At 32.5% G+C, this 72,089-nt stretch overlaps 5 protein-coding genes and 1 long non-coding RNA gene across 8 annotated transcripts; 2 read left to right on the top strand and 4 right to left on the bottom strand.

Annotated features, from left to right (window-relative positions):
- Nucleotides 1–10,500: 10,500 nt before the first annotated feature.
- LOC127904130 (uncharacterized) lies at nucleotides 10,501–11,096 on the top strand. Its single transcript, XR_008057018.1, has 2 exons — nucleotides 10,501–10,662; nucleotides 10,742–11,096. It is a non-coding gene; the product is annotated as an uncharacterized LOC127904130 (long non-coding RNA).
- Nucleotides 11,097–18,408: 7,312 nt separating this feature from the next.
- On the bottom strand, nucleotides 18,409–20,357 carry LOC7483498 (transcription factor WER). The gene is made up of 3 exons (XM_002318009.4): nucleotides 20,062–20,357; nucleotides 19,805–19,934; nucleotides 18,409–18,873 (listed from the first exon to the last, which is right to left on the bottom strand). The coding sequence occupies exons 1-3, from the start codon at nucleotides 20,183–20,185 to the stop codon at nucleotides 18,477–18,479; spliced, it is 651 nt and encodes a 216-aa protein (XP_002318045.1). The 5' UTR covers nucleotides 20,186–20,357; the 3' UTR covers nucleotides 18,409–18,476.
- A 10,793-nt stretch (nucleotides 20,358–31,150) lies between these two features.
- On the bottom strand, nucleotides 31,151–36,222 carry LOC7458031 (uncharacterized). Its single transcript, XM_002318008.3, has 10 exons — nucleotides 36,068–36,222; nucleotides 35,887–35,961; nucleotides 35,685–35,771; nucleotides 34,921–34,977; nucleotides 33,168–33,260; nucleotides 32,591–32,663; nucleotides 32,405–32,480; nucleotides 32,185–32,275; nucleotides 31,862–31,978; nucleotides 31,151–31,560 (listed from the first exon to the last, which is right to left on the bottom strand). Exons 1-10 carry the CDS (start codon nucleotides 36,116–36,118, stop codon nucleotides 31,552–31,554), a joined length of 729 nt encoding a protein of 242 aa, XP_002318044.1. The 5' UTR covers nucleotides 36,119–36,222; the 3' UTR covers nucleotides 31,151–31,551.
- A 41-nt stretch (nucleotides 36,223–36,263) lies between these two features.
- Nucleotides 36,264–39,960, top strand: LOC7483497 (pentatricopeptide repeat-containing protein At1g11290, chloroplastic). The gene is made up of 2 exons (XM_002318611.4): nucleotides 36,264–39,090; nucleotides 39,207–39,960. Exon 1 carries the CDS (start codon nucleotides 36,398–36,400, stop codon nucleotides 38,843–38,845), a length of 2,448 nt encoding a protein of 815 aa, XP_002318647.3. The 5' UTR covers nucleotides 36,264–36,397; the 3' UTR covers nucleotides 38,846–39,090; nucleotides 39,207–39,960.
- A 1,001-nt stretch (nucleotides 39,961–40,961) lies between these two features.
- Nucleotides 40,962–44,624, bottom strand: LOC7483496 (protein KINESIN LIGHT CHAIN-RELATED 3). Of its 2 annotated transcripts, XM_024582470.2 has the most exons (3): nucleotides 44,280–44,624; nucleotides 41,688–43,778; nucleotides 40,962–41,425 (listed from the first exon to the last, which is right to left on the bottom strand). In XM_024582470.2, the coding sequence occupies exons 2-3, from the start codon at nucleotides 43,730–43,732 to the stop codon at nucleotides 41,221–41,223; spliced, it is 2,250 nt and encodes a 749-aa protein (XP_024438238.2). In that variant the 5' UTR covers nucleotides 43,733–43,778; nucleotides 44,280–44,624; the 3' UTR covers nucleotides 40,962–41,220. The 2 variants fall into 2 exon arrangements, with proteins under 2 accessions (XP_024438238.2, XP_052301944.1); XM_052445984.1 differs by lacking the exon at nucleotides 44,280–44,624 and having other exon boundaries at nucleotides 41,688–43,799.
- Nucleotides 44,625–56,154: 11,530 nt separating this feature from the next.
- Nucleotides 56,155–61,957, bottom strand: LOC7483495 (serine/threonine/tyrosine-protein kinase HT1). Of its 2 annotated transcripts, XM_024582515.2 has the most exons (4): nucleotides 60,699–61,957; nucleotides 60,412–60,471; nucleotides 59,077–59,532; nucleotides 56,155–56,637 (listed from the first exon to the last, which is right to left on the bottom strand). In XM_024582515.2, the coding sequence occupies exons 1-4, from the start codon at nucleotides 61,056–61,058 to the stop codon at nucleotides 56,389–56,391; spliced, it is 1,125 nt and encodes a 374-aa protein (XP_024438283.2). In that variant the 5' UTR covers nucleotides 61,059–61,957; the 3' UTR covers nucleotides 56,155–56,388. The 2 variants fall into 2 exon arrangements, with proteins under 2 accessions (XP_024438283.2, XP_002318042.3); XM_002318006.4 differs by lacking the exon at nucleotides 60,412–60,471 and having other exon boundaries at nucleotides 60,699–61,941.
- Nucleotides 61,958–72,089: the final 10,132 nt, after the last annotated feature.

Below are 72,089 nucleotides of genomic sequence, written 5' to 3'. Positions count from 1 at the left end.
ATTTACGGCCAGGTTATTATCAGTCTCGAAACTCTTAATTTGTGCTGAGTTTAGTCCCACCGCCCCTCCCTCTTTCCTTGTGCAGTTCTATCTTTTCAACTTGCAGGGCTTTCAATTCTGTCTCAGAACTTGCAAATTCATTATATATATATATATATGTGTGTGTGTGTGTGTGTGTAAATGACTTACCGATTACATCAATTAAAATGGAAATGCATGATTAAAGAATGCAATCGCTTCAGTTATCAGTTACTCAATTCAAGTTTGTTTATATATATATAAATACCATCACTTGATCTGTGCACGCTCACAAATTAGAGATAACTAAACAATTATCCAAGGAAGGGAGGGAACCCTACAGAATGCTGGATTTTCCTAGCTAAGTAATTAATATATTTAGTACAAGTATGAAATGAACACATCTTATTTTCATGGAAGTAAAATTGCAGAAGCACGCAAGAAGGAAAACTCAAATGAAAAGAGGACCTGCTTCTACTCTAGCGTGTCTATGAATGGCCAAGAAGCACAACGTCAGTGACATGGTCATGCACGTGACAGCAGAGGTTACAGCCTCGAAGACGGCCAAGAACCGCTGCTCCCGGAGGCCCCAGAGTGTGCTAACAAACAAACCCAAGCCATTTACAACCGTAGCCAGCGCCGTTGCCATCTTTTCCTTAGCAACAAAGCATAAAGAGGCCACCACTCCAAGAAAGAGTTTCAAACCAACCCTTTAACAAATAAGACGGTCTTTACTTTCATTTAAAGTTTGGCAAATGGCTACGAATCTACATTTGTGTGCCGTGCTACATGATGTCATGGTGACGCAAGTGTACATTAAAAAAAAGGGTAAAAAAAGAGGTCATAGACTACACTCATAAAAAAAAAAAAAAAGCTGGTATAATTTAATTAGATAATAATAAAAAACAAATAACGGTAGTAAATGGATCTATTTAAACAAAAAAGAATCATGGGAACCTGTAAGAAAAAACAATGGTTACTGAAACAAAAAAAAGTGATGAAGGTAAGATTCCAGCTAATTAAATAGAAAAGAAAAAGAAAAAATAAAGGAAAAATGATCTGAGTCATTTTAAGTGTGAGTATGTCAAATATATAGGAATGTCATGAGACCATGGTAAACCAACATGAACAAAAAATATTTATCAAAGTAAATACAACAAAAAACAACAATAAAAAAACCCCTGAGATAACTAGGGTTATTTTTCAGATTAGTGAAAAAAATCTATAAAAATATTAATAAAAATAATAGAGCCCAATCTCCAATTGAATAAATATCGAAGGATAAAATTAAAAAAAATCTTAAAAAAAAGAAAAAATAAAAAGAAAATCCAAACAAAACTCATAAACTTAGGTTAATCTTTAAAACTCGTAACCCATGAAATCTTAGTCCCAAACTCAATCAAGAAGCTCAATTCTCAACCAATTTAATATTGAATGTTGAAATTAGAAAAAAAATCAATTTAAAAAATTTCAAATTAAAAAAAATACCAATAAAAAGAATGAAGATTAAATTTGATAAGTAAAAAAACAAAATTAAGGAGAATGGATTTTTTTTTTAAAAAATCAATTTTAAAAATTACATCAAATAAAACAAGTAGCAATCAAAAGAATGAGGACTAAATTTGAATGATGAAACAAATTAAAGGGGGTAAAATTTAAAAGGAATTCCAAATTTAGAAATTATTCCAAATAAAACAAATAATAAAAAAACAAGGGTCAAATCTAAAAGAATAACAAGTTGAAGGGCTGATTTTAAATTTAAAAGAGATAGATGTTAAAATTAATGAGAAGAGAGAAAATAAAAAAAAAAGAAAAAAAAAAGGTTGTTAGTGCTAAATTAGAGGTGTAAACCTTGGCGTAGACATCAAACCGAAGGTAGTAAGACTCTGTTCAGTAATAGAACCCCGAGATAAAGAAAAAGGCATATATGATACAAAAATTAGTAATTTTGGTGGCTCTGTTAAAAACAAAACATAAAAAAAATCCAATTATAATCAAGACAAACCAATAAAATATTTTTAATTAATTAGAAAAAAAATCACTATAACAAGAATTCAAAAACAAATTTGGTAAAACTAACAGATGCTAGCAAAAAAACAAAAAGAAGTAAAAATAATAAAATTATAAAAAACTTCATTAAATTTTTAACAAACATCCCAAAACAAGATAAAAATAAATTTTAAGTTTGGGGTTATCGATACTCAATTCCCTTTATTATGTTTCTGTTTGCAATTTATATTCTTATTTCTGTATTTTATCTTTTATATTAAGGCTGTAGTAAGTGAAAACGGCAAAATCCTTCAAGTTATATTTACTATTAGAAGAGCCTACCTATTTGGCCCCTGCTTCCAGTCATTTCACACTTCATACATGCGCAAAAAAAAAAAAAAGAAGACTTTTCATCTCCCCTCTTCCAAAACTGATGGCCACATCTCTCAGCCCGCTGACACAGCCAGCATAACCGCTGGACCTTCCGCCTTCTAGCCACTGTACTAGCTAACCACACACACAACGCCTAAAAGGTTGATTTTTACTCTCCCTCTAACAGGCCAACTATTGGCCTTCCTTTCTCACAAACCATATCCTTCACCTTTCAAAAACCTTTTATCTTTCTTCACCACTGACAACCATATCCATAGGCCATACCTACCACCATCAGCGGAGTTGTGTCCATCAATAACCGCCAGCACCCGCAACGGCTGAAGCAATAATAGTCAAGCATCACAATAGCAATAACCCCGTCAGCAGTAACAAAAATGAAGGCCACCCATCATTGTCAAAACCCAGCAACAGCCACCTCAGTGGCATTCCCTCTCACCAGCTCCCTCCATCAAGAAAGATGACCAAATCCAGCCAGCATTTCCTACCAGCAGCGCCTCAAGTGTTGGTCAGTGACCACCATCAATGACATCAGTTGTCTCCACCATCCACAACAGCTTCTCCATTTCTCTTAGCCCAGCTCTTCCATCTCCACCAAAACCAGAAATTACCAGCATCAAAACCTTTTTTTCCTGTTGTTTTGTCCAAGCAAACCAAACCAGCCTCTCCTCTATCTCTCCCTCTTGGTCTCCCTCATTGTTACAAAACGTGACAAACACACTCACAGCCAAACCAACACTAGAAGGCCAGTCGTGGGGGGTGGAAGGAAGAAACAAACCTGTTGAGAAAAAATGAGATTCTGTTTATGCTGATTTTCTTTGTAGGTAACTTTGAGATTCACCATCGGCACGGGAAGAAAGAGGAAGAGACACCACCATTGCTCCAAGGTCTTCTAGCACTGTTTCAGGGTCTTCCAGCATTGTTCCCGAGTTTCCTCCAATCTATTCCCAACCTTCAGAAGGTTTATTTTGATATTTTGAAATATGGATGATGTTTAGTGTTTTTTTTCTTTTTAATTATTGTTGAATTTTAATGATTTGTAAGGTGTGTGAGAAAGATCAGTGGAAAAGGGAAGGGTGCGTGTTGCTTTTTTTTTTTTAGCATACGTTAAATAAATAATGAAAAGGGTAAAAAAATAATTAACAAAAGGTTTTAATTGTATATGGTAAAGTTTTTTTTTAAAAATCATATTTTATTTTAATAAAAAGATATAAAAACAATATTGCATGATTTAGCATAAAAAAATAATTTTTATATTTTACATGATCATAATTTTAATAAAATTAAAGCAACGAGGACTTTATCTAAATTTTAAAAACATAAATAACCAATTTGTTTATTCTGAATTATGAATTTATTAACAAAAATAATTTTTTTAAAATAAAAAAAAATATAATTTTAATAAATTTTCAAACAAAAAACATATTAAATCATAATCGTTGTTATATTTTCAAATACTAAACTACACTACTAAACTCTGGATTTGAACTCATCTTAAGGTCCAAGCTGGCCTGGAGAGGCTGTTTGGAAATGCGAGTCAACCCGTGTTTCTAAAAAATTCAAAAAATATTTTTTGCTAAATTGTTTTTGTATATTTTGGATTGTTCTGATGCACTGATTTTAAAAATAGTTTTTTTTAAAAAATATCATTTTGATACAATTAAACACGAAATACGTTTAAAAAACAATCGCAACCACACTTCCAAACAGGTTTTAACTTAATAACAACCCTTCAATAATTAGGAAGAGGTGGTGACCCGTATAACCGACTTCTCATTTACCTGATCTTGCATCAGATTCTCATTCCATCAAGCTAACCAAACTTAATAGCTATAAGAGATCTTCATTCACATTCCATGAGCATTTCCAATACCTAAAGTGAAGAGATTCAATGGACCACACAACGATGTCAATGGGTTTGACCATGGCTCAATGCTTTGGGCAAGACCCATGGCTCGATTAGATTGTACAAATGTTCTAGTCACCATGTCGCAATGCTACACTCAGCTAGCTAATGTTGTTGGCTCATCACCCCAGTGCTTGTGCCAGGTTCTTAATGACAGTGGCTCATCACTAAGGATCAATGTCAAATAAAGAAATCATCTTCAAAGATACCAAGCTTTTGACAGAGACAAAACACAAGGAAGAGTAGGAAAATCATAAACCAAAACAATGCATAAGGATGGATACATATCTCATCTCAAATAAGATATATAAAATCACTTCTCAAATAAAACCTCAAAAATAATTAAACAGTTATATAAAATCCAACAACGTACAAATCTAAAATTGCTTATAGTAATTGGAGATCCAGTGTGTTAAGCATAGGCTTGCCTCTGACCAAATTAACCTTGAGCACCATCATAGCAATAGTCCTAGCAACATTCTCTCCCAAATGCTAGGCCACTTCAAGAACCAACCGAATCGAATGACCCTAAACCTCCAAAGTGGACAAAATCGGAGGCAATCCCTCATCCGATAAACTCATTGATGATCTCCCCCTTTCCATCTGATTTGGTAGGAGGCGGTTGTGATGGAGGTGATGTGAAGGTGGTAAAGGTTGTGTACTCAGCCACGCGGTTAAGACGGTGACCATAAGCAGACGCGCACCTGTAGAGAATGTGGAGACCTTAAGGTTAGGACTTGTAATATTTCGATAAACAAGTATAATTTCGACCAAGTTATAGGATGTTGAAATTGTTTTATTATATAAAACAGGTAGGGAAATTATCTACATATCTGAAAGGGAAAGAACTAATCAAGAAATTCTAATACATTAGAGAGCTAATGGATGAAAAAAGTTTTTAAAGAGCTTGTAGAGATTGGTGTTTAGGATTGGAGATTAATATGAGGTCACCCCTATAATTCTAGGGCTCAAAATTGATGACCATAGGCTGTTAAAATATTCACTCAATTATCGACGAAAACATGAAGGAAAAACACGCTAACCTCTCAATTTTGTTGATGCCCTCCAAAGAATCCAATTCATATTTTTACTTCTATTTTATCTCAAGAGTGACGGGTTCAGTTAGCTCATTTTCAAAATATTGAGTGAATGAAAGAAGAAAATGAATTGATGTCAATATCAATGTGTGTTAAATGTTTGTGAATATTTCTGCACAAATATTTCAATATTGGTCAAGACACTTTGACTTGTATGAGGAAACATGCTACAAGAATGCTTATAAAAAGGAACTCCATGAGGAACTTAAATCTTGCTATTGTCTAGTGGATTAGAATCAACTAAGTAGCAATTCAATCTATCTTAGCTCGAAAAGGTCTTTCCCCCTCTTTCATTTGGTTGAGAAACTCTTATTTTTCTTACTGCTTAGCAATAAATCGTGTACAGTATTTCGTTAAAGTATGCATCTACTTAGCTGAGTATTTTTTTTATTTTTAATTTTGGTGTAGGTCTACAAATATGGCTAAACCATTATTAGAGGTGGCTATTGAAGGATTAAAGAAGCTTTTAATTGACAAGTAATGTTCTTTTCTAATCATTTTATGTAAATGCACTAATTACAGTTTGATCAATCATTGAGGGGAGGTACTGCTGACAGTTCTGAGCACCATTAACTATTGAAATAATGAAAGTTTTAAGTTATGGATACTGCACATCATCCACTAATCTTTGAATGACAAGCCTAGTTATGCATCTAGCTAACTAGTATTGTAATATGGCATGCACGCAGTTGAGGTAAATTTACAAACCTTTTTCTTGAACACTTCTTCTATTAAACACTTCCCATTTTTTCCCTACAATAAAGTTTCACAGGTAAAGAATATCGTGGTCATTGGACATAGTCTTTGTGGTGGGATAAAGAGGCTGATGTCTCTTGATGAGTATGATGTCATGACTTGCACGATATTGAATAACGGATTTGCCTCATGAAATGTTAAAGGGAGTTTTGGATTTAATCATAAATTTATAATTATAAAATTCAGGAGTCGCTACCTAGTATTATGGTTACTATAAAATCTAATGGTCTGTGAGAGTCTGAGTAAGGAGATTAATTGTGCAAGGGGAAAATGTATCACCCTTAGTGCACCCTACCTAAAATGGGCTCCATTGTTGTTTAATTATTATTCTAAGTTGTGTTTCTATTCATCGGTCTCATTTGAAGTTCAAGGCAAATCTCACTTCATAAGAAAATCTCTACCTTATAGGATTAAATCCTAACCGTTCTAAGTCCCAGATTTATTATTGCATTTATTTTCTATTACTAATGTTCCGGGTGACAAACTAGTTATTATGAGATTTTTGGTATTGTGACCGAACCTTAAAGGATAATCATAATCCGATTATGATATCTAGTTTTTGTATTTTTTTAAAAAAACATGATAGAAATGTGATTCTTTCAGAAAATATTTGTGAAAAACCTTGAGGATTTGATCGTATGTGCGAAAACAAAACATTTTTTTAAAAATAAAGTTCATTGTTGAAATTTTGAATTTTTCATGGGGGGAAATAAGATGTTTTAACACCGGGTCTGTATTTTACAGTGTAAGTTTACGGACCAATATTAGACAAAATTCTCAGAAAAACCTGTGATGGACCTATAAATAATTTCAAAATGGTCTTCTGAAAAAATTTATTTATTTATTTATTTATTTATTATTATTATATATTTTTTAAATAAATGGGCTTGACTTGGCTCAGTCAGATTGGGTTGGGTCGACTGACGACCCAACAATCTTTTTTCTTTTTTTAATATTGGACTGGACCTAGCCCAACCATCTAGGCTAGGCTGAAACAGGTCCAACCTAGCTTATAACTGTTGGCGAAAGCCAACAGGATGTGAATTAATTAACGTCCTACATTCAAAAAAAAAAAAAAGGGAGGTTGCAGGGAATTACCTGGTGTGGGGGTGGACGATTGGTGGTCATGCTCGCGGCTCACGGTGGAGCTGTTGGTGAAGAAGTTGGCGGCGAGGTCATCGGGGCTGAGGTCACGATGGAGGAAGAGAAGGATAGGGATGGCAGATGAAGAAAAAGACTAAGATATGCTGGTTTTTTTGCCTACTATGCACTTAGATTTCTTGTATCTCAATGATCGAAATCCACTCTTATTTATACGGGGTGGAAGAAGGACATTTTGTCTTTACTGGGGACCAGTCTTGGCCTTTGATTCAAGCGAGAAGAATCTCAATCGTTGGCTCATGATCTGCAAAAATTAAACAACTATAGGCTAGTCGGGTTGACCTTTTTGGGGTGGCACTACGGTGGTTATAAGGGCAATCAACCGACAAGAATTACACTGTGGTGTAGTACAATGTTAGGATATCATAATAGTGTATGGTTTGTCCAGTTTGGTTGAGAGATGAAGCATTAAATGCTCTGAAAAAGTAGTCACCCGAGTAACCTTTTCGGGTAAACGGTAGGGGATGATGAATAGTAACCACAAGACAAGTCATCTAGTTTTTTTTTTTTTTTATGGTCAAAACATGAAACGATGTCGTTTTGACTTTTTAGGTTTTTAATTAGAGATTTAACTAAAGTTGAATTTAGTCCTTCGGCTTTTGATTTCTTTTAATTACATTTCTAATTGATTTCGAACTTTTAATTTTATGTGATTTTTTCCTTATTGGACTTCAATATTAGCCCTGAATTTCAAAAAAAATTTCATTATGGTCCTTGGTTTTTGGATTTACACAAATTAACTATTAAACTTTCAATTTTCTTCAATTTCACCCTTGTCTTCAACCAAATTAACCCCAAACTTTAGTGTCATTTTCAAAAAGATTCTTGACTGTGAATTTCTTCAATTTAACCCTTAATTGACCATCAACTTTGATTTTCTTATAATTTTACTCCTGGTTTCAATTAATTGACTTTGTAAAAATAAAGTTTGATCATCTAGAATTTTAATATTCTCAATTAAGCCCAAATTGAGCTCCCAAACTTTTTATTTTCACCAAATAAATCCCTAATAAAATTAATATTACCCATTAAAAGTATAATTAAATCATTGCATCTAATTAAATCTTTTAATTTGATCCAAATTAATCTTTACATATAATTAAACTTTTAATTTGATCCATGATTAAATTAAATTAACCTATTAAAAATCTAATGATATTCCTGGACTTAATTTTTATGTAGATTCATCTAATAATTAATTAATTTAACCTTGAATCTGTATTGTATATTCAGTCTTGGGTACAATGGGATATGATTAAACTCCTAATTTCGTCCAAAACTCTAACTTAATTCTTTTCTATATATATGTGAAACCTTTTTCAGCTAACTTTTATCAAATTATCAGTTTTCTTGTTATTACATTTGTCATAACCTAATTTTTTACTCTTTTATTTTAATTATTATTATTATTATTTTATTTACCGAAAAATGATATTAAAAAATAAAAAAATGATGACGAAAAAACAAATAAAAAATGAAATAAATAAAGAATGAATTAAAATTTGGGTTAAGGGCAACATGTTTAGAAGTTTAGAGATTAATTAAACTCTTGACTAGTTTAATTAATCAAATCAAGGGTTTAATTGGAGAATTGACAACTTTTTAGACTTAATTGAACTTGAAATTAATTTAATTAATGGAATCAAGGACTTAATTGAAGAAATATCAAAGTTTGGGGTTTAATTGGGGTCCAAATTGAAAAAATTAAAATCCAAGGACTAGCTTGAAAATGGCGCGGAAATGCAAGGATCCAATTACATTTTAACCAGGGGCTTGATTGCAAAATTACAAGAATTCCGAGGACCAAATTGAAAGCAGCCTTTGGAATTGGAAAACGGAGTCGTTTTGGGAGGCGACTGTTCGCTCGTCTTCTTCCTCTGCAACGGCTCCGCCATTAAAGGCAGAGACGTTTCGCCATTGAATGGAGCGCCCCACGCCATTACTGCCAGCCGTTACAGCGCTGATCGACCTCCAGCCCTATAAAGATCCTGGTAAAGGCAACCTGGCGGAGGATTAAAAAAAAAAGGAGAGAGAGGAACGAAACAGAGAGCACGAACCAAACAGAAAAAAAACACAGAAGAGAGAAGGAAAAGTAAAGGGGCAACACAGAGAGGAGTATTGGCTTTGCCATTGCTTTCGTCCCTGCAGACAGAGAAAGACCCAGAATCAAAACAAATTCACAGCAGGCCGGCCTCTTCATCATCTTCTCGGCTTCAAAAGCTGCTGAGAAAACAAAAGGAAAACGGAGACAAGTGAGCACAGAAGGAAGATAAAGGGAAGCAGTAGGCGAGAATCCATCAGCGCTACAAGCATCTTCAGTCTCCAGAAGCAGGTACGCCCGTTTCTTCATTTTGCATTCTTTAAATTTGCAAGAGCACTGGGCGAAGGTAATTAAGGTAATTTAATTACCTTCGCCCAGTGCCATGCACACGTGAACAAGTTCACGCGTGCTTTGCCCAGCCCGGGCCACTGGCTTGGGCCAGCGGCCGGGCTGGCTGGGTCATCCAGCCCACATGGGCTGAGCTGCACCCAGCCTCAAAAAAATACAAAAATAAAAAACAATAAAAAAATAAAAATAGAAATTGTGCATGTCTTAGAAAACAAAAAAAAAAAAATGTATTTTACCAATTTATTTACTGATGTCAGAATCAGGAATAAAAACATATATATTGATTTTTTTTTAGCTATGAATTTTTACTAATGCCAGAATTGAAATTATTCGTAGTTGAGTAATTACCAACGCCAGAATTGAAAGTATTTGTAATTAAATATTCACAGACGCCAGAGTCAGGAATATTATCAGTGAATTGTCATAACACAAATAAACAAAAAATTTAGCAATTTAAGACAAGATTAACAATGCAGCTTACCTTAAGTAAGGTGCGTTAGGGGTGTTAATACCTTCCCTAGCCACAACCAGTGTCATATCATAGAATCTCTGTTGATCAGTCAGGGTTCTTAGTGACCATAATACTAGGTGACGACTCTTTAAACAAGACCTTTTTCCTAAAAAAATAAGATGCCAGATATCTGTTTTTTTTTCATAATCAAGATTATTTTTAAGACCGTCGCGATATCGAATATGATAACTTTTAATTTTTTACTTTTACGAGTAAAAAAAAATAATAGATTTGGAGGAACAACCCAAAATGGGTTATGACATATAGTTCCAATGAAAAGTAAGGTTTTTGGTTTGTTTTCTAATTGTCTTTACGTGGAGAAATATGAATGATGGAAATGAATGTACGTGCAGTGACTTTATAGATGAATGGGTCAAAATTGGCTAAGGTCACAGCTGAGTTTGTGCATCTGTCACCTGAAAAGCAGAACCAGATTTGTGAAAAGGTTATTACTTTTTATTTTATAATGGATAGCTGAAATGAAGATGGTGATGTTAATTTGTTTAGGCAAAATTGTCATGCAGGAGGCTGTGAATTTGTCACTGATAAACATACAGACATACCCATATGTTCAAGAAAGGTTATATAGCAATGAAAACTCCAGCTCTGAGGGGTAGTTATTATGATTTTGTCGACGGCTGTTTCAAGCTCCGGGAGGTCAAGCCTCATATAGCATCACCTATCATACTGTGAACCGAGATTCAAGATCCTCGCTCAACCACATGAAATCACAATGTATGCTGTTTCCATGTCTCTTTAATTTTCTCTTAGCATGTGATGCTGGTTAACGTGTATTCAATAATGAGAGTTTGTGCTGTGCATGTGTCATTATGAACAATGATTATAGAGTGAAAAAAGTAGGGGAGCTCCTTGCCTGAATGGTTTGTTTTATCTGTTCATTTTCGTTATAGTCAAATCAGTTCTTGATCTTGTTATCAGGGAATAAAAGGACTTCAAGTGACCCCCCCCCCATTGGCGGAAGGCCCTCTCTATATAGTGCATTCAAGTTGGATGGCCTAAACATGAAAACAACATGATGAATGGCAGATACAGTGGAGCTGGCAAGCATGAAAATAGATAGATGATTGAAAATGATCTGCCAATTCTATCGAACAGATTGTTCTTTATCTGCATGCAGGTTGTTTTGTCTGAAAGATGAAAGCAGTGAGGAGATAAATAGGAAAAACAAGAATTTTAAACTTACTGGAGCACTTCCAGCCTACCTAGCTAATTGCTAGATAACCAAGCGCGAGCCCTTAACAGTATTTGCTTCAATTTGTACATAAACTATAGATGATGATGCTCTATGCTAACATGATTATTAGCAGAGAATGGCATGTTTCCTACCATTTCCAGCATTGTCAAGAGTTCACACCCTCTTGAATTATGCTATCTCTTTGTTTAATTTGCTAGCGGTGCTGATATAAGCATTCAAAAAAAAGGGAATTAACGTCATTGGAGGGTCATCATGGCACTAAAATTGCAAGATTAAGTAAGGAAACAATATAAATTAAGTACTCTTTTACTGGATGGTGTGTACAAGACTCGAAAGGATGGAGAGAATCTTGGCAGGAAAGAAGCCAGAGCCAGCTGAGATCATTTCAACTTTAGAAACCTAACCCCCCCGCACGCATCTTTTTCTCTTCTTGCATGACTAATTTCTATGTCACAACGAGCGTGTTGTTGAAAGTAGAAGAAAAATACAAGAGGATAGATAGATGCGAAAAGAGAGGGAAATCATTCCCTTTACGGATGGAAGTAGGACAAAATGTCCTCAGAATTATCTAGTCTGTCTGAGAATATAAATTTGAATTCCAGAGAGGAAATCAATAAATGTGATTTTCACATTCAATGTTGTCGGAAAAATAATTTAGGTCTTAGAAAAAACTTTCAAAATTTGATTTGATTTTAAGTTTTAACAGCGATTAAAATATGTTTTTATTTGAGAAAAAAAAAATCAATTAAAAAAAAAATTAATCAATCGAGTTCACCTGTTAAATCCGCGATCTAAGTTACAAAACTAGGTTAATCTTATAAAAAATAAATTAAAATAAATATAAAATTTAATATCTAATAAATCTATTGTTGGAAGGATGAAATTCAAATTGATAACAAAAGAAAAAGAAAAAAAGAAAAAAAGTAATAGTATATTGTTTTTATTTGAAATATCATAAATTAAATTTTAACTATTTTTTTTTGAACTATAATTTTAACTAAATGGTTGGAATTCTTAAAAATATTTATTTTTATTATTATATAATTAAATAAAAATAGATTTATGGTATTACACTCCACTGTATGTATTTTATGCAGCCCTTTTAGGTGGCTCCTTGGGATTTTTCATTTTCTTGCTGCAATCTGATCAAAGAATAACAGCAGAGACCTATCATATTGCCCCCCACTAACTTTGCCCTTTCTCAACGCAAGTGATTTATATGTCCTGCACAGAGTAGAGAATGGTACGAGCAGCATAGCCATGGAAAATTCAACAGCTCAGTGATTACATAGAAACACCAACAGATGGTTAAAGGGAAAAGGGAATGAAAATGTGCTGCAGAAACAGTGACAGTGCTCTCTTCAAATGATGCTCATGATCTCGTCTGCTACTCGATACTGCACTTGACTGTCGTTGGTATATGGCTCTAATAATCTGCCAAGAAATTCCCAGTCCTTTTAATTGTTGAAGCATTTTCAGGAATCTGCCAGCTGCTTTCTGTCCAAATCTACAGAACCTCCATTTTAGGCAATTGAATCCTGTAGTAGAATCGGCTAAATTAGCGACCCAGAAATTTGATCTAAACGCTGTGATTTAATACCAAACATGAAATCATTGATCCAATATTTCAACGAGTTAAAAGTCTAGTTACGAGACCACCTGCCTTCCCTTTCTTGCATAGCTGAGGAACCAATTAAATTGCTAATTAACACGATTTAAGGAAATTATGGATGTCTATGAAATTAATTTTTAACTAATATCTAGTTATGATAAACTAACCATTTTTACGCAATAGTCTAATATACTTAGAAACATTGGTTTGCATTAAGTTGACCAAACTTGACAAAATATGGGACAATCCTTTTGTATGACATCTTTATAATATTTTGTTTTAGGTTCCCATTTTACAAACATCTCCTCATAATTTTTTTTTTCATATAGTTAAAAAAATATTTTGAAAAAAAACATGTTATTAAATTTTAGAAAATCAATATGGATCTGTTGACGGGTATGGCGAGTTTACCTTTTTTTTTATAAATTTATTTTTTATTTCATCTTCTGGTATTGGACTGATTGAGAATCAAGTTTTATAATTTGTTTCGTTTTGTTTTTTATGATGTTATTATAGTCTTAAAAAAAATCTTAGTATTGGTTTGACGCTCGATTTTACGATCGTTTATTTTTGTTATCATATAATTAAATAAACAATAGTTTAGAAAAAAAGAAGTTATTAATCCATATAAAGTTCATTATCCGGTTTACGAATTTGACGTGTTGACCTGGGTTATCACTTTGCAAACATGCTTATCACTTTTTATAAATAAAAAAAAAACATGTTTTAAAATTATTTTATTTTTAAATTTTGATTGGGGAAAAAATATTAGGCAATTGATCATACATAGTGCGCTTGATTCGTACTAAATTTTAAATGACTACAAAACAATTGAATCCTAAATTAAACTTTTTTCTTGGTATGTCGTGCTGTTCAAAATACCTGCACATTTTTACTCCTTTTCCTCTTTAAGGCCAAGCACAGTACTTCTCATGCTCTTCTATGCACAGATTACTTATTAATTGTTCATGTATAGTACCCAAGAGGTCCTGGCGGAGCGGTAGGCATGCTCTCGTCGCTTATGAGGTTGGGGTTCGACCCTCTTCTTCGTCTGCAGAAGGATGCTTGGGGAGGCCTTGCCACCCGGGCCGAGGGATTAGTCTGGGCCAGTACCTGGAATACCCTAATTTGACCAAAAAAAAATAAAATTGTGCATGTATAGTAATAGCAGGATCTGCAGAGGCTTACAAGAATGGTAGAAATTAAATTACAATGAAAGAAATTACACTTGCTTCCAGTTTCTGTCATTTACAATAGTAATAGCAGGATCACTTGCATTTGTTGCAGGTTCTTTGAGACGGTTTATTTTTGCGTTTTAAAAGTGTTTTTGAAAAAAATTATTTTTTATTTTATTTTTTTCTTTGCTTCAAATTTATATTTTTTTAGTGTTTTTAGATCATTTTGATATGTTGATATCAAAAATAATTTTTAAAAAATAAAAAATATATATTATTTTGATATATTTATGAGTGAAAATACCTTGAAAAACAACTACAACCACACTTTTAAACCGGCCCAGATGTACTTGAGCACTGCTGGACTTTTTTGAGCTGCTAGAAAAAAATCTTTTGCCATACATTTTGTTTCCTGAGCAATCTATTTATGGTGTTCTTCTCTGCAAGCTTCGGCTGCCTTCTCTCCTTTTTTTTTTTTTTTTTCTTTGGAAGCATTTTGTTTCTTCATTAATTTGGGCATGTTTGCGACGTTATTTTAGGTGTTATATTATTTTCTTATATGACCTTTTGAATATAAATTGCAATCATGTTATTTGTCTATAATTCAACTCTTTAATTTCTCATCAGGAATTTCGGTTCATATTATGGCTTATAAATTATTGTTCTTGGTTGGTTCCCTACCTTAGTTTATTTGATTTTCTTGCTTTAACACTATTTTGTTGGTTCATTAAGTAGTATTTTAAAACACGACGCCGACTATTTGAAAGTGTGGTTATAATTACTTTTTAAAATATTTTTTATTTGAAAATATATTAAAATAATTTTTTTATTTTTAAAAAATTATTTTTGACATCATCACAGCACAGTAAAATTATTTTAAAATATTAAAAAAATATTAATTTAAAATAAAAAATAAAAAAAATTATTTCTTCAAAAACCCTTTTAAAACATAAAAATAACTTGAGTGTCTGCAAACACACTTTATATAATTAATGTGTCACTAATCTCTTGTCATAGCACGGTACCTGTCTAGTCATATTATATAACTTACATCGAGATAATAATAATCGTAAAGCAAAAGTAATTCTAATTAAAATTAATCAAATATTCAATTAAAATATTCAATCTTTTGTTGTCTGTTGTCTACTGGTCATTCACAGTTAGTGATAAAAATCTAGCTAAATCATGTCTTCTAGTCCTCTCCTGTCATCATCAGATGTCTTGTCTTCTTTACCCTTAATGACTCATATATCTTATAATATCAATTATTATCGATCATAAAAATTTAAAAAAAGTTCTCTGATTAGTTGTGATTGTTTATATAATGATTATTGGAGGCTTACATGGTTGTTAATTTTAAGACCCGTGAGATTAATCGAGGTACGCGCAAGCTGGCTTAAACTTCCACTTTAAACTAAAAAAAAAATTATTATCCTTAGATAGGTTATTAATTGTCTGATAAACATGTTTTCTGACTTGCCGGTTCATGTGTTATATATCCCAGTCCCTTTCTACTTTGTCTCGTTTTTCTTCCACTGTCTCTAAGATCTAGTCAGCCTCTAACTTATATTATTTGCATGAAATAGGCCACCTATGTTATAGACATCCTTTTACTGATAATAATTTTTTAAATGTTTTTTACTCAAAATATATTAAAATAATAAATTTTTTTAAAAAAATTATTTTTAACATCAATATATTAAAATGATTTGAAAACACTAAAAAAAATATTAATTTAAAACGAAAAAAAAATAAAAAAATTTAAATTTTTTCAAAAATATTTCTAAAACACAAAAACAAAACATGATATAAATCTTTATAGCTTGAAAGGAATAATTCTACTATCTCTATAAGTCCCTTGAAACTCTAATAAGATCTCCCGCTGTTAAAGAAATTATATATATAGAATCTTATAATGAAAATATCATAAATGATTAAGCATGTGAAAACATAAGATGAAAAATTAATTTATATTTGAAAAATTCTAATATATATATATATTGTCAAAAGATTTTTGGGTTCAAATAGATGAAGATATCATTTAGTAAAAGCACATAAAATATAAAAAATATAATTATAAATTTAAATTCAACAAATCCAGAGAAAAAATAACATAGTAATTGGCAGAATTTTGTTTGTTATGTGATCAATATAATAATATATTATCAAAATCTCAACAAATATTATTACAATATTTTTAATTAATATTATGTACAAGGGATAAAAACAATAATAATAAAAAAAACGAATCACTCGCACAATCAATACAATAGTTGGGCATTGACTAGTAGCTTATATATACCAAGAGCATGGAAAATATCTGTGTGTAGTAGTCATGAATTGTGACTCCATCGGTGACTTTAGTAGCTGGAAAATAGGTATCTGGCCCTTGAAAAATAAGTACAAATTAAACTTAGGTTAATACTGTAAAATCTATTTTATATGAAAAATGAGTTAAGTTTACAGAAAAATTCTCTTAAAAAACCAGAGCTCAATGAAAATTAAAATTTAATCAAACTGAGACATCATTTAGCGTTGTGCTTGAATAATATTTAAATATATATCAAAATTATATATATATATATATATATATAAATATTAATTTAATATATTGTTTTAAAAAATACTTTATATTGCATTACCGCTAACCCACTAAAAAATGATATTTGTTATAGCAGCCGGGACAGGTACGTGGAGCACCTCAAACAATTGTAGAAGTTCACAGAAAAGGACCCCAAAAAAAAACAAATGACACGGAACATCTTGCAAATCAAAATCAACGAAATCGAGTACCTAGCCAATTTCTCCCGCATATTAGTCTTGTTCTCCAATTCATTTTCTTTTAATCACAGAAAAATTAAAAAAAAAACTAAAAAAAAAAACTAAAAAGAATCAGTTAAACAGTGTACATACATACTCACAATTTATTGTGAATCCGCACAGGAAAATTATCATTTTACCCCTACCACAGTACAAAAATATTTAGCTTTATTAGGAGGGTAATTCGATCTTTTTCTTAGAGTACAAATATCATTTCAAAATTCATAAAAGATATTATGGTCCGCTCATATTTTTATTACAAAGTAAAAATACTAAATTACCCTTAAATGTTATTTTGGGCTAGGGGCAATCCAACCTTTTTCCATTTTAAAAAATTAATTTTTAAAAAAATTGTTAGCGCGTACTATACGCGTGCCAGCATGTGAGGCGGTTTCACACTCTTAATTTGAGCGACACTTGAGTTGTTGTCCAATTGAGGAACACCAGCTTCCACTACAATGTTTGAAGCTCCACAACGCCCCCTCCCATGTAGGGCAGCAAGTGTGATAGTTTGTCATCGGTTGCCTCTTGTTTTTCTTTTTCTTTTATCTCTCTCCTCCCTGTTTAATTTTATGATGGCCACTAAAAACAATATTTATCTCTCTTCTCCCTGTTTAATTTCATGAGGGCCATTAAAAACAATATTCTGGTTTGTCTTATTTTATGACATTTTAGATTTGATTCTCAATGTTTTGATTTCTAAGCTTGATTCGTAGGCCTTTTATTAAATCTCAATTTATTTTCAATTTCATCATTGAATCCATAATCTTCATTTTCAATTTTTTCAAATCTAATTTTCATTTTCTTGATTTTTACTTTTGTCTTGGATTTTTTTGTGAATTTGATTTTTTTTTAATTCTACCCTTCAATTCAAAGTTTAATGATATTTAAGGTTTGGTTCTCAATGTTTTAATTTTGATTCTTAGTTCTTTTATCAAATTTTAATTTGTTTTTAATTTCATCAATTTAACGTTTTTTTATTACATCTTTTAAGTTATTCATTTTAAAAAATAAATTTTAATTTCCTTTCAATCATCCACGTCTCATGAGTTACCTAATCACCATTCTCTAAATACAATTAATTTTGAAAGTTTCAGAAGTCTGGATTAATCAAGCATATGTATCTCGCACCAAGACTTGCCTTATTTCTCAAAAAAGCCATGCATCCCCATAGGGTACGGCCATAAAAGATGGATGACTTATCACCACATGCATCCCTTGCATGCATGTTTGTTTGCTTGTCGAAGGTATGCTTATGTTTCCAATGAATTGCTGAAAACCTCATTTCAAGATATCAAATATGTGAACACTTGCATACATACATATATACATACATACATATATACATACATACATATGTCAAGTTAATTACAGAAAAACCAAAAAAAATATTTATTAAAACAGCTATTGAAATAAAAAAAAACCCGGAGCTTTAATTACAAGTTATAGCAAAAGAGATCAAGAGACTGGTCTAGAAATTCCATTAAGTTTGGGGAACAAGAAAATGGGTCACTATTGGAAAGCCAAAAATTGTCATAGCAATCACCGAACAATACAGGGTCTTGCGAGCTAGTCATTTCCTTTACTTTTTCAGAATTGTCTTGTATCTCCGTATGGATTTCAGCTTCACCGTTGTGAGATAAAATTGGTTCATCATTTGAACTTAATTTTGTCCTGGAATTCGCCCCTAATTTTTCAGAAAATTTTGATGAAGAAGCACTAACTTTACATTTTTTCTGTTTGATCCCAAGTCTTTTGCTCAAATGAGTGTTCCAATGATTCTTCACCTGATTATCTGTCCTTCCCGGAACTCGACCGGCAATTAAAGACCACCTAAGAATAATAAATGAAAGTATAAGAATATATATTTGGTATGTTAACTTAATCATAGAAAGCAAATTATCCCACAATGAAACTTAACGTACAATAATGTAGAAGACAATTCAAAAGATATGGCAGCTAGGAACATGGTGGAAACAGTAAAAAATGATGGTGTCCTCTGGTAAAGTAAGAACTAAGAGTAAACCATGGGTATATAGAGCCATAGATTACAGGCATAGGTAAAAGAAAAGCATGGCCATTTTTCGCTATCAAGCTACATACGATAATTTTGATGAAAACGATTTTACACATTAAAAGTTTGCAATTTAAGCTGCGCATGTTCACCTCTGCTAAGAATCACGAGAGTCCTTTTTCGCACTTTTGTGAAATCATATCCGCACATGGTAGACCTTTCAAAATATATTGTTGCAGCTAATGTGGGTTACAGCTCCTCTTTAGAAGACAGGGCCAGCCTTGTCTCCCAAAAAATGTATTGTCCTAGCTCAGCCGATAGAGCTAGAGCAGCGAAAATGGGTTTTGTCCTTGTTTACCTATGATGTCTTTTAAAAAAAAAAGAGAAGACCCCGTGCTATATAAATGATCATCTCCTAGCTAGTAGATATTGTGAGATAATAGCATCATCACACATGCTATATATATATATATATATATATATATATATATATGTGTGTGTGTGTGTGTGTGTGTGTGTGTGAATTCATGCTGCCCAGAAACGCATGATATTGTGTGGCCATCCTCTGTGCATCAAGCAAATATTAAAATGAGATGATTAACTTGTTAAAACCACAGCTTTTTATAAGACTTGATAAGTATAAGCTGAGAGAATGAATCAGGAGGTTAATTATATCTGTGATTAGTCTTAACCAGATATTCTAATTATGCTAACTCAGAATTTATATAACCGTAAGAGAAGAAGAGAAACCTGTTGCCAAGAAGCTTATGGAGCCTGATGATAAGGTCATCTTCTTCTTCAGAGAAAACGCCGCGCTTAACACTAGGGCTTAGATAATTCATCCATCTTAACCTGCAGCTTTTGCCACATCTCTTGAGGCCTAAATCGCAATATTCAAACACAAACAAATCTTGTAATTAGCTGGTAAAAAGAAACATGCCACAAGTACTAATTAAAGCTAGCATTTCCTTCTATAGGCAAAGATTAAAAAGAGAAATCCCAAGTACCTGTGACTTTTGCTATCTGATTCCACTTCCCTTTGCCATGCACCTTTACGTGATCCGTTAAGATTCTGTCCTCCTCCTCTGTCCACAACCCTTTTCTATACTCACCATTCCCAGCTCCTTGCATTGTTGTCGCAGAGAAATGTTACAGAATATGGAGGGATATGCACGTTAACAAACCCCTTCTGGAGAGAGTTGGTAGCTCGAAAGAAGTTCTGTAATCTGGAATGGAACTCGTCTAGTTTATATATGGAGAGGATATGGAGGGTATTTATATGCTAGTCATGGTTCATGGATGGATAGAGAGTGTATGATTGTGGATGTGGTCACCGTCTCTTCCCAAAATTATTGCTGATTCGTGTACCCTTTTTTTTATTTTTTTCTTAAGCATGCATTTTGAATTAAATTATATATATTATTTGTCATGAATATTGACGACGTTCACTACAACAATATCACTATCAGTGGTACCCTCGTCGCCCTATAGCGGCCAGATGGGCTTTTGTTCATTACATAAACGATAACGCATAATAAATCTATGGGCCTTTTCAATTGTCAGGCCACCTTCGATTCTCCGGTCATTTCACGTTCACAGGCAGACTCCCAAATTACCATGTGGGCCAAGGCTAGGGGTAAATCTTTCTCAAATTTCTGCCTCCTGGTGTTTGCCCACAAACCAAGTCTTTTTTTTTTGTCAACCTCTCATTCGTTGTAAACAAGGGGACAAAAGCAAATATGTAGTGCACAATAATTTACAAGAATCATTCCCGATCTTTATATGCAATATACCAATTTGTTAACCATAAAGCATGCGTTATACCCATGGCCAACACAGCATTAAACATCTTTATCTTTTGTATCTGGTCGTTACATATATCGATGTGTCCAAAAGCATCTAATTTTCTTGTTGCAATGCCTCAAGTTGTCCGATGGTATAAATATTACGATGGACTCACGGATAAAAATAATTCATTAAAAATTTTTTTATTGATAATTTATGAATTATTAATGAGTTTGTCAATAATAAATATATTGATGAATTTATAAATAAAACACGCCAAAAAAAAGTTACCTGTTTTATTCTGTTGGTATATTCATCGATAAATATAATATATAACCGATAAAATACCTTTTATAATTTCATCGATGCATTAACAATAGTAGTTGTATTTGAAGTAATTCTTTTCCAACTCTCAAGAATATACCAACGGAGTTGTGCCATCAGTAACCCCGTCAGTAATATTTTAAAAATATTTTTCAAAAAAAAATATTGAATAAAAGTAGAAAAATAATTAAAATAGAATAAATTAGTATAAAAATCAAATATCTATTACAGAATTAAACATTTATATGTTCAAATAGAATAAATATAAAATAGAGAAGGAGGTTGGTCATCGTCGGGACCATGAGGTCAATTAGAGGGTGCACATGAATCACTCATATGTGATCTCATCTTCGTTATCAATCGGCGGTGTTCTTTATAATTAGCAGTGAGTCGTTCATATTTATCTTTAAGATGGGTCGTCCAGTCCTATACCTATTGGTCTAACATCACTGCAAACTTCGAAGTTTGAATGCTTGAAATTGATTGCGAACATCTAATGATCGAAGCACTACAAGTTGTCTGCAAGTTCTCAGTTGTAGTGTTAGAGAGTCCTTACAGTTGATTTCTATTGGGTCCACCAGACGATCCTACCTACAACCATAAATCTGGATCGATATCCGGAAGGGTCGAATGATCGTCCTCGTATCTCTCCTTCAATCGGTTGTTATATGTATCTTGGAAAGAAAAAAAAATAATTAAATTCAAGGAAATAATAACTTAAGAAAAAAAATAATTGAAAACCAACATACCACAAAGTGCTAATCTCGACTATCAACGAACTATTGCATCCCTTTTTGATGGTCATCACCCCGCACATACATTTCAATAAAAAGCTTTTTGGGTTTGGGTCGCGTCTAAGCACCATAGCCTGCAATAAAAAAAAATATTGTCAGTTAAATATATTTATAAAAAACAACTAATAAAAAAATGTATGTAATAAAAAAAATCATACCATTCGCTTTGAATGCAAAACGAACGGAATAGAGTCGCTAGTGTCTGTGATAATGGAACCGTGAACACATTTGTTCCAGTTATCCATATTGGATTGTGATCGTCGAGTGAAATGCGTGGACGTCACATGCTGAATGTATTTCACCCAGCATTTAAGTCCCTCCAAACATTCTCATGTATCAATCTTAGGTCGTCCACCATTTAAATCTTTCTTGGTTCTTGTCCTCCACCACAACTTCACATCACCTACAAGGAACATTGTATTGATGTCCTCTTGCTCACCCAAACTAGTCTTAGAAACATTGAAATACTACTCTGTCTTGTATAAAGTTCTTTAATTCCTTAGAACTCCTCACCCCATCAAAGGGTTTTGGTTTTTACAATTGAGCCTAGAAGGGCTCATATTAATGGAAGTGTTTGTGGCTTACAACCATCAACTTGTTTCTATTGTAAGTTAAATGTACTCTCTCTATCTCAACGTTTTTTTTTTTTGTGTGTTTTCAATGGCTATTGTAATCATAACTCCTTTTTTCCTTCATTTTTTCCAATGTATTTTAAATTTCCTGAAACAATGTCTCTTGGAGGTGATTTAGCCAATTGATGGTCATTTTAAGATTTTTTGTACTTCTATTTATTTTATTCAGTGTAAGTTTTTATAATAAAAAATAAAATAAAATGAACCAAGGATTGAAATGATGACCACAGAAGAAAACGGGACCAAAATGATGGAGAATCAAATATTATAATAAAAGATTATATAAATGAGGAAAGAAAAATAAATATAGGATCAAACAAAATTGAAATAGTTGTGACTTTAATAAGAATATTTATAGGAGATTCTGAACATGTAAGAAAATGAAATGAAGCAATCTTTAACCATAAAATTTTTAAATTAAAGATTATTATCCAATACGGTAAGAATATTAAAATCTTTTAATTTTTCTAGTTTTAACAGGAAACTCGATACTATAAAAGCTTAAAGAACATCATAAATATAGGGTAAAATCATAAAGTAAAAAATCATACAAAAATATTAAAAAAGATATATATATATATATATATATATATATATATATATATATATATATATATATATATAACACTCTTTTTGAAAAATACATCCTGTAAGAACAAAAAAGAAAGAAACATAAATCATTTTGTCAAAACTCAATCATTAGTCACACCACTGTAGCAACAATAGACTTCCATTAGACACCATTATACCCACACTAACCAATAGTTCTCTCAATCTTCCACACCTCGCGTTCACAATAGCTTTTCTACCATCTCCCTTATATTAACCTCAAAAACCTTTACTCATTACCATTTCCTCGAATAAATTGGGCAATTAACACTCTAAACATAATTAAATATGAAATGACACATATGAAAATGTTTTAGAAAAATATCACAATTTAAGGATATTATAGTTCAGAAATGTGACATTTCAATAATGTCGTGGTTGAGAACCAGAATATTTGATACATATCGCGTTTCAAAACTGCGACAACTGATGGCACGGTTCACAACCGTGACATTAATGAAATGTCATGTTTTTTAACCATGACATCTGATTCAATGTCATGGTTTAAAACCGTGGCATTCTCAAGGAGATCATTTTGAGAAACGGCTTGACATTTGATAAAACGGTTGGACAATAACCAAACTATAAGGTTTTAGGTCATTTCCATGCTTTAAGCTTGAAAAAGTTGATAAAATCATAGTTTTCATTAATCTGAATTTTATTTATTTTATGATCTTATAGAGTTAAAATAGTTATAATTTCATCAAAATTTGGATAGAGTTTCCTCTATATAGGAACTATATCTAAAATTTTATTCCGGTTAAAAAAAATAAAAAAATCATAATAACCACAATTAACAAATTCTAACTAAACTCAACATATTCTCATATTACATAATCATAACTAGCCCCATGATTTTTAATATAAAAATATCAAATGATGCTTAAAGACTAGAATGAGTTCAATTTTTAGTTGTTTTAAAAGCAAAATATAAGTGATGAATAAGTTTTTTAAGAGAGATATGAGGGAGATGATGAGTTTTTTTTTCAAGAGAGAAGGGGGCGTCTGTGTGTTGATGGTGTTTGAAATGTTTAAATTTTAATTGATGTCGCCCTTGTGAAGCGCGACATCTTAAGTTATTGCACTTCAGAAACACGACATTTTGTTAATGTCGCCCTTCACAAGGGCGACAAGGTCGAACTATGTCATTTCACCAAATGTTTTTCAAATGATGTCATTCCTCCAAATTTTTAAGTTTACTATGCTAATTTGACAAAAAAAAAAACCATTTCCTCCATCTTCTTTGGAAATGAACAATATTCATGATCCTTCATGCCCCTCTCACTAGAAGTTTAGCAGTCCATGATAGCCATTTCCCCTCACTAAAAACACACAATAACCAAACAATCCTAGAATTCTAATCCCACTCCTTCATTCTCCAACCCAAAATTCATAAAATAGATCATCCCTAAATAAAAATCCTTTTGCCTAAAGAATCAACCCAAAATTCTTCAAATCAAAATGTTTTGTTCTTTTTTTGCAAGTCAAATTCGGTGCGTGAAACACGTGTGCCACAACCTTCCCACACGTACTAGATGTGCAAGCATGTGAGCCTATACGTCAATATTTTCTAGTCTTTATTCATGGTCTCAAGTCAACTCCAATATCTTTCGAAGGTTATTTTCAAATCGGAATAAATTTTTATTTATTTTGAATAATTTATAATTTTATTGATTCTTTATGGGTATTATGATAGATATTTGAGATGTTGGAGTCCACATCATTGCATGGCAAGCTTGGGAGTATAAAGTTATGGGGCATTATTTTTTCAAGACGAGATAAGGTTAGAATCAATATCCATGATGGGGTTAAGAGGATCATATTTGATTTTTAGTTTACTTGATTCATAATGGTTAGGTCTCAATGCAAAAGTTTTATGCATATATAATTGTTTATATTTGTGTATAAGTTATCATCTATTTTGAGAACTCAATTCATAATTAGATGACCTATTCCTAGCTTTCATCTTTACATGTTAACTGTCAGGTGTTTAAATTAGCAAGTACATGTCTATGTTATTTATTATATGGTTTTTATTATTGTGTTTGTTATGGCATATAAGCTGTCATTATTTTAAAAATTCAACCCAGGGTTAGAGGGTCCTTTTTTTACTTGTATCCTTGGATGATTATTATCGAATATTTGAATTTGTGAATACATGTTTATAATCATGTTGGTATGTGTTATTTGTTTTATATTTAAAATATCTTCATTGATGCTGTGAGCAAGTTAGGTCGGATCAACTTGATCCCATAAAAGCCTATTAAGAATGAGTGGTGGCATTCGAACCACATATTTATTATAGGTCAACATTCGTCAAATAACTCACCATTCTAGCAAGTCCAATGCTTGAACATTTTCTAAATGGGGATCAAGCCCTTCTCATTTCTAAATAAAAAACCACTCTCTTAGTTTAGACTTTTAAACAAAACATGTTAGTTTAGGCAATTCCTAACATAATAAACACCATTCATTTTTTTTTAACAAAAATATAGTTTATTTTAGGTATGATATATAGGGTGATAGTTATCTTTTTTATTACATAACTAGCCCTTCGCCTAAAACTTCTAAAAGACCAGATAAGGTTTTCCGTTACTATAAAACTAGGTTGCGATATTTTGTTTCTTCTATTTTTACCCTTTGTTTTGTTAAGATGTCCCGTGTGAAAACTATTGGCCTATCATCTATTGAGTGATCTGCATCCTCTAGAATAGACCCTATCAAGCTTTCAAGATGTGTCAATATTTTTTGAATTATTTTTGTAGCTACTTGGTTACTTTGCATATAGATTTGGGCTATAAAGCTTTCCAAGCTTTAAAACCAAAAACTCTCTTATACCAATTATTATAGGGATAAATGTTTCACTCAAATTTTTTCCCATTATGTAGCAATATAGCCCCAACAAGATTCAACCTTACCTCATCAATTGCTCATGTTTGCCTACAATTAAGAGTTTCACACCCCAATAGAGGTTTCCTACAGCTCACTCATTATAAACAAACGAAACACACATGCAGATGTGTAGTGCATAATAATTTACAAGAATATTTTCCAACATTTATTAAACTCATCAAAGGAATACGTAAGTCCTTATGAGTGATATGTATAATATATCTTTTACCTATAAGGTATTACATACTACATAATATATTTTACAACCTACTTATAATAAAACTACGTAGAAGTTACATTTGAAAACTCTCTCCACTTTCTAGCAAGGACTTGGGCAATTAACTACATATCCCCCCCATAAACTTAGTAGTTTTCAGGACATGTCCACCCATGTGCCACATTAGTTATCCACTCCCTCATGAGAGGAGATAAAAAAATTAAAGACTTCAAAGACTTATTGAAGCTCCGATGATGACATTACTGGTATTATTAGAGAAATCTTGATGAGACAAATCCAACGATACTAAGAAATCTCACTAACATATATTGGAGTGGAGCACACGAGCTTCCTAGAGGTGGCAAGGCTCATGCCTTCGAGAAGCTCGTGTCCCTCACTATGATCTCTGTTAGTGAGCTACGCTGATATTGTTGGATTAATCTCGTTGAGATCTTTTATGGTACCGTTGATGTTGTTATCAGAGTATTGATGTGCTTCCAAAGTCTTTTCTTTTATTCTTTATGTTTTTTCTCTATCTTCTCTTCTTTTTGTAATTTATAAAGAGAGAGGAGAGAAAGAAAATAAATAAAGAAAAGATCTTAGAGGAAAACAAAATCTCATACGATGACATTACCGGTACTATTAGAAAAATCTCAACGAGATGAATCCAATGACACTAGAAAAGATCAGCAACGGTGACAAGAATGAGATACACGATTTACCCAAAGGCAAGTGAGCCCCACAACCTTTGGGTAGCTCGTATGACCCACTTCAATCTTTATTAATGAGGTTTCTTGGTATTGTTGGATTTATTTCATTAAGATATTTTTAATGATACTAGTGGTGTTATCACGAGAGTTTCGGTATACCTCCGAGATCTTTTTTTTCTTTTGTTATTTTTCCTCTCTCCTCTCTCCTCAATTTCATTTTTTATATATTATTTTATAATTTAGAGATAGTCGCAAGTGTTATATGCTACTCTTTTTAACTGTGTTATTTTCCTAAGTATTTTTTGCACTATGTTAATTTTTAAGTTTTTTTTTAAATGTGTTAAAATATATATAAAAAAACTTGCTAAAATTCTAAAGTATTTTTGTAGTTTAACACTTAAAAAAAGAGGATAAAATAACACAGTACACAAAATATTTAGGAAAGTAGTATAGTTTAGAGAGTCGCAAATGACATCTGTGACTTTGTCAAATGCTAAAAATAGGTTGACATGATTTACAGTAAAGAAATAAAAGAGAGGAGGGAGAGAAAAACAAGAAAAGAAAGAAAAAGACCCAAGACACACATCGAAACTTCGATGTCAACACCACTAGTACTATTGAAAAGATATCAATGAGACGAATCTAACGATATCAAGAAAAGTCACGAATAGTAATTGGTGTAAGCCACATGAGCCATCTAAATGTGTTAGGGCTCATTTGCCTTCAGACGACTCGTGTGACATTCTCCAGTCATTGTTGGTGACCTTCTTTGTTGTTGTTGGATTCGACTCATCCAGTGATGTCGTTATCGGAGTTTCGATGTGTGTCCGGGGTCTATTTCTCTCCTTTTGTCCTTGTTTTTCTCTCTCTCCTCTCTCCTTCTTGTAATTTGTGAAGAGAGAGAGAAAAGGAGAGAGAGAGAGAAAGAAATATCTTATAGGCACAACGAAGCTCCGATAATAAAATCACCGGTACTGTTAGAAATATTTGGACGAAATGAATTCAATGACAGCAAGAAAGGTTACTAACGGTGACTGGAGTGTGCCATACAAGTTGTCCGAAGGCAAATGGGCCCTGATTCATTTGGATGGCTCGTGTGCCCTACTCTGGTCACCGTTCGTGACCTTTCTTGATGTCATTGAATTAGTCTCATTGATATCTTTCTAACGATACCGGTGATGTTATTATCAAAGTTTCAGTGTGTCTTTAAGATTTTTTTCTTTCCTTGTTTTTCTCTCTCATCTCTCTCTTTATACAAGTTGTGTCAGCTTATTTTTAGCATTTGAGAGAGTAGCGGGTAACAGACTTTATGAGCTTTGTTATTTTTCTAAATATTTTTTTATTTTTTTATTTTTTAAAGTACCGAGAACCAAAAAAAACTCAAAATTCTATGGGTATCTCTTTCCCACTAATTTGGACAGTACATGATTAAACTGTTCTTTTGTTGCAGGAGTCAGGCCGATCAATCCACGATCCACAGGAACACAATTTTTATGTAGCAGCATGCTGTCCCACATATATATTTCCTCCTTTACGTCAAAATTAGCTTGTGATGATTTTATTTTGTTTTATTTTTTGTCTTGGACCTGGTTGGACTTCCAACCACACCAACACTACGCAGTAATCCACGAGCAATTTTGACATAGGAAGCATTTTTATGCGTCACTGTAACATCACCATATTGAACACCAACAATTACGAAAATCAAAGTGCTAGTATTCATAATGCTATATATCAGCGATGGGCAAGCACGTGATTACCATGAACAGATTTCAATGTAAAGAAGTTGGAAGGGTGTTTACCATTGCAGAAGTAGAAGCTAAAAAACTCCAGAGAGAGTTGATGCAGAGGCCTTTCTGAAGTGTTGAGATTGATAAGAGTCCGTGCCTGCACTGCACTGACCTGAATAGACTGGTGAGTGGTAAGTGATTTATTGGGAACTGTAAGATTTTGTTTTTCTAAATTGCAAAAAGAAGACAGTATATGCAGTTAAAGATGGGAGCAATGAACAAGGAAGGCCATGTTCCGCATTAAATACTTGTCACTTATTTTCTCGAAATGGCCCATCCTCCATTTAATTTATTCGTTTTTTTCCTGGGAGGAGTTGGACCATCGATCCATTTAAAGATTATTTGATGCAGCAATTGCTGGAACTTGGAATACCAACCTTTCTTGCGGTGCCATGGATTGCCAACCCCTTTGACTATCTGGTTATTGTTTAAAAGGTTAATGGATGAGAAAATTAGAAAATGGTGGATTAAAGGAAGAAATTGTTTTAAATTCAACTTCAGGAGTTTAAATTTGATGAAAACAAATGCTATGAAGATTATACAAAATTAAGCATACTTTGTGAAAGGGAGATTTTTCAATACAATTATGATGGGTATCATATTCCTCTCTAGCTCGAGTACATGGTGAAGCTTTTGAGGTCAAGATTGTTGACGAAACGCATGCCTTTACTGTACTGGTCAGAAAATCGACATGCAGCTGCAGCGATAAATACAACACCATTTAAGAGGCCTGGAAATTAAGTTAATACAGCAAAGATAATACCTGAAAACAAATCATACATCACCCTCAGTACGAAACCATTTAATGAAGGTTTCACGAGCAAGGTGCTCTGTCTTTACCCTCCATGACAATCTCAAAGATTTCAGGGGTGCAGGACAGTGTGGAAAGCACATTTTTACCTGCTTCTTTCTCTTGGTCTTTTGTTTGCTAAGTGAAAGAACCTCTGTTTCTCAAGGGTCGTATCTCGTCCACAAGATTTTCAGCCGGTAAAGGACCCTAAAGCCAAAAACAGGCACCAAATTTTCTGTCTCCATTTCACGATCGTAAGGTGTGGTTTGAGACGTGTCAGACTCCCGATAGCAACCGCAGTGCAAGGGACCACTCTGCATCTCAGATGGGATGGATCCAAAAGTCAAACCCTCCAATCTCAAAATAGGCTATCAATTCCATTCCGTTTCCGTTTTATAAATAACTAAAATATTTCATATTAATTTAAAAAATAAAATAAAAAAAATAAATTTTATTTTATTTTAAATCTAGGTCCGTTCTGTATTTTTTGAATAAATTTCGGTCAAAATATTCTGGTTTCATTTAATATGTTCCATTTTGTACTTAAAAAGTTTTTGAATCAAATTAAACCTGTTTGAATTTAATTAATTAAATCATCCAAGTATAAACTATAAAAACTTATTTTCATTACTATTTTCAATAACAATGATATTAATAATAATATTGAAAATAATTACTACTATTTTCATTAACAATAATATTAATTTTTAAAAATTAGATTTATCACTAATATATATGGTTTATATTCATGTTGTGTTTTTTCATATTTATACTTTGTAGGAATTTGAGCAAAATAATAAATACTTTAGATCTCATTAGCCTGGATAACATTGACATATTAAATGAATGGATTTGTGAAGAATCTAGCTTTCTTGATGGAGAGGATATAAGTTGGAAGACTATTGAAGCACCTTGTCTACTTGAACTTTAGAGGGTGAAGAGATGTTTTGATGACGAGAATAAGTTTGGTGGAAATGATAACTATTAAAATGTTTAGTTGATGACTTTCCCTACATACCACCACAAGATCAAGATCTTTATTTCTATTTTAATGATGGAGATGATATTTGATTTATATTTTTTTTATGTTAAAACATTTTATTTTCATAATATTTTGGTATTTTGTTTAAGTTAAATTACTTTAAATTAAAATTCTATATAATCTTGACTATTTAGAAATATAATATTGTGTTTGTATTACATAATTTATAATTAATTTATCTTGAATTTGAATCATATCATATATATATATATATATATATATATATATATATATATATATATGAACAAAACCAAAATACTTTATGAAACAAAATTGACAACCTTGATCCCAACAACTATACCAACCAGAGGACACCATAGAAACTGGATTATCTACTTGAGGTGAACAATACAACCTCGAAGCAGCACGTCAAAACACTCCAAAATCAAAATATTCTATTTCAATTGAAAAAACAAAATACTTTATGAAACAAAATTGACAACCTTGATCCCAACAGCTATACCAACCAGAGGACACCATAGAAACTGGATTATCTACTTGAGGCTCCGCAGGACAAAATAAAGCATGCAACGAAAAATGTGTTCGCAATTGTTGACAAGTTACATAAACATTACCAGCACAAATAATTAACGAAATTTGATGGAAGTTCAGTGCCTCTACATGTCCACAGTTACAAAATGTTGACTTATAGAAGCACTTGGAAAGAATCAATCCGAATCCTCAGCTTAAAATATTTTGCATCTTTTAAAGCGGAAGTAAATAGGCAAAAATCTCAAAAGGGACACTTTCCTCACAACAGTCCGTGTAAATTCAGGAAGTACTTGCCATTATAAGCCTCCGAAACTATGAGCTGGTGACCATTATATTTTGGTCTTCAAACTTCTACGTACATGAACCTGTCCCTTCCAGTTAATTAATATGGTGGATCCAAGAGACAATGTTCGCAGTTCTTCAATCATTCTGCAGTTGAAGTTTTGTTATAACAAGGAAATCGAAGGGGAAAAAAAGATTCAATAAAAAAAAAGGGGGGAAATGAATCTAAGGATGACAGGAATAATATCTGTTTGTTTTTTTTTTTAATAAAATATTTTTGAAAAAATTCAAAAAAAAATTATTTTTTATTTACTTTAAATTAATATTTTTGTGTTTTTAAATTAAAAATAATTTTTTTAAAATAAAAAATTATTTTAAAAACAAATTTTAAAAAACGAACTCTATTTCAAATGATTAAAGGGTTGAATCATAAATGCGATGCAAGCACCTGAATTTTCTGCAGCAATTTCTCTGCCATAATTTTCTGCTGCACTCCACTTAAAGTCTCCGAATTCATGATTGCATTGGCAACAATAATAACTATTGATGGAGAATTAGCATTCACCTATACTCATAAAAGGGTATTATCATTAGAATTTGATCTCTTCTACACAAGCAAAACAGAGCAGTCTTAAAGTTGGTATATCAATGCAAACATGACTAAAGCAGAGAAGATGAGACGACTATGAAACAAAAGAATGAAAGGAAGAGTGAGGGAAACAAAAAAAAAAAATGGAAATAAATATAGTAACACTGCTCAAAAAATCATACCCAAACACGGCCATTTAAGCCGACTGCTATCTCAAAGGAGAGCTTCTTGCCAAGAGCCTCAAGAACCGGACATGTTGGTGAGCTCAACAGCCTAAACATGAAAAAAAAATATCCATCATGAAACATAAATACGGAAGCTAGCTAAGTAATTTCGTTATGCAGTGAAAATCTTAAGGCAGTGGCTTTAGTCTATTAAAAGTTACAAGGGGAGATGTCTCACATTCTTGATAGACCAGTTGAACATTCAAACATGTAGCCATCTTTGAGGGCACCAAATTCTGCTGCCTTCCCACTGGCTATGAAACAAAAACATAATTTTAAGAAAGCTCAAGAAATAGTTTGCAATAATTCACAAAACAAACCAAACAGTAATATGACACAAGAACAAGCATGCTGATTAACCAACCATCAGTGCATGACAACTCAGGATTCATTCCAGGATTTGCCTTCACAACTCGAACATAGAGCAGGGTACCTGCCTGCTCCAAGCAGCATTGGTAAAACGAAACATTAGCTGTGTAATTTCAGTTTGAAGTGTTCAACCACAGTTTTTTGTTCATTTATGAATGTTCAAAGAAAGAAATAATCAAGACTGGGTGCCAAGCCAAAAGGCAGACACTGTTAAGGTAGTTGCAAGACTTGTGATTTCTGATGGTGAATTCTTAAATTGGTAAAATACTAGCCTCATTATGATATATATTTCCACAGGTGTCGTATTTCAAATTGCAGCAAATAAAGTTTCTTCATGATTAATTTCACTTTTACAGAATCCTGATATTTCTAGTTTTCCACGATGGCAAGCAAAATTTAGGCTGCAGTCCATGCAATTAAAATAAGATGGGATTACAAACTCAAACTTTTGATTTTTTGAAAAGATATCGTAGTTGCAAACTATTTGATATGATTTCCTTGCACACGAGAAACTAAGGCATAGACCAAGTAAACAATGCCACTAATGGATATATGACTTGATGAGTATGAACCTCAAATTTGGGTATGTTTCTCCTGGTCCCTCCTTCAAATGCAAGCACAGGCAAAAAAGCCAAGGCAGGTCCTTTTATGTCGATAAGAAAGTTCTGCAAATTCAAAGTTAAGGCAAGCATTTGGATCTAATAATATATTATAAAGCAAGATGGATGAAAAACACTAGAATTTAATTAAGGAGAAAGCATATACCAACTGTGAGAAGGACATGGGAAGCGTACAGAACAAGCATTTAACATAATAGATGGAAAGAAGAAATAAATAGAACAAGTATAAGCACTGGTGGCTCGTAAGCAAAACCATTGCAATGTTTTAAAGACATTACATGAAGTACACAAATCAGGAAAATGTACATACTGAAGCATTTAGTAATATCCCTTCACTACAATGAATTCCAAATATCCAGTCACCAGTCTACTGTTACTGATCACAGAGAATAGTGCAAGAAAGAAGATAGACTAGATCAGATCTTTCCTATCCATGCTTCCTTATGCCTTCCAAGCTAATTAAGAAAATCAACAGGTTATTTTGATTTAAGCCACAATTTGGTTCGGTCAATTTTGCTCATTAAAGAGGTCAACTTGTGTTTGACCAAAATCTCCTGCATCACATATTAGACCTCCTAACCAAAACTGGCAACTCGACCTGTGAACCTGTAAATACTTCTATTGTGATAAACCATGGTCTTGCTTTCTATCCGGATCATATTCCAACGACTAACAAAAGGTATTAAAGGTTGGCAAGGAAGTTGATCTATCTAGCTCATATTGGACCTGACATATCATATATTGTTGTGTTCAATTCATGCATAATCTAAATAACCAACACATGGATGCAGTGAATCGTATCTTGGCTTACCTGAAATCCTCTCTAGGTAAAGGTGTTATGTTCTCTCAACATAACCACCTGGATATTGTGGGGTATACTGGATCCAAATTAAATATAAAATCTAGCTTTGGATATGTGTCATTTGTTGGGTGTAACATTCTAACTTGGAGTAAAAAATAGAATGTGGTATCACTATCCAATGCGGAAGCAAAGTACCTTGCGTTCCATCAAGCAATTACAAAGCTTCCTTGCGTTCCATCAAGCAATTACAAAGCTTACTTGGCTCAAAATTAATTCTCTTGGGTGAACTTACCAATGGTGCTCTTTTGTGACAACACAGCGGATACTGAGATTGCTAACAAACTGATTTAACATAATCGAATCAAGCATATTGAACTTGACATGAACTACATCAAAGACAATCTCGACTCTGGTGTGGTTGAGATTTCTTCTATTAAAAGTGTGAATTATAATGATTCATGTTGTTACTAGTGATACTTTCCATAGTTCGCTATCCAAGTTGGGCATGTGTTATATAAATGCCCCAACTTGAGGGGGAGAGATAACAAATATTAGGTGTATACAACTATCAATTAGTTAGCTGATTTTTAACCTAACTTTTAGCTCCCAGATTGTAGCCTATTCAATTGTATAGTTGACTTAGCTAAATGATTGATATATATCTTTTATAAATACCCTTTAGTGATATGAACAAAAACTACCCAGCCTAATTCAATTCTTCACTTCATGTCAATAATAAAACTTAAATTTTCCAGGTCTTCCCAATTTAACCTATTTCTTTCTGGAGGGAAAAAAAATTGAGATGGATTATTTCATAACGCTAAAGCAGAAAGAAAGTTATGGCAATCATCAAGTGATTAATAGCATCAATCTCACAACATAGCTCATATTTAAAGTGCTTACATCTGATTTAGAGTCTACAACAATTCCAAGAACACTGTCCTCCGCACACGGTACATACTGTACAAAAAATCAAATAAATCATCATACACAAGATAATGAACATCAACCACAAAAAATATTTAAAGTCATGTGTGAGATAAAACAGATAAAGTTCCTACCTGAAATCACTTGCATAATAATACCATTCATTGGATGAAGGGATCTCATTGTGGATCCCATCCACTGAATGAATTAAATTTTCAAAGTGATTTAGGGACGAAACTTTCCGTAATCTTGGCATAATTCACTAATGTGCAAATTACAAATTTTCTATAAAATCACGTTGAGATTGGCAACTAAAAGAGAATAAATGGCAGCAGCAGCAGCGCTTCCCATACAAGATCACACAGAATACTAACTCAATCACAAAGAAGTATTATATTATTTAAATTTTGAGCAATCTGCTAGATTATCCACTGTTGGCATCAGTGCATAAACTATAATATAAGATAGCTAACAAATAAAGAAAAATCCAACACTAAAACTGTTCATTCCTCATAGAAAATAATGAAATGCCTTTCAAATCCCACCTTTATTTTCTCCAAACCATTCAAAAATATTTAACACAAATCAACCCTCCCATTTAGCTCGTTACTGTGGTCCCTTTCAAATTGTTGAGTAATTTTAAACAAATTTAAAGCATATGCCCATAATATTATGAAAAACAAAAGTCACAGCTTGCCACATCACCAACTAATAGGCAATCAGTAAGTAAGCAAGCATACCCTCTTTTGGGAGGTTTCAACCCAATATTTATTTGGCTTTGAGAACCTCAATTTCCCTGCTTTCATTACAGATATAGCATCACAGTCCTGTTAAATTAAAGACACCAAAACTCAAACCAAATTTTGAATAAAGAAACAAACTTTGCAGTCCAAGAAATTGAAAAGTTTATTTTTTTAAAAAAAAAAACCCTAAAAGATAGACCTGACGGAGCCCACTACCAAGCTTAATTGTCTGGTTAGTCATGCTAGAAAGATCAACAACCACATCTCCTGGTACCTACAATTTGACAGAGAGAGAGAGAGAGAGAGAGAGAGTTTGAGTCTCATAACTGTACGAATTGGAAATTAAATCTGTAAGTGTATAGAAGAATATGAAAACCTACCACTAAGTTATCAATAAAGGTTGCCGGCGAACCAGAGGATTTACTCTCCATATTTATCGGCGATTGAGACTTCTCTGTGCGTTCTTCGCTGAGGAGGGAATTTAGGGAAGCGGGAATTTATATACTATTCTTAAAACGCACCGTTTATGATAAATATCTGACAAGAGCGGTCTTGAAAAATTCCCCAAACGACTTGTCGTTTTTACTGTATCCCTAAAAATTAACGTAAGAAAACAAGAAGAGAATATAGGTGTTATGAATATGATGTCGGAGTTGGAAGTCTGGAACCTGAAAACGACATCACTTGATTGAGCTAGTTCCAAAGAGCAAATGGAAATTGTACGGTCACACTGGCTTCCGTTGAATGGTCATTGCTTGAGTCACAAACTTGTGTCAGTTCCGTACAAGGTAACTCTCAGAAATCTTGAAAAGACAACTTTAATTTCTTGTAGCTTACAAAATAATGCTACTTCAATTCGGTTAGCTGAAAACCCATCTGAGAAATCAATTTATTCACGTGGGTTTTTGACCACGAAGTCTGTTATGGATGTTTCAAAGGTTAATAGGATGATTAAGGAGTGTACAGAAGATGGGTTTTTCGAGGATGCAATTAGAGTGTATCTTGATTTCATTGAATGTGGTTTTCCAGTTGAGGAGTTCAGGTTCTTTCCTTGTTTGATTAAAGCGTTTGGTGGGCTTTATGATGTTAATAAAGGGAAACAAATTCATGGGCATTTGTTGAAGTTTGGGTTTTTACAAGACATTTTTGTTAAGAATTCTCTTTTGGGTATGTATTGGAAATGTGGGGCTGGTGGGAATGCGGTTGACATGTTTGAGAGGATGGAGGAGAGAGATTCAGTTTCGTGGAATACAATGATATCTGGGTTTTGTCAATCAGGAGATTATGTGAAATCGTTGGTGATGTTTAGAAGGATGGTTAAGGAATGTGGTGGTTCATATCATAACCGGGTGGCATGTCTTGCTGCTCTTTCATCGTGCGCTTCAATTAAGTGTTTGACTCATGGGCTAGAGATTCATGGGTTCCTTGTGAAAAAAGGGGTGGATTCTGATGAGTTCTTGGTGAGTGCGTTGATTGAAATGTACATGAAATGTGGAGATATAAAGAATGCTGAAAATGTTTTTGAGAGAATTCGGGATAATGAGTTGGTGGGAAGGAATATGGTGGTATGGAATGTGATGATCTTGGGGTATGTTTCAAATGAATGTCTTTCATTGGCTTTGGAATTGTTTGTTGAGATGTTAGAATTAGGGATTAGCCCAGATTCGTCAACTGTAGTGGTTGTTTTAGTTTTGTGCTCCCAGTTGCTGGATTTAGCTGTTGGAAAGCAAATCCATGGACTCATTCTGGGTCTTGGCCTGGATGATGATGTAAGAGTTGGAACAGCTCTTATGGAGATGTATTTTAAATGTGGTGATCCTGAAACCAGTTTGCAAATATTCAAAAGGTCTCAAAATCATAACTTAGTCATGTGGGGTTCAGTGATGTTGAATTGTGCTCAGAATGGTTACCCAAATGAAGCATTGGAATTTTTCAGTGAGTTTATGTTGGATTGTGGTTTTCCAGATCCTGTCATTCTTTTGGCTGCACTCCGGGCATGTTCATTCTTATCTCTTAAGCCTAGAGGGATGGCAATTCATGGATTTGCTATAAAGATGGGGTTTGATTCTGATGTTTTTGTTGGTGGTGCCCTAGTTGATTTCTATGGAAAATGTGGAGACATGGAGTATGCTCAACAAGTTTTTTATGGATTATCAACCAGAGATCTGGTATCGTGGAATGCGCTAATATCTGGATTTGCTCAAAATAAGTGTGCAGATGAAGCTTTGAAGGCATTTCGTGATATGCAATCTAAACAAATCAAGCCCAATACTGTAACCATGGCATGTATTCTTTCTGTTTGCACTCACTTGTCAGTCATGATCCTTTGTAAGGAGGTTCACTGCTACCTACTACGGCATTGGTTTGAGACCAATGCTCTTGTAAACAACTCTCTAATAAGTGCCTATGCCAAATGCGGGGACATACATAGCTCACGGACTGTGTTTGAAAAATTGCCTGTACGAAATGAAGTCACGTGGAATTCAATCCTACTGGGTTTTGGAATGCATGGCCGTACTGATGAAATGTTTGCAACATTTGAAAAGATGAAAGAAGCAAACATAAAGCCTGACCATGGAACTTTTACTTCCCTCCTTTCCAGCTGCAGCCATTCTGGGAAGGTTGACGCGGGATGGAAATATTTCAATAGCATGATGGAAGACTATAACCTTGAACCTCGAGTTGAACAATATACTTGCATGGTTGATCTTCTGGGCCGAGCTGGCAATCTAAATCAGGCATATGATCTGATAATGTCAATGCCTTGTTCCCCAGATGATAGAATATGGGGTTCCCTTCTGGCATCCTGCAAAAATCATGGTAACACAAAGTTGGCAGAAGTTGTGGCAAATCACATATTTGAACTAGATGCTTCAAGTGTTGGTTACCGTGTACTCCTCGCAAATTTGTATGAAGATTCTGGAAATTTGAATGAAGTTTTTCGAGTTCGAACTGATATTAAACAAATGGGACTGAAAAAGCAGCCTGGATGCAGTTGGATTGAAGTTGATAACAGCATACATATATTTGTTGCTGGTGATTACTCACATGATCGGTCTGGGGATATCTATGCTACCATAGAAAGTTTATCACTAGAAATGAAAAGAGTGGGGTATGTTCCTCACATTCAAGCAGCAAGCAACAAGTACTGGGCTTGATGAGTTAAAGGATAGCATTGTTTTGATAAGAAGAAAGGATTCTGTCTTCGGGGGTAACCTTGTAAGGAGAAACAAGAAAGAAAACTATTTGAATTATGTTCAATCAATACTTGTCAATGCCAAGCTGCATGGATGGTACTGGAAGGCAAGGTAGCTGGCATTTATCAAGTGATTGATATTTGAAATGATTTGTTGGAACCACGTAGATGCCAACTGATTAGTTTTTCCTCCCTGAAACTAATCAGGTATGTTTCTGTACGACTATCTGATATTTGTCTTTACCCTAGATTGGTCATTTTTGTTCATTAATGCTGTCAAATTATTTTATCTTCTAAGCATCAACATGTCTTCACATTTTCAGGCAAACTTATCTGAGGTGAATTGGACAATTTGATGGTAAACAGAAGGTGAAAAGTTTATTCCTGAAATGCCAGTCGAGAGCTTTCCTTGAAATCTTGAATGCAAGTCATGTATAATGCCTTCACTTGAAATTTTGGAAATTGAGCTGAAGTATGTAGTGAGCCTGATGAGGCCGAGGATGGCCTTGTTTTTCTGACAGGAATGGTTTCTGTCTGAGGGTCTAACCTTGTAAGTGGCCAAAAAAAAATCACTAGTTGAAAGTAATGAGCCAATGCTTGTTCAACGCCAAGATGTATGGGATGAGATTGGAACGAAAGGAAGCAGGCATTGGTTGAGCAATTGAGATTTTTGATAATTCTCAGTGTTGTGCAGATGCCAAGTAATTGGTTTTTTTCTCAGAAACTAACCAAGTAAGTTCGTGTTGCGACTACCTGATGTTTCCTCATTCCCCAGATTGGTCGCTTTCGCCTCATTAAAATGCTGTCAAATTATTTGTCTTTTATAAGCAGTTAACATGCCTTTTCATCTCTGGCAAACTTAGCTGAGATGAAATTAAACGATTTGCTGGTAAAATAAAAGTTGAAAGGCCTATTCCTGATGGGGACACTTGAGAGCTTTTCTTAAAATCCTGGAGGAAGACTATTCATGTTTAATGCTTTTACTTGAAATCTTGGAAATTGAGCTGAAGTAAGTAGGATGTTAAGATCAGCCAGCCCTAAATTTGTTTCAAAAGAATGGAGTGTTTGAATTTCATTGATGTTATTGCATGATCGGGGTCTCATCTCATCACCTTATATTGTCAACAACTCACCATCCTAGTTGGCTCAGATGAAGAGGTATCTGATCCCATCCTCTTTGAAAAATTCACTAGACTTGTGCGGTGATACGTTCTGGGTCCGTGTTACACTGCATGTATTTTTTTCCCGTAAAAACAATGTTTAAGGGACACAATTATGTTTTTTTAAAAAATAAAAATAACAACTTGGATTATAGTTTTAATTGGGTTTAATTAGTTAATTTTTTTTAATTAAATAAAAAAATTGATAAAAATAGAAAACCGATAAAATAAAAAACAATTAATGATAAGTTGGAAAAAAAAAACGTACAAAATTGAATAAAAAAAGAAAAAAAAAACAGTTTGATGTAGCTTAATAGATATGTAGTCTGGGTAATAAGAGATATGTCAATCCGGATTCACTTGCAAAACTTGTGATTCATGTCATGAGATCAAGATGACCTAATATAAAAAGAAATTGAAGAAAACCATCAAATTAATTTTTTTTTTAAAATCAAACAATGAAATCATAAAACAAAATAGATAAAAATAAAGAAATGATGTCGACTAGTGTTAAACTTTTTAAATTCATGACTCGGGTCATTAAACTAGAGGCACCATACATGAAAAAACTACGAAACATAATCTTCAATAAATCAAATATTGAATGATAAAATTGAAAAACAAATCAATTATATAAAGGATCTAAAAAAATAACAATTAGAAGAATAAATATAAAAATTAAAAATAAAAATAAATAAGAAGACAACAAAAAAAACTTTCGATTGAAGTGTGAAATTAAAAGAAAAAAATTTAACAAAAAAAATAAAAATCAAAAAAATAAAAACTAAATTAAAAAAATAATATATCATAAATTTAAATTGAGAAATAAAATTAAAAAAAAAACTAAAATGATTTGGAAAAAAAAAATTACAAGCATGCTCTAACATCCTCGATTATGTTGGATGGAACGTTACAAAATAAAGAAAAATTAATAGCATTTACTATTATCAAAGATTTAAACGTAATAAACAACGAGGAGCACAAAAAACTAATAAATAAATATGAAAATGAAAATCAAGAAGACAACCAAATCCATGCCTGCAGTTGTTTCGAAGTATGAATCTATGAGAACACCAAGAACCTATGCCTTTCTTCTTTTCCTTCTTGAATCAACTCCTATAACACATTGTGTTCCATTTGAATAAATACAGCTACACATGTAGCATCTTTACAATACCTAAATGCCATCACTGTTTATGCCATGAGAGTTGTCATCAAGGAGGTTCTCCAGTGACCTGGCTTTTCTGCTCCGAACTCTGCCGGCTTCTTTCAACAGCTCGGCCAGCCTTTTTTTCTCATCAACAACATCTGGATTCGCTGTCCCGAGCTTTTCCTCCCTCATCCCAACAACATACTCTAAGATTTCAATTGCATCGTCCAACCTGCGTTAAACATTACAGAGCACCTCAACTGAGCTTCAAGTAGAGCACATTCAGGCTAACACATCCATGTTTTACAAATTAAATAAATCTAGAGAAGAAAATGCATCACATCCATTTGGTAACTATACCACCTAACAACATCAAATCGTAAAATGAGCAACATTGATGACTTGACTAGAAATTAAAATGGCATTAAGCCTTTGACAGATGCAAACGAGGATGGCATGGAGAAAAGGCACGAGAAATGGTAAAAGGTGCACACCTGCCCGTTGCATCATAAGTGCCTGCAAGATTGCTATATACCCCAAGAGTGTCAGGGTGATAAGGTCCACACTCTTGTTCCAGAACAATCTTGGCTTCCTCAAACAATTCTGCAGCCTCATTTATAGCATTGCGCTGCGCACAGGCGAGACCCATTTGGTTGAGAGCAATGCCAAAGAAAGCAGATTTCTTCTCTCCGCTTGAACGGAGCTTTGAAATTGCGTTCTTAAAGGAGTTGTAAGATTCGGAATAATCTCCCAGCATGTAGTACATGACACCCATTTGAGCTTCAATTCCAGCAATTGTGCTTTGTTGACCAGGTGCATCTTTATATATCTTTAACGCCTTCTTTAGCAACTTGATTGCCTGATCGAGCTCATTCATTGATTCATAGACAGCAGAAACATCAGTGAGACCACTAGCAACCTCCTCTGGAGGGATCCCTAGCAAGGGCTTTTCATAAATCCCAAGGGCATTCTCACAATATGATTTTGAGTCCCTCAACTTCCCAGTTCTGTTACATAAATGAGCCAAACGAACAAAAACTGAAGCAACAGATGGATGATTCTCTCCTTTTGTTATCTTAAAAGCTGTGAGTGCTTTTTGATAAGCAAAAATAGCCTCATCATACCTAGACAAAGATAAGTACGCATCTCCGATGCTACAATCAACACAGGCCACCTCAGCTTCCTGGCCATTTGCCACCATGGCCATACTGGCTAACACAAGATGTTCAAGAGCATCTTCATGATCTCCCTTTGTTTCACATATAAGACCCATAAGCCGTCGATCCGCTGCCTCTTCTAGAGAAGCAGGAGAACCGTTGTCTCTATGAATGTCTAGAGCCATCTGGCAAACCTTCTGCGCATCATCAAACTGCAATGCTTGAACATGGGCCTCAGCCAAATATCTACAAGTCTCGCCAACTCTAGGGTCAGTTTCTCCCAGAACTTGTTTCTGCACTTCCAATCCTGTTGAGTAGCACTTTGTTGACTTCTCAAGCTGGCCCAGGATCGCATAAGTATCACCCAACTGCATGTAACCAGCAAACTTGGCAAGGGCATGCTCTTGGCCTTCCTCGGGCACTGGAATCTCAATTGAATGCTCAAGAATGGGAATGGCCTCGCTATACTGGCCTATGCTGCAGTGTATAGCTGCTGTGACATGCAAACACATTACCAATTCTAAACTGGGTTTATCATTTGCACATATTTCGAATGATTTAGATGCTCGAAGAGCTAATTCAAGAGCTTTCTGGGGATTATCCCCTGAAGAAATCAAATCCCTTGCTTGCTTTAGCAAAAATTGTCCAAGATCTGGATTATCTAAACCCGATTCTGATGAATCCTCGGTTCCATTCGGTAACTTTACTCCTCCCAGTGAAGAATTTCTTTGTTTCTTCATCAATCTGACTCCCACATTTCCTTTTTTCAAATTCTTATCATTCTGCTTGTCAATAGGAGGTTTCTCTGGAGGACATTTTCCCTTAGGAGTCAACTTCGATGATGCTTCAGAGTCCAAAGGCTTCTTTGAGGTTCTTGAAGAGACAGACTTGGTGCTTGCAGATTTGGTCTTGTCCAAGTTCCCCGACTTCTTGCTCCCTGATGAACTTCCCTTCTTGGAAGAAGAGTTGCTATGAGTGCCAAGTTCTGGTTTATCTACCTCTTCCTCTTCCTCTTCCTCTTCCATTATCTCAACCTCTCTCATCTCTCCTCCTACCAGATGGCGCAACTCAGAATCAATCCTAGACTCTTCACCATCAGATCCAAAGCTATGCCTTAAGGGAGACTGATCAGAACTCTGCATATCACACACATTCTCATAAAGCTGCTCGATGGAGGTGTCAAGTACCCCATCAACTGCCACTCCATAAACAGAAACTCCATCTATAGGAGGATCTAGGCCAGTACTGCGACGGCTGTGCGGACTCGATTTTCTCCTTGGGGACTTATAAGGCACAGAATTGTCCTTCATCGGCACTGAATTTCCATTCATTTCATTCACTATTCCTTCCTCATCAATTCCATCCATAACAATTCCAGGCATCTTTATTCACCCAAATCAATGAAAACACTGAGTTCCAATAAACTAACTGCAACAAAGTTTCCATAAATAAGGAAAAGGGCATGCTATATCAAACAATTGGCACTGTAGATAAAAAAATCATATATTTAAACTATCTAATTATATACAAGATGCACCAACCTCGACACATGTAGCTAAAACATGACAAAGTCAACTAAAACCATAGCAAAAACACCAATGATAACATCAAAAGCTCAATCCTTTAACTTGTGCTTTAAACAGCCCTTTAAACTTTCCATGTTTGCAACAGCAATAAAAAATCTAACGTTTCTTAATTAGATCTTTCGAAAAAAAATGTTTCCAAAACTCAGTAAAATGAACCCTTAGATTATAAACTCATCAGTACAAAACAATACAGTCCCACAAATTATATAACTGACACAACAAAAAATCAATGAACAAAAATGCAAACTTTAATTTTTTCTGACAGTTAACCTCTCAAACTGATCCAATAACAGACAGAACATAAAAGGCAAAAAAAAAGAGAAGACATTGATAAATTCAGTACCTTAAAAACCAGTCATGAAAGAAGATTCCAAGATGATATGTTATCCGGGCTTTTTAAACAGGAGATAGAGATTGAATACTGATGTGATTACATATAGAGAAAGACACGCACCCAAAAAAAAAAAAAACAATCTTGAATTTGGTTTTGTGTCAATCCTTGTGTGTGTGTGTCTGTGTGTGTGTGTGAAGGAAGAAGTTAGGCAGTTGAAAAAGAACAAGGGGTTTTTGTTAAAAATAACACAAGGACAATATGGCAGCTTTCATAGCTTAGCTGGTTAGAAATGAAAATGGTAGAATAATAAAAAAAATTAAAAAATAATATATATATATATATATATTCTAGCAGAGGTGGAATGTCAGAGAGGGAAAGGTTAAAGAAGGGGACTTTTCTCCCACCCTAAATATAAGGCCTGCTGCTGCCAATCTGCTTTCTGTCTGTTTTTTCCTGTTCAATGGGATTGTGCCACGTGTCATTGGATTATGTGAACTGACAGCCATGGCCTTTTTGGTTGTCGTCGGAAGGTGTACGAGAAAGTCAGAGGTTGTTTTTTAAATATTTTTTATTTAAAAATATTTTTAAATAATATTTTTTTATTTTTTTTAATATTAACATATTAAAATGTTTTAAAAATATAAAAAACAAATTACGAAACTGCGTAAGTAAATGAAGGGTTCTTTGACAATGGTGTTATTGGGTGGAACATGTGAAGATACTGAGGGTCGTGGTCCTGAACCATACTGACCCTCTCTTTTTATACTTGAGAACTAGCTAAGCTGATAAGCTCAAATGTGTCACTTTCAACCAGGGCCGGGCCAAGAAATTCTGTTTGGGGGTTAAATTAAAAAAAAACAAAATCTAGGGAGTCAAAAGTTAAAATTCACTAGTTTTAGGACCAAAAGTTAAAATTACACAAGAAAAAGGCAGGAAAAAAACTTTGTAGGGCCGGGCCCCTGGTTTTAACCATGTTTGCTATTTTATTATTGAGCACCCTTTTGCAGCTCCTTATAGATAAGTGTACTAGCTACGTGAACCGTGATTCACACGGGTAAGATTATTCTTTTTCAATAAAAAAATAAATATGCATGTTTTTTTAATATATCTTTGAATAATCATAAACTAAAATATTCATACATTTATTTAAATAAATAAATTTATATTTAATCAAGAGATAACTAAGAATTTGATCTCGCAACACGGGTAATATACTTAATTGTGTTTAATAATTTTATTTCTAGGAATAATTTTTTTGTTCGATCAAATAATTATATGTACCAATAAAAGATAAACAAAATCATCATTGAAAGCAAATTGAATAAAATCATGAAGCTAAACTATCAAACAACTCAATATTGAATGATGAGATTGAAAATAATAATAAAAAAAAAGATATGTGTTAACCTGAGTTAACTCGCTAACCTAGCGACCATGGACAAATGATTAGAATAGACTCATAGAGAGGGCAGTGAAAACAAAAGCATGAAGATCAATTCTAAAAAAAAAATACATGTTGAAGGAAGAAATTAAAAAAAATAATTTTAAAAAAGCATAAAAAAAAACCAAAGTCAACCCGTGTTAACTTTCAAAAACTCATGACCATGGTCATAAGGTGGAGACCAACCTCATAGAAAGCAAACCCATAAACACCAAAGCAAAATTTTTAATAAAAAAAAAAACCTTAGCAATGAAACCAAAATAATAATTAATTTAAAAACAAAACAGTGAAAAAAAATATAAGTCAATCTAAGATCGGGATAACCTCATGTAAAGGAAAGCAAAAAAAAAAAACATGAAAACAAAATTTAAAAAAAAACAAATGTTGAACCATGACCTTGGAAAAAATACAAGGGGGAAAATAATGAAGAAACATTCTAAAAAAATGACAAGAGATTAAATTGGAAAAAAAATTTAAAACAAAACAAACAATAATAAAAAGAATGAGGATCAAATTCAACATAAAAATAAATTAAAATCAAATGCTTAGGGATGAAATTGAAAATAAAATTTAATTAGTAAAAAAGAAAAAATCAAAAGAATAAGGACTAAATTTGACATAAAAATCAGATTAAACTATATGACAAGGAAGAAATTGAAGGAAAAAATCAATCAAAATAAAATACAAAAAAAAAAACTATACGTATAGTAATAAAAAGAATAAGGACTGAATTTGATATAAAAAAATAAATGATAGGATACCTATACTTTGGCAAGGAGAAAACGAAAAAAAAAAGAGGGAAAGAAAAACAATTCATTGGGGCCCAATTGAAACTCTGTTGTACACACATGTCACATCACTGTGTAGAGGACATTGACACGCTTTCAATGTTACCTTTGAAGGCAGCGTAAAACCGTAGAACGCCGCTACATGTGCCGCCCGAAAAACACGGACGACATCCACTAGCTGACACTTGTCATGCACGTGTCAACAACTTTTTCTTTTCATTAATATTTTATATTTACTAAAAAATCGAGATGTCATTTAGCTCTTCTAAGAATAACAAAAAAGCTAAGAGAAGGAAGCTTTAATTTTTTTGATCCCGAGGGTAGTTAAGTAACTTTATTGTGCATTAAAAATTGAAATTTCAATAAAACCCTCTACCAACCTATTATTACAAAGAAAACCATTGTAAAAATATCAATACACCCCTGATTACTAGTGAATAAAACTTGATTTTTTAAGGGTAATTTAGATATTTTACTGTGTATATGAAATCAAAAAGACAAAAACGCTCCTTAGCACTAACTTTAAAATTTTTTATTCCAATGGTAGCGAAGTCATTTTATTTTGCATAACACATGCAAAAAGACCGATCTATCCCCCATAAATATGGTAATGACAAATGAACACCTATAAAATGACAAAAATACCCCCAATTGGATGGTTTTGAGAAGGGGGAAATGGAAAAAACATAGTGGACTGTCCATTGTATTTTCCCCACTTGTCTTAGTATTTCTTATATTATAATTATAATAATTTTAATTGTTCCGATTTATGCGGTACATTAAAAGGAAAAGAAATGTAATTTCTTATATTCACATGCATCAGCACTAACAAACTTGAATTAATTAAGGAGATGATGGAGTGTTACGATGATCACAAAGTTTAGGTATATCTGTTTGTTAATGATTTCATGTTATGATATTGATCATCCTCTCTCTCTCTCTCTCTCTCTCTCTCTCTCTCTCTCTCTCTCTCTCTCTCTCTCTCTCTCTATATATATATATATATATATATATATATATATATATATATATATATAAAAGACCAGCATGACTTTTGTCTATTGATGAGTTGAGTGTAACATTTTAACTATAGAGCTTTTATGAAGAAGAAAAAAACTTGTAATTCACTTCCTAGTAATTAAGCAGTCATTAAGATACTTGCACTATTGCATATTTATAGGAAGTACAAATTGCATAACAAATGTAAAATAGCTACAATGCATCATGTGTCATGTATTAAAAGACTTCTTAAACATAAGCTTTACAATTTAAAATTTCATTATTTAATATATATAGACACACACACACACACTTCATGTTGAATAATAAATAGTATTTGATAATTAATATTTAAAATCTGATAAATAATATATAAATATCTAGAAAATTTATATAATTAATAATGGATAGGATATAAACATAATAGAATTAGTGGATATTCATTATCATCAAGTGACAATATAGCTAACAATTATATTGTTGGCTCGCGCTTTGTTGCAGGTCAAATTATTTTTTTTTAATGTTTTTTAACTAAAAAAATTAATGTGACATCTATTTTTTTTTAAATATTAAGACAAAACATATTAGATCGATTTGGGTCAACCTAGATTAACTTGTCAAATATATAACTCGAGTCATGAGACCATGATAACATCATATAAAGCAAATCGAAACAAATTATGAAATTCAATTTTCAATCAACTTAATGTTGAAAGATGAAATTTAAAAGAAAATTATTTTAAAAAAGGACAAAAGAAATTATATAAGTTAAAATGTCAAACCCACGACCCAGGTAATGAAACTAACATAACCCCATAGAAAATAAATTGAAACAAATTATAAAGCTTAATTCCAATCACCCAATATTGAATGATGAAATTGCAAAAACCCAATTAAAAAAAGACATAAAAAATGACATAGGTCAACTCACCAAACTAATGACTTGGTTCATAACACTAGGATAACCTCATAGAAAGTAAATCGAAGAAGTAGCTCAAGTCAACCTGGATCAACCTATCAAACCAACAATGCAAATCATGAGACTAGGATAACCTAATAGAAAGAAAATTGAAATAAATTATGAAGCTCAATTCTCAATAAACTCATTGTTGAATGATGAAATTAAAAAAAAACTAAAATAGAACACAATAAAACAACGCGAGTCTACCAGGATTAACCCATAAAACCCTTAACCTAGATCGTGAGACTGATATAACCTCATAGAAAGCAAACCAAAACAGATCATGAAGTTTAATTTCTAGTCAACCCAATATTGAAAAGTGAAATTAAAAAAGAAAACACCAATTAAAAAAAATTAAAAAAACTGAAGTCAACCGGGTTAACAAGCCAAACCTGTGACACAGGTCATGAGATTGAGATAACCACATAGAAAAAAAACTACAACAAATCATGATGCTTAATCTTCAATAAACAATTATTGAATGGTAAAACTAAAAAAAAAATTAAGATTAACAAAATAAAGGTAAAAAAAATTATTGTAATCAATAGTGTTTTGTGAGGTGGTGCACAATAAAAACACCTTTTCTTTTAGTTTTTGTTAATTTTTATATGACCTAACTAGCTAGGTTGCATAAATAGAAGGATATGTTTAGCATGAGAAGCTTATATGACACTCCATCCTTCATATATTTCTTAATATTTATTCCCTACTTAGTTCTTGAGTTCTTTATATATATATATATATATATATATATATATATATATATATATATATCACATTTATTGATGTCTAAGGATACCTCTTGAAGCAATATTAAGTAGCTTGTGTGCATTAATTTGCTTATATATATACATATAGATTAACCTGTCAACAAAAATATCTACTAATTATGATGCAAATATGATAAAAATATCTTCCATTATTAAACCGATTTTCATCTTAAAGGGTGGAGAAGAAAAAAGAGTAAATGTGTTTGATAAACAATGGTAAATGATTGAAATCCTCCTTTATATATGGTGGAGATAAATTCTCATTATATACACAATAATTACAACTATGTAATCCTATATAATACGAAAGGATCAAATATAAATAATCAAAATATTTTTACAACTATACAAGCATATATTATGGTAACAGAAAATGAATACAACACATATTATAGAGAATCATTCGATTCTCCCATATCATCCCCTATAAGGTGAGTATGGTAGAAGGGATATTGTTGAGCTTGCTTTGAAAGAGAAAAAACCAAGGCTTGGTGATGTTTTTGGTCAGCGAATTAGCAAACTGCAGATGTGAAGGAACAAAATCAACTTTTAAAGTGCCCAATAACAACAAGTTCACGAACAAAATGTTAGTCGATCATAATATGTTTTGACCGAGGATGAGTAACCGGATTGACTACCATAAAAATTGCACTTTGATTATTGCAAAGAGTTTTAGATGGATCTGAGAGTGTAGCATGAAGGTCATGAAGCAATTGAATAATCCATGAAATATCAATAATGACAATAGCTAACGAGCGATGTTCATCTTCTAAACTTAAAAGAGATATAATGCTTTATTTTTTAAAGAACCAGGAGATTAAATTGGTGTAAAAAAAGATAGCATAACCAATAGTAGAATGATGTGTATCAGGACTTTCAGCCCAATCCGCATCAGAATAAGTAAGAAGATCACAAGTAAACTGTTTACGGATTTGAAATCCATGATAAGTAGTGCCTTTAACATAATGCAAAATACACTTAAGAGCATGAAAATAATCCTCGGTGGGAGCATGCATGAACTAGCAAATAGAATTTACATTGAAGGACATATTAGGCTTGGTGATAGTCAAGTATTGTCGAGCACTAACAAGAGAACAAAATAAAGTAAGGTCGATAAACAACTTCTATTTGATTAATAGATGTTAACCAATAACAAAAGGTATGGAAATAAGCTTGACATCAATCATGGAAACACATTGCAAAAGATCAAGAGCATGTTTCATTTGACTAAGAAACAAACCTTCTCATTAGCTTGAACTTTAACACCAAGAAAATAATGAAAATCACCCAAATCCTTCATGGAGAATTCTTTGGAAAGTCAAGTAATAAAAGTGTGATCTAGAGAAGGATTATTTCTAATGATGACCATGTCATCAAGTAAGTAAACAGTCTCGAGCGAGGAGTGATAAACAAACAACGAAGAATCAACCTGACTAGAGAGAAAGCCAAGTTTAAGTAGAAAAGAGATAACACAATGAAACCAAACTCGAGGAGCTTGTTTTAATCTATAAAGAGCACACTTCAGACGACAAACATGCTCAGGAAACTATGGATCAATTTATCTAGGTGGTTGTTCCATGTATAGCTTTTCATTGAGAAAACCATGAAGAAATGTGCTTTTAACATCTAACTGATGTAAACGCCATCCAAAAGTAATAACCAATGACAAAATGATTTTAACCGTAGCAATGTGTCACCAAACTCAAAACCATAAACATTAGAAAATCATTGAGCCTTGTGCCTTATATCACTTAATAGACTTATTAGATCAAAGTTTTGTTTTGAAAATTCAACAACAACTAACTATATTATGGTTATTGAAATGAGGTACAAGAACCCATGTACTGTTTTTCTTCAAAGCTTGAATTTAATCGTTCATAGCTAAGAACCATTTAGGGTGTTTTTCAATAGACTTGAAGCCTCGAGGCTTTTTTAAAGAAAAAAAAAAGCTTGAAAAGGCTTAGAAGAAGATAAAATAGTCATAACATGATACAACCATGGTCTAAATGTATCATTTTTTCCTCTAGTAATCATTAAATGGCTAAAAGTGGTCATATGAAGAGCTGAAGACACGGGTGGAGGAACGACAGAGTCTGAAGCTCTAAAATCTAAGAGAGATTCCATAGCAAAAAGAACTTATAGATCAGGGGGAGGATTTAAGGACAGCCATAGAGTATCATTGTAAAATAAACATGATGAACTCGAAAAGGATGGTGAAGGCCAGTAATTTAAAAAAAAAAACATTAGAAGAACTAAAGACTCATTCATGACAATCATAAAAATGAATATAGTCAATGTTAGATTGCAGATTTTTCACAAAATCACAATTATATGGAAATTTGTTTTCATGAAATTACATGTATCGAGAAACATAAACACGATGTGTCTTTTGGTCTAAGCATTCAAATCCTTTATGAAGGTTAACTAACCTAAAAAAAACATTGAGCACATTTTGAAGATAATTTATAAGGTGAGGAATCTCTCAAATAAGGAAAGTAAAGACACCTAAAAGTTTGAAGCATAAAGTAATCGGGTTGTTTTTCAAACAAGAGCTCATAAAGAGTTTTGTCATCAAGAGACGGTGACGAGAGTTAGTTAATGAGAAAGAAGATAGTAGAGAAGGCCTCAACCCACATAGAAAGTGGCATACGAGTATGGGACAAAAGGTAAGATCAATTTTTATGACATGAAAATGCTTGTGTTCATGAATGCTATTTTGACTAGGAGTATAAGGACATGTCAGACAAAGAACAATGTCATAATGGTGCAAATGAGAGTGAAACTTATTATTTGTAAATTCAGTTCCACAATCACATTGAGATGATTTTATTTTTGCTAAAATTGCATCTTTATATAACATTGTAAATTGATAAAAGTATCAAAGAAATTATATTTGTGTTTTAAAGGGAATACCCAACTAAGGTTCTGTTTGGGATTGTGGCAGCGGTGGCGGTTCTAAGTGCTTTTCGCTTAAAAATACATCAAAATGAAGTTTTTTTATTTTTTAAAAATTATTTTTGACATAATCACATTAAAACGATTTGAAAACATAAAAAAATCATTTTAAGCAAAAACAAAAAATTCAAAATTTTTGGGAACGCGGTTTGCACCGCGTTCCCAAACAGACCCTAAATCAGGTACAATCATCAATAGAAATCGCATAGTATATATATCTAGTAAAATAAGAAATTGGTGATGGACCCTGTTGCACGTTTGTGGTGTCGTGGTGATCATCCTCTTAAATCATAAGTTGTTGAGTATGTGTGGAAAGAAAAAGGAATTCTTGCCTCTTTATGGTTTAAGAGGTTTGGAATCACCACCTAGTATTTTGGTCACTATGAACTCTAACTGATCTTTAGAGTTTGGATAAGGGGGCTGGTTGTGTATAGAAAGGACAATATCACCCCTAGTACACCCTATCTAAAATAAGTTGCATTGTTTATTCGTCTAACTATCACTAAGACACTATTGTGTTTTTTTAATTATTAGTATATCGTTAAAGCAGATTCACCCTAGTTATTCTAAAAAACCTTGAGTTGTTGGCAGAGAAAACAATTAGCGTATAGAGAAGAAAGTTATGGTTGGCTTTATTAACAGAGGCTAGCAATATCAACAACAACAAAACATAGAGAAAATAAATGAGTGTTGAAAGAAGAAAAGACCAAGAAACATAACCAAACAATATTGAGGAGTTATGTTTTGGAGAAAATAAAAGTTATACCTATAATAACAATGACAACTTGGTATATCTTTCCCCAGATGAACATTAGACCAAATCTTTTTCTCCCTTTCTTCTCCTCCTGTTATTCCTTTCTTTCTTGCTACGTCCTTTCTTTTTTTTTCTATAGTTGTCTAAGAACCATGATTTGTTGGCAAAGATAAAAAAGTGACATGTAAGGAAGAAAGCTATGGTTGGCTTTGATTATTTATTTGCAATGGAAAATGAGGTTTGGGCGATGGTGTTTTATGATGGAGAGGGAGAAAGTTACGGGAGGAAGGTTTGATGGCTTCGTATTCGTGAGATGTAGGGTGTCAAGTTTTTCAAAGCTAGAAGCTAAGGCTTGAAGTATGAAATGGCAATGTGGTTATGGTCTTTTTATAGGCTCCTTGGTTAGGGTTTTGTGGGACTTTTATAGGAGAAATGGGGAGGTTCTAAGGCTTGTGAGCTAGTGGAATCTTGACCATTGATGTTTAAGAAGGAAGTATGACCATTGATTATAGCTAAGAAAGAAAGTTTGTCCTATTTTGCAACTGCCAAAGTGGTTATTCATACCATTTGAAAATTTCATTAGTTTGGGTTTGAGATTGTTGTGATTTTTTCTTGAATCTTGGGGCAAAAGATGAAGATCTGAGTGGAGGGGATTTGATAGGAACATATGTGTTCGTATAACATTCAAATCTAAATAAGCAGAATTTGGCTTTATGGTGCTATTAGAGGCAGTAATCATGTTAGAAGGAGTTGTGATGCTACCATCCAAATAGCCAAAAAGTTGTTGATAAGCAAATGCACCATTATGTTGAGCAAAAGAGTAAGAGATGAAGAAGAGGAACCAGCCATGAAAAGGATTATAGAAAAAAAAACCTTGGCTCTACTACCATAAAAGTGTTAGAAAAACAATGGTAAATGGTTGAAATCCTCCTTATCATACGAAGGAGAAAACTTCTCATTATATACACAATAATTAAGTTATGTAATTCTATATAATAAGAAAGGATCAAATACAAATAATCAAAATATCCCAATATAAGCAGATATTATGGTAACAGAATATGAATGCAACATATATTATCATGGAGAATCACTTGATTCTCCCTTATAAAATTATAAAATAGAAAGGAGGTTTTGCTTGATAAAATATTGAAGAGATTATTGCAATGCATGATTGTGAATTTGTGATTCATATAAGATTGATTGTGTGGGCATTTGATTTTATACGAATAATAAGTAGGTGCATCAATGATTTATATTTAACATATTTGGAATATAGTCTCAATTATGATCAAGAAAAGGTTATGGAGAGCATAAAAAAATACTGGCATATTAATTCATGTAATCACTTGGTGATTTTACGACCTATATATATATACTAGTCACGTAACCCGCGCGATGCCGCGGGTTAATTTTTTTTATATAAAAAATACAACAAAAAAAAACTAAGATCTAAAAGTGTTAGGTTTTTCTGCAAAGCTATATCCAAGAATCTTGGGTTTGACTATAACGCCTGACCCAAAAGTAATATTTATAATAATAATAATATTAAACTTGCATGACCCAGTAGGTCTCGCTCTAATATCAGACCCAATAGTCTTCGATGTGGATCTGGTTGCAAGGTCATGTCATAAAAGTATGATAATTAAATAAATTAATTAAAAAGGAAAAAACTAATAGAAAGAAAAAAATTAATGAAGAAAAAGAAAAACAATCTGAATTAACTGGGTTAACCCGTCAAACCTTGAATTCGTGTCGTGAAAGTTTGATAACTAAATAGAAAAAACAAATTGACGGGTTAACCCAGAATTAACCGAGCTAACCTGTCAAACCAGGTTACCTGTCAAACCTGGGATCCGTGTCATGAAAGTCTGATAACTAAATAGAAAAAAAATTAAAATTAACAACCTAAACTAAACGAAAAAATTAACTAAAAATAATAAAAAACAAAAACAAACAAAAGACATAAGCCTGTTACTAATGAGGAAAAAGAAAAAAATCTGAATCAACTGAGTTAACCCGTCAAATCTGGGATTCGCGTCATGAAAGTTTGATAACTAAATAGAAAAAAAAATCGATGGGTCAAACGAAAAAAAATTAACAAACTAAACTAAACGAAAAAAATTGATTAAAAGAGAAAAAAAAAATTAGGTTAACTCGTTAAACCAGGTTAACCTGTCAAACCCGAGATCCGTGTCATGAAAGTATGATAACTAAATAAATTTTTTTTTTCACATTAACAAACTAAATTAAACAAAAAAAAATTCATTAAAAGAAATAGAAAAAAAAGTGAACATTAACAACCTAAACTAAACGAAAAAAATTAATTAAAAAAACAAAAAACAAACAAAAGACATAAGCATATTACCAATGAGGAAAAAGAAAAAAAATCTGAATCAACTGAGTTAACCCGTCAAACCAGGTTAATCCGTCAAACCTGGGATTCGCGTCATGAAAGTTTGATAACTAAATAGAAAAAAAATTCAGGTTAACTCGTCAAACCCGAGATCCATGTAATAAAAATATGATAACTAAATAAAAAAAAATTTCACATTAACAAACTAAATTAAACAAAAAAATTCATTAAAAAAACACAAAAAAAAAAGCAAAAAAAAACAAAAACCCATAGGCCAAACAAAAAAAAGAAGGAAAAAAGAAAGTCAAGTGTTTCATTGTGCACGGTGATACATTATATGTACAAAATAGAAAAAAAAAAAAAACATGCTGCTACAGTGAAAAACCCATGCGTTTTAGAGTTCTTTAATACGTGTCATGAAAGTCTGATAATTAAATAGAAAGAAATTTAACATTAACAAACTAAACTAAATAAAAAAATTAATTAAAAAGAAAAAAATACGGGTTAACTCGTCAAACAAGGTTAACCCGTCAAACCCAGGATCCGTATCATGAAAATCTTCAAAAATTAGTTATCAGATTTTTATTAATTTTTTTTTATCATATTAACAAACTAAATTAAACAAAAAAAATTCATTAAAAAAAACAAAAAAAAAATTAAAAACGAAAAAAAAAAAAAAAGTTCTGTAGTGTAATATAATATAATATAATAATTATAATAATATAATATATTAATAAGTGAAAGGCGGGGGGAAGCTACAGTAGTTTCCCCACGCCTTTTAGATTATTACTTAATATAGGGGTTGGAGGTGACCATTTAAGAATAATTAAGAGCTGCAAGCATTCTGAAGATCCGAATGCTGGGTTTCAATTGTCACATCTTTTTGGTAGAACTTTAAAGGAAATAGAAAAATGAGGTTCATAAGCATCAAAATATAAATGTAAGGAACGGCTTTTTGTTCCAACATATTTGATGCTGCACAAGGAAAATAAAGAAAAGGCCATTCATAAGCTCCTAAACACAACTGAGCATACAGCCCTAGAAAAGAAAAGCATATGATACATATAGCATTACACATAATTTAGTTACAGTTCCTAGGCTTTTACAGAAGCGGACCGGCGGCCAGCTATAAGTTTTGGGAAGCATCTCAAAATAGTATGATTGGTGGTAGGCTTGTAGGATGTGAAAAATTCGGCATCCTGCTCGAGGGACTCTGAATAGCTTTCCAGAATCGCAACAATCTGGTCAAAATGTGGTCGTTTATCTGGGTTGCTGGACCAGCATCGGTTAATGAGATGACTAAAGGCCAGTGGACATTTTGGGGGTAATGGTGGTCTGGCATTCTGCAGAAAGCCCAGAAGATATCAGATGCAAGAAATTAATGAAAGTGAAAAAATAATCCTAATAAGGGATTAAGGCAAATTTCCTCTTTGAAAGATTGAGAGCACAAAATGAGAAAAAGATGTCACTTCTTGTCAAGCATTTACTTTGATGGAGAATATGATCATAAGATGTACACTTGGGTGGTAAGGGAAACAGATTGTCATGAATCGACATACATATACAATATACAGACTCGAGTTATGTACCTTCAAAATCAAAAGAGAAGACTTTACGTTTGTCTATGCTACTATGATGTCAGTTGGCTTGATATATAATACAGTTTTCAAGAAGATAGATAGACACCACATAAGAATGGCAAAGACAGCATGGTCCCCACTTCTAATGGCTACAACACAGGCATGGGCACATGTGACTGATTGTAATCACAGTGCTCCAGCATGTGAGGAAGATGCATCTCAGTAGATGAATCTAGAAGACCAAAACTAGCATATGTTACAAAATTGCAAATGATTTGATCCACTTGTATTATTGCAATTTCATATCATTGATGCAGTTCTGGTGTATCTTCTTTGCAGCTTAAATGTTCCTATTGTAAGTCACATTTGGACATGTGATATTGAGAACATTCCATGCTGAACATTTGCCATCTCGTCAGATAAAACTGACGAGCACACCCAAAATAAGACTTAGTACCCTCAATCACGTAACAGATGAATATTAATACAATACTGAAAGCAATAACCGGGCTACATGAATATTCCCCATTATAGATCTCAAATCTGCATTACCACAAAGGCCATATTCCTTCTCGATAATATTAAAATATCAGACCTACACCACTACCATATCGTCATTACCATCATCTTGTCCACAATTGCCAGCATGAGTAGAAAATTGGGAGCTATGTGACAATAAAAAAATCTTGGGACCAGTTACGTTAACCTGTGTATCTTCGTCATCCTAAAATTTTCTTGGATTGACAATTGGATTTAAACAGTGCATGATGATCTATGAGGCTGAAGGAATGTGGTTTGGAACTTTCTTCAACAAGAGTGAGAATGTGTTCTACTAACATTCTCACCCAGAAGATTAATGACTTCAAGACAAAACCACCATCCATAAGATGAAATAGATATCTTCCTCTTTCTCCTTAAGTCAGCAATGAATTGGTATCAGATTGTTGCTCATTACATCCTAATTTTCAAGGATATTCAAAAGAACTTATTGCCTGACAGTCTATCCTTATAGCATATCATTAACCTATGCATGAGTGGGGCTCAATATCCAGATGTATTACCTGAGAGATCTTAACAAAACTCAAAGGAACTCTTCTTTTCTTTTCTTTCTTTCTATTTTTTTCTTTTGTGGTTACAAAGGAGAGGCTCAAACTCAAAGATCTCTTAAGGGAAACGATGCATGGGTAAGCTAATTGGCAGAAAAAAACTCAAATGAACTCTTTAAATGTGTAGTAAGACACTAGTTTGGAGGTCAATAAGAACTTCCATGTTGATTCTCGTTACATGTGTGACTGCAGAACATTTTGCCTTGTTTCATGAAATTTGACCCGGTTTCCTTATACTCTGAACCTTGTAACCCCTTCAGTGTGAACAAAATCATGTGTACTTTCAATTCATAAAACACTACAATCCAATATTTCTTAATTTTCTTGAACCTTCTAAGAGACATTTGATCAAATTCTCACAAATCAATCCCTACAGGTCTGGTGCTCCATCCATTTTTTCCCATTCCTCATTTTAGCATCCTAATATATCTCTTATCTTTTGCCGACAGCAAAATGATTCACAACATGGAAACGATTTGTTTGACAGATAAATAATTAGACTTCTGTATATTTTGACATGAATCAAAAGCTCAAATAAATATTTTACTCCTTGCATCCGCAGATATTCCTTTCCTATTTGTCCTGGAAACTAATTTTATTCAAAAGTTGGAGCATTTTCGCAGGAATTATTCCTAAGAAAAAATATGTCATGCAAAATTATCAAAAATTTAAAACACCCTGAAAACATTTCTAGCCATGCTTTCGGGGAATAGCACAAATTTTGAAGTTCTTCTCGAATTAAATTCTCCAAAATAAATACATGACAAATTCAGAATGCAAAATCATTAATTATCAATAAAAAAACTAATTATCATATGAAACATCATTATTGAGAGGAGGCTCTGATGTTTCCTTCCTATTCCCATTTTTAAACTCTTTTCTTCCCCTTCAGGATCTAGCTTTTCATTTGTCTTATCATTATTAATACGCAATCCATTCGAGATTTTGGAAACAGCCAAGGGCTTGAGGCAATGAAATGTCTAGCTGATGTATATGCATTTCAGGATATGTCAAGTACAATTCATATGCAAATAGAGATAAGTAAAATCCTACAATTATTAGATTCATACCAGCAAAATGAATCAGATGAGTTTACCTTTTGGCAGACAGCAAATGCAGCCTGTTCTGGAGTCATGTTGTCAAATGGTGTCATTGCTGTCAGGAGCTCCCAGAGGACTATGCCAAAACTATAGACATCAACTTTTTTTGTGTGATGTTTTTCTTTGATCATCTCAGGAGCCATCCATCGATATGTACCTGTGAATCCCTTTGCATTACCGCAATGAGATTCCAAACAGGAAATACCAAAATCAGCAACTTTGACGCTCATATCTTCTCCAAGCAGTAAATTTTCAGATTTGAGATCCCTGTGAAGTATCCCTTGTGAATGGAGATATTGCATCCCATGTGCAATGTCAAGGGCTAATTTCAGAACTAGATCGAGAGGAACTGAATATGGCTCTTGCTGATGGAGAAATTTTCTCAACGAACCCCCAGCCAGATACTCGGTGATTATACAAAATACAGGAGGTTTCTTACAAGCTGCAACAAACTGAATGACAAAAGTGAAGAAGACAGTGTGACTTATAATCAACAAAAATTTGCACAATTTGTCATTTGATTAAACCATTTAGACTGTGTACAATGCCAGTAGGGTCAGAGATTCAATTCACTCCAACATCTGAAGTGGCCTAGATGTAAAAATTAAAAAGGCTCATCTGTACAGAGAAACATCCCCAAGAGTCTAGGAATTTGCATTTAATCTACTTTTCCAAATATGTAAGAATTACTGAACTTGAGGAGATGAGGATATATGGCATTTTTGGTCCATTGACAACACTGACAAAGACTTCCAATAGTAAAATATAAATAAGAAAGCAAATTGTTCTCTCCTTCAATCTTCATTCTTCAGTCTCCTAGCCTCATCAATCTAGAAAAGATTCTAAAGACCCCACTGGCCATTGCAACCTCTGGTATGGGTACCCTAATGAAATAGTCTAGATAATTAGTGATTTAGCTATAAACTTTTAACTGCTGAAGGATATGCTGCCAAAAATATTTAATGCAGAAGAGAAGTGCTGCACATCATAAATACTAGCTAACAATCATGTCCATGACTGTATCAATTTTCTTTGCTGGTCCACTTCATTTTTAACCATACCTCAGACTGCAAATATCCATTCAATGACATCATTTGGAAAACAGAAGAAGCATTGATGATCTTACATCAAAATTAGAATTCGTAAATCCCAAGAGTTTTTTCATAAGATTGCAAGCCCATGGTGAAAAGTTCACAATCTTGTAAAGCATGATATTACAAGGCTACTGCTAGAATTTTTAGACGACTCCTTATCAACGGAAGGAAAAGAGAGTAATAAATAATGCACATGGGCAATATGTAATTGATATTGAAAGTTTAATGAATTTCTACCAAATTTGTTCCACAAAACCAAGCCAGGAAACATTGCATGTTGGAATCACTTTCATTGTTCTGCAGCAAAATTACAAGCCATTTCCACCACCCTTTGTTAACAAGTAAAAATATGTATAAGATCACAACTGGTTCGAATGAGAGGTTAAGAATTTAGTTTTAAGGTAATTAACAACATATTCCTTTACAAATCCAAACATTAAATTAAAAAGAAAATGGAACTCCATTTATTGTTAATATAAAGCACAGGACATTAACACATGCAGTTAAAGAAACTGGATGCTTACAGTGATGATATTAGGATGCCTTAACCGAAACAGCAAAGCCACCTCTGAAGTGAAGTGGTTCTCAAGCATAGTAGCCAAGTTCTCGTCCTCTTCAGGCTGACTTATAAGCTTAATTGCCACATCTCTTTGCTTATACACACCCCTATATATCCTACTGTGCCTCCCAGATGCAAATTTGTTACCAATAAACAACTGGGACATGTCTGCGCTCCATCCCCCCTCTCCCTCTCCTTTAATCTCTGCCCCAGATGACACCAAATACTTGGACCAAGAAACCGCTCTCTTATATTCTCCAAGAGAAAGCCTCCTCTCTGATTTTCCATTGTTATATATTTGCTTAAAACAGTAAAGATTCTTCATGGATTTGAACCAAGTCTTAACAAAATCACCAGATGCTTAACCCTTAAGCCTCTGGAACTCAATGTAGAAACCACAACGCCTCTAAATTTAGACTAGAAACTCAATTTGTATGTGACCCGACAAGGAAACATCTGAACTTGCATGCACAGAAACTGTTTCTCATTCAACTACATTTCAAAACATTCAGTGCTCACGCATTCAAACATTGATGAAAACAATTCCAACCAACTAAAAAAACGAGAACAAAAAAACACTAATCAACCATTTAACTTGAATCACAGCACTAAAAGCCAAATTTGGAAACAAGAAAAACATAGGTTTTTTCATATAAAAAATCAAGCTACAAAAGATATCCAAAAAGCTCACTTCTTTCCCTAGCAAAAATGTTCAGACTGACCCTTTCGCAAATCTCAAAGCTCTAGCTTTAAATCAAACAAAAAGACCACGGTTTTGAATAAAACACAAGCTCAAAAGGATGGTTTTTCTTATCTTTTCATGCCATAAAATGGTGGCTCCGCAGACAGAGTCAAAACCCGGAATCAAATTCTAGAGAAAAGCCGAGTGTGGTTAAAGAAGAGAGAAAGGGAGTCGGTTGGGTTGGTGTAAACACTGTTATTGTTGTTGTTTCTAGTGTGCAAACTGCAAAGCAGTGAAAAGCATGCCAAGCGCTGGCGGTTTTCTCTCTCTGTGTCTCACACAATAAAATATTCTTGAAGAAAGTAAAAAAGAGGAAAACACAAGCTTCACTCACTCTCTCTGACTGCAAGAGGAGGAGGAAAGGTCTTTGACAATCACAACGTGCGAAGATCCACTTCTGAGGAGACAAACCGGGTCTTCATGATAATGACCTTTGTCCATCTCTTTTTCAATTTATCCTTGCTTTTGTAGCTGAATATCCACCATGCCATTCCGTGCTTGTGCTTGCCGTGTTTTCGACTTCTTTAAACAGTTCCGAATTGACCAGAAAGGCCTCTCCCTTCTAATTACTGCAAGCATTAGATTTCATTTTCTTTTCGATAAGTCTATCACCATTGCCCGTGCGTTGCTAGTAACAGATTTCATTAAAATTAAAATTAAATTCAAATTCAAATTCAAATTGAAAGGATTAGCATGGCTAACATTTTTTTTAATTCTTTTTTTTACATTAATTTTCTTTTTAAAAAATCCATCATTCAACATAAATATTAGACTGTCTAATTTTTTTAGTTTTTTTTATATGAGATTATCTCGATTTTATAATCTACATTATAGTTTTGACGGGTTAATCCAAGTTAACTCATGTATTTTTTATCATTTTTTAATTTTTAATTTTTTTTAATTTTAATTTTTATTAGGTTATCTCATTCACTTGCAAAGTTTAGCAAACTTACTTGGGGTTACTTTTTTTTTTTAATTGATATTTTTGTATTTTATTTTTTTACATTTAGATTGTTGGGAATTGAATATTGTGATTTTTATTGATTTAATTTTATGAGATCATCCTAATATCTTGCCCAACAAGTTTATTTTCATTGGTAAGAGAGAGTTTTTCTCATTATCTTTAGTAGCAAGTCCCACTTATATTTTTCAATACAGGTTTTAAATTATTATTTTTTATGATTTTTTATTGTATTTTAGTAACATAATAACCTATCCTTTGTTTCATAATGTATTTTCTATTAAAATTCATAAAATAGCCTGAGTTGAGCTTAGAGAGCGCGTATGTGTGGCATAAGTTCAAGGCCACTTGGCTTAGGCTCATTTATGAAATATTTTTTAAATTTATCCCATTTATTATTGTTGTTTTTTTATTATATAATTAAATCAAACTAGTGTATTAGACCCAATTAAATCTATAACTAAAGTCATGGATTTTTTTTACTTTTTTGAAACATGCTAGCAGCGCATGAACATCTTTTTTACACTCAAATTTTTTTTAGGTTTAACCCATGGCGCAGTGCAGATTATCTATCTAGTATTTCCTAAGACAAGCTAATTTTTAATGTAAGAGAAGAAGGTGCAAGTATTATAGATGTGTTTTCGAGTATCATGATTTTTTTTTTATTGAAAAGTAATAATATGTTATTTAAATTTAATAAAATAAATTAATATATATAAAGAAGAATTGTTAACACTAATTAAAATACTAAAAGCAGAAAGTTAATCTTTCAAGTGAAAAAAAAATAGATACATATGTAAATATTTAACTCTAAATATCCTTAATATTTTTTATATATATTTTTTTTATCTTAGTGGTTAATTTCTGGTTGCTAAGAACATACAATTTTCATTTGCATAGATGCATCATGCAATTACAATTTATTTATATAAAATAAAAAAAAATACAATAATATCTCTGAAGCAATGTGAAATTAAAAACAAATCAAAACATTAATTAATATTGTTTTTAAAAAAGTGAACTAAATATTTAAAAATAATAATAGAGAGGGTGTTAATTAAAATTTAAATAAAAAATAAAAAAACAAAGAAAAAAAAGATGTCAAACATTGTTGGGCATGACATATCAGACCCACACACCTAGCATATTAATTTTCTTTTTCCATAACTTGAGTTTTAGATTTGGTTGGTTAAGCCGAATTGACTTCAGGTCAATCTAATATATTATCGTCTCAATATTTGAGAAAAAAAAATCATCTTAATTTTTTTTAAGTCAAACAATATTTTTACAGATCATTTGGGGTGTCTTTAGACCCATCAAGTCAATTGAATCATGTCAGGGCAACTCCATCATGGTTTAATTTAAAGCTCAAGCTAATTAAAGAGTCGAGTCAATAGGTCTTAAGGTTGACCTGCTGGATCAAGTTTAATGGCATTGTTAATTTTTTATTTAACTTGGGCCTTTTTTGTTAGGCCCTTTTTTTGAAGGTTAATTTTTTTTTATCTTGATCTCATGTCACGTGTAGCAGGTTAGTCGAGTTAATTGGGGTTAATTCGAATTTTTTTCCCTCGATTTTTTATAGCCTTTTTCCTTTTCAATTTCATCATTTTGCATTAAATTATTTACCCTTGAGCTTTGTTATTTTTTCACTTTTCTTGTTGTTTGGTTATTTCAAAAGCGGGTTAGAAAAGTTAACCCGAATTGACTTAAAGTTTTTTTAACCTTTTTTTATTGAACTTTGATGTTTTTTACTAGGTTATTCTTTTGAAATTCTTTTTCTTTTATTCTCATCTCATATTGCAGGTTGTTGGTTCATCAAGTTACCATGAGCGACTCGAGTTTTCTTCTTCAATGTTGTATTTTTAAAGTTTTTTTTTTCACCTTTAATATTAGGTTATTAGACTTTAAATTTTATATTTTCTTTTGCAAGTTTTTTCATTCTCATATCCTAAACTATATTTTAGTTAATTTAATAGCGTCTCAGTCTCATCTTGAATATTTTTTTAATATTGAAAAAAGTTTAACCCGGATTGCAGTGTATAGCGTCTAAGCTACCTAGTTACTTGAACAGAAACAGAAACAGAAACAGAAACAGAAGCAGTAAGAGAGAGAATGAGAAGTGTATCGTGTTTGGGTATTGGAGTCAGAGCAAAAGGAGGGTCCCATGAACACAGGGCGCGATCCGGCCGTGACAAAGCCGTATGGTATGGCCCTCTTCCGTATACGGTCTCTCACTGTCTTCTTGTGTTTACTAATATCGATAAAGAGCTTAATTAATTACAGCTAACCCTTTTGTTTTTTTATAATTCTGAAATTGTAATCTAATCTAACGATAACCCTGTACTAAAAGCTAGAGATGCAGACTGTACGTGTCAGTTGTCACTGTAAGGCCCACTTTCTAGGTGACAACGCGTTAGTCGCTCTCCACCACCACCAGAGGAGGGGCTCCTGCCTCCCTGCCATGACTGCCTGGGGGAGGTTTTGGTGTTTGCTGGCATTTCCTAGCTAACACCCGGCAACTTCTGGGACATGTTCGGCGGTGGTTCTTTTATTTGTCTGGGGTTGGATTGATTAACCAATACAAGCACGCAATTAATTTCCATCACATTCGAATTCAGAATAATAATACATAAAATAAAAATGTGCATTTAATTTCGTGTTGAATGATGTATGAGTTTACCAGAACTTCAAGGTATAGAGACAGAACCTATCTATTCAAAACCTAACCACAAGCTTGATTAAAGACTTCATATATATTCCTTGTTCAAATTTCTACTTGATAACTTTTTGAGTTGGAATTGTGAACCGAAGTAGGTGCTTTAGATTTTCAATCGATATTGATGCCTTAATTTAGGATTGTCCAAGTTCCTTGTTCCTTAAAAAAAAAAATTATATAATTAAAAAATATATAAAAAAAACTTTAAATATCATCTTATTATTACAATCATTATTATTATTTTACTTTTTTTTATTATTATTATAATCATCAGACTATCACCATCATCATTATTAAGTCATCATCATCATCATTGCTTAACTATCATCATAAAATATTTCATTATTATTATTATTATTATTATCACCACCATCACCGTATTCTTCCATCATATTCTTTGTATCACTATTTTGTTAAGTTTCTTAAAACATATACACGCAACAGAAAACAATAAATTTAAAATTTTTCAGTAGGTCTAAGAATCTCATTAGATAGATTTAGAGTTGTTTAGGATTTATATAAAGATTACCTGAAGATCATATATTCTTTTCAACTTTAAGTATTTGCTTTAAGGCTGAGTTATCGCAAATCGCAAATCATCTAGATGTTCAGCCTCTAACAGTAATTCACATGAACTACTAGTGAGAAATTTTTTAAACCCTTTTAGGAGATAAATATTGTTATAACTTAGAATGTTAACTCTTTTCTTTTATGTTGTAAGTGTTTATATATTATACTCTACTTACATTCTCTTTGAAAATAAGAGGCATAACATTCTATTTATAGAAAAACCTAAAAACCCAATAAATGATAAAATATCAATTTTCTCCTTAAATAATATCACATATATTATTTTAGGTTGATTTTAGAATTTTTTTCAATCAAGTCCTTACTTAATTGTTTCTACATCTAAAATTGCAATTCCTTGTATTAATTACATTCTAGTCATCAATTTTTAAAATCTATTTACTATCAAGTCACACTTAATTAATCATCTTATTTTAATTTCTAACCAATAGTTCTTATGTGTGTGACTCATTAGGTTCCCTAATAAATTGGCTAAAATATAAATCATAATCCTAAATAAATTAAACAATTTCATTTATTATGAATTTAACAATTGATTGACTTATAATTTCAGATCAAGTATAATGTTTAACATCCTATTATGATCCTTCAAATATTAAGAAAGCCATAAGTGGTTTGACGTAACATTTTAATGACTAGTTTCTAAGTGTAATTATTATTCTTTCATCAAGAATGTTTTGATTTAGACATCATAGCATAGAGTATGTATGCTTTGTCAAATCATGTTAGTTCTCAACATTATAATCATTGATTATTTTAATAAGATTTTGAAACTCTTTTCAAAACTTATTCCACATTGACCAAGAACTTTACAATCAATATTACTTGAGAACATATGTAATATTTTTTCTAATTCACCTAGGGTGATGAATCCTTTTTTAATTACTTAAATATCTTCATATAGTTTATGTTGTACTTAATATCTATCGTTTGTTACCATTGATTAGAACAACGTAAGGTCAGGATCAAAGTACAACACTTTCTATATAAGATAACTTAGTAATCTTGAGTCTAAAGATCAGTTACACAACTATCACGTGAGTCTTTTCATAGACATGAATAATCTTTCCATATGAAATTCTCTTACCAGTCAGTTTAGTGTACATGACATTTAAGAAGCACCTATATATTAGTTCCAGGTATCCCTTATATCTCATTTTATAAGAGCAACTACTTCATTTCACAAAAGAAGGAACATAATATATAACAATCTGAACAACTCTAATTAATATCCAGTCTCAATAAAACATTGACCAGGAACATTTAGGAATAATGTTTTGATGTAATAGAAATCTCATAATTAGATGGAGAGAGTTTAGAGATGATAGAGAAAGTAAATGGAAAATGGTGAATGAGAGAATGTTGTCAGTTGGCCATATTTCTAAAACAAAAAAGCTCGATCTTTGTTTCAATAATTAGATGGGGAGAGTTTAGAGATGATAGAGAAAGTAAAACATTGACCAGGAACATTTAGGAATAATGTTAGTTTAGTGTACATGACATTTAACAAGCATCTATATATTAGTTCCAGGTATCCCTTATATCTCATTTTATAAGAGCAACTACTTCATTTCACAAAAGAAGGAACATAATATATAACAATCTGAACAACTCTAATTAATATCCAGTCTCAATAAAACATTGACCAGGAACATTTAGGAATAATATTTTGATGTAATAGAAATCTCATAATTAGATGGGGAGAGTTTAGAGATGATAGAGAAAGTAAATGGAAAATAGTGAAATAGAGAATGTTGTCAGTTGGCCATATTTCAGAAACAAAAAAGCTCGATCTTTGTTTCAATGGCTCTATTAGATGAGAAGAGTTTTATTAAAGTGTTTTTAAGCTTTTCTCTTACTAGAAAAAAAAAGATGGCAGTTGAAAGATGAATTTTTTTCCTGATTTGATTTTGAATTTTCAAACTAATTTAGGGGTGTTTTGAGTTGACACATTGGTTTATTAACATTATAATTATGTGTATTAGGTGTTTTTAATTGAAAATAGGTTGAAAAATAATTTTTTAGGTCTAAAAAGCCCCTACCCGATTAAAAAAAAAAGTGAACAACATATCATCTACCTCCTTTTCTAAAGGAAAAAATAGAAAAGGTGAAGTATATGGACCTTATCTTGCAAGCCCTAGTGAATATCCTTTTCTTTAAATGGGCTAGGCACGTAGACCAACCAGGCCCACGTATTTGGCCTATGTTGATTTGGCCTATTATGGATTTTCTTGGTTTTTTATATATTTTATAATTAAATTTTATTAAGATAAATAACTTTAAAAAACATTAAAAATAATATATTATAGTATTTTTCATATTAAATTATCTAACACTTTTTTTTTCAACTTTGATTTGTCTTTGTTTTTTTCTAAAATTATTTTTCACTTTTCTACACAATTTATTTTTTTATTATTATCAGATGATTATATAAACAACAGACTCCAAATATCTTAGTATATTATTCTTATATTTTTTAATACATCCATGAAATAATAATTAAACCATTAAATTTATTATTAAATGTTGCTTTTATGATTCTAATATTTTTTTGCTTTACAAAAATAAACATTCTATAAATTTCCAAAATACAAAAATACATTCGTTTATAGTATAAAAATGGTATAGTTAAAAAGATGTATTTTTATTGTTATTTTGGATTCTTTAAAGTCAATTAGAAATTCATATTCTAATCATCTTTGGCTTTTAATAAATAAAGTACATTGCAAAAAAACATATTGAGAAAAATAAATTAATAAGAAAAGGAAGGATTATACAAGCAAATTATTTTGTCTCAATAGAATTTAAATTATTAATTTTATTATAAAAAATTATTGACATATAATGAAATAAAAAAATATGAATAGCTCTCGGCGTCACAAAATCAGATATCTGGATCTATATTTATCTCTTTACTTTCCGATTTAGTCTTTAATTTGTGTCAACATCTCTTTCTAATATTTATTTGTGTATGTAATTATTAATTTATTTGATTAAACACATGCCTTATTTATTTTTTGTCACAATAGAAAGTTTTTTTCAAACTAGAAAACATGTTAACAATGCTCGGATTTTCTTTTTTCACATGAAAAAAATTAACTTTTGACCCTATCAGCGGGTTGCGGGTAAAGTAGGTTAGTAATAGCAATATACATTAGGATGGTTTGAACCAAAAGCCTATGATATTTAATTTGTTTTTTTTTTTTGCTATTAAATATCATAAATCGTCATAAAGGATATAATTGCATTCCAAATTTCCAATTAATCATTAAATATTAATAATTGATTTTGAATATAACATTTTTTTTAAGTGTTGTCAAGCTATTGTCTATGAATCAGATATAACTGATATAACTGTTTTTTTTATTTTTTAATTGTATAATTTTGGAGACATGCAAAAGCAATTCTTAGCCAAACTTTAATGCACATAATATATCTCCAAATCTCTACTAATAATCATGGTAGGTGGATACGTAAAGCTTAATTAAATAATGATTACTTATATAGTTTAAGTGGAAGATGGTATAATATTGCTTCAAGCATTGTATAAACAAGAGACCTAAACGTTGGTGATTCTTGGCTTTCCAGAAGAATCCATTAAGTTTCATATTTAATGTGTGTAGTGGTAATTTTTTTTTTTTTTATAATCATGGATATCTGAGTTAGATTGTATGTATCTCGACTAATTCTTAAAGTCCTGAAGTTAACGATTAGCTTACGTGCATCTCGAACTAGTAATCTCTAAAAAATAAACCTAGAATTTGATCAATTAAATTATACCCCTACTTTAAAATTTGTTTTTCGGTATCATGGTAATGTGTTATAAGCAAGGATGAACTTGGAATTTGAATTAAAATTATATTTTATCTTATTAAATTAGCTAAACACTGGATTTTGGGGGAGGTGCCTCGATCGTAATTAATAAAAGAGGCTCAAACTCCGGACCTTATCTTTCCCGAGGAGACGAATCTAGAGGGTGAGGTGGAACGGTCCCCTCACGTTAACTTTGAAGAATATTTCAAGATTTTTGATATTTCGATATGTAATTATCCCTGCAAAATGCAAAAGTTAATTACATTTGTCAGAGATAAATTTCAAGCAAACCTTTAGGCACAGAAGTCGATAAATTTGTCACAGAAAGATTAGGAATCACATATAAAAAGGCGATGGTAGAAAAGGCTATTCCACTTGAGTGATAAAGAAAAGACGGCATGACAGGGAAGATTGTCATGTAGCTCAGGTACAAACACTACTTGAACATGGCTGATGCAGGGCATTACGTGTAAGCTTTTCTATCAGAATTCATTCTCTAATTATTTTATGGGAAGAGAGAATTTGTAGGTCCTTTTCATGGTGGCCTCGTACGTACAGCCTATCTTGCTGTTGTCCCTACACGTGGCGTATCAGGATTACTTGACATTATAGATAATTGTTTTAAATGGTATTCTAATTTTAAGGATAGTTTGAAACGAATGCCCTTTCTATTCAATATTGATAAGAGATACACCATAATTATCATTGAAATTGAGAAAGATGACATTCATAAATACAATACCTACATAATTTATCAAGTGAACAAAAGCTGAAGGAAAAAAAAGAAGACAGAGCTTCTCCAAAACCAGGTGGGTGATGAGGTAAATCATATTTACCAGTGATGGTTGGCAACAACTACTCGACGACATTCAATTTATCCTTTAAGTTGGCCATCTCATACCTAAGTTGGGTCATCTCAGCACTAAACCAGGTTGTCTGAGCTTTAACTTATTCTCGTATGATTGCTTGGACGGCTAGAGATTAGAAGCTCAAACCTGATTGCAAAGAACTAGCAGTTAATACACTACAACCTGCCCGCATATCCTTGGCCATAGTGTTTGAGATACTATAAACCTGAATTCTATTGGGTCTACTAGATAATCCAACCTCCAACAACAAACCCGGGTCAAGTTCTGGATGGGTCAAACAATCATCCCTGTATCTATCCAGTAATCGAATGAAAAAAAAACAGTCAACAAATTTGAAAAAAATAATAACTTATGAATTGTTTTTGTTGAGATCCAACTTAACATGAACTTTTGAGCTCGACTATCCATGAACTGTTGCACCCCTTTCTGATAGTCCTCATTTCGCATGTGAGTTTCAACAAAAAGCTCCATCGGTTTTGGATCGCGTCCAAGGATCATAGCTTGCTAAAGGAATCTATTGTTAGTTAAACATTTTCATATAATACAACCATTTTCATATAATAAAAGCATACCAATTGTTTTGCATGCGAAACAAACAAAATGGATTCATCGGTGTGTATGGTAATTGAACCATGAATCTCATTGTTCCGGTTTTTTGCACCAAACTGCAACCATCACATGAAATGCTCAGATATCATGTACCGGTTATAAACGTCCTAGATAGCCTTCGAGACGTGTGGAGGTCTGAAATCTCTCCATATGGTCATGTCCTCTCAGCTTGGAAGACCTTTTTATTTTGTATATTTCTTTGATTTTTTGCACCTCATACCAGAAAGCATGCAATTTGGTACATAGAAATAAATTGTTTATTAAGATAATAAAATTTAAACATTTAAAAAAATATCACATTTTGAATTCAATCTTACCTAATGGAGCTGTGATTCTCACATACCTTTTCGATAATAGCGTTGCCAACCTCCTCATAGTGAATTTTTTCCTTGCACGTCAATTTTATAAAATAGTCAGTTTATTAAAATTTTAAAACTAAACAAATTAAAATAATATAAAAAACTATTTATGTATATACTAAACTTGAACTTTCTGAACCTGGCATCAATTATTAGCTTTCATTTAGGATTTTTAGAAACCTAACTCCACTTAAACAAAGACATTTTCATCGACGATTTCATCACCGATGTTATCATGCAAGTAGCCTTCATATTTGTAAACTTGAAATTCTATTCGTTCATTAAAATTAATTAATAAAAAAAATCCATTATTGTTTATTTTTTAATCATGCATGAAAGGAAAATAAACTTACATGTTGTGGTCGGGCTTCCATTAAGCAATGTACTTTTCAGTATATACATCCTACTTAGAAAGGATACCCCTTCTATGAGGCGACATCGCACTCGATGAGTCTGCGTTAACATAATAACATAATAATAAAATCACAACAATAAACCTTCCATTAGTGTTAACAATAGTTCATTATAAAGGAACAACCGTAAATATTACATTAAAGTCAATCTCATTGTACATTGATGTTTTACAATTTAATCAGAATTGTCTTCTTCTTCTTCAATTTCATCATCGTTATGTCCATCGTAATCTTCTTCATTGAATTAATGCTCGTCGATATCATCATCTTTATTGACTTTTGTATG

The sequence above is a fragment of the Populus trichocarpa genome, chromosome 12 (genome assembly GCF_000002775.5).
Source record: "Populus trichocarpa isolate Nisqually-1 chromosome 12, P.trichocarpa_v4.1, whole genome shotgun sequence".
In the NCBI taxonomy this organism is placed as follows: domain Eukaryota; kingdom Viridiplantae; phylum Streptophyta; class Magnoliopsida; order Malpighiales; family Salicaceae; genus Populus; species Populus trichocarpa.
This window is presented reverse-complemented; position numbering and strand designations above follow the sequence as displayed.

Excerpts from the sequence above, each read along its gene's own strand:
- LOC7483498 (XM_002318009.4), bottom strand. The coding sequence starts at position 20,185 with ATGCAAGGAGCTGGGAATGGTGAGTATAGAAAAGGGTTGTGGACAGAG. Across the intron at positions 19,935-20,061 it reads TCAGATAGCAAAAGTCACAG|GCCTCAAGAGATGTGGCAAA; the intron begins GTACTTGGGATT and ends ATTGCGATTTAG. Across the intron at positions 18,874-19,804 it reads CATAAGCTTCTTGGCAACAG|GTGGTCTTTAATTGCCGGTC; the intron begins GTTTCTCTTCTT and ends TATTATTCTTAG.
- LOC7483497 (XM_002318611.4), top strand. The coding sequence starts at position 36,398 with ATGGAAATTGTACGGTCACACTGGCTTCCGTTGAATGGTCATTGCTTG.
- LOC7483495 (XM_024582515.2), bottom strand. The coding sequence starts at position 61,058 with ATGAAGAATCTTTACTGTTTTAAGCAAATATATAACAATGGAAAATCA. Across the intron at positions 60,472-60,698 it reads GGCATCCTAATATCATCACT|AACAATGAAAGTGATTCCAA; the intron begins GTAAGCATCCAG and ends ATTTTGCTGCAG. Across the intron at positions 59,533-60,411 it reads GGTTTTGTGGAACAAATTTG|TTTGTTGCAGCTTGTAAGAA; the intron begins GTAGAAATTCAT and ends TTTGTCATTCAG.
- LOC7458031 (XM_002318008.3), bottom strand. The coding sequence starts at position 36,118 with ATGGAGAGTAAATCCTCTGGTTCGCCGGCAACCTTTATTGATAACTTA. Across the intron at positions 35,962-36,067 it reads CCTTTATTGATAACTTAGTG|GTACCAGGAGATGTGGTTGT; the intron begins GTAGGTTTTCAT and ends GTCAAATTGTAG. Across the intron at positions 32,481-32,590 it reads TGAGTTGTCATGCACTGATG|CCAGTGGGAAGGCAGCAGAA; the intron begins GTTGGTTAATCA and ends TTTGTTTCATAG.
- LOC7483496 (XM_024582470.2), bottom strand. The coding sequence starts at position 43,732 with ATGCCTGGAATTGTTATGGATGGAATTGATGAGGAAGGAATAGTGAAT. Across the intron at positions 41,426-41,687 it reads ACTTATGATGCAACGGGCAG|GTTGGACGATGCAATTGAAA; the intron begins GTGTGCACCTTT and ends TGTTTAACGCAG.